Here is a 71,642-nt window from a genome sequence, read left to right on the forward strand (position 1 = left end):
CGTACTGTCTTTATATCAAGTAAAATAATGCTTTAATTTATTGAGACAAAGCTTAGTAAGAAGATAATTGGGTTTTGAACAGACTTGTGGATGATTTCACTTGCCCCAGTTTTAAGCTTTCAGTGTTTTGGGTACCCAAAACACTAGGGATTTGGGTACGGGGGTACCCAAAACTCAGGGATACCCAAATCACTGTGACGGGCTTTGGAAAGGAGACGGAGTGTGGGGACTGGGCTCAACCCAAGACGTGTGTGTGCATTGTCGTGTGCAGTTACGTACAAAGCTTTTGCGAAGCATAATTTCCAAGTCACGCTTAGAAAGAGACGTGAGTATTTCAAGTGGTTCTAGAATGTTTGTTTATGATTATTTCTTATTGTTTTCTATACCAGAGCGTAAGGTCAAAGTTCAATTTAACACTCAGAATCCATCGGCCCATAAACGATCGATGGATTTGGAGGGATCTGCACTAAATAACGAACTTAAAAATATTGACGTTTGGCTACGTTGTAACAAATTATCGGTGAATGTAAAGAAAACGTCTTATCTCATTTTCAAACCTTGGCAGAAGAAATGTAACCATAACTTTTCTATCTCCAAGACAAGAGAGGGAGACAAGGCTTGCAACGTGGCGGCTGCCAATCGCGACCGTCTCCCTCTCTTGTCTTACCGGTATCCAGCTAAAAGTAATTTCGTGAAAAGACGCTTCAGACGTCCCAAGAACGCGAAAAAACACCGCACATGAGTCGATTAACGTTTCATTTAACTTTAATGGGTTATTCAGACCGAGATGTAATTTAGATATGCAATTTTCAGAGCTTTATTCATAACTCTCATAGATTCTATTTGTTTCATATAAACATTATTATACATTGAACTCACTATCTCTTTTCTGATCGGCCGAAAGCGTACAGTGAATTTTCGAAATCAGCGCCTGTGATGTCATAGCTGCAGATTATACAATAATCATGTCACCGCGGTACATGATTTCTAAGGGTAATCATGTCAAGGTCGTGCACTTTGTGTTGCTTGCCATCAGTGAAGAAGCGAAAACATGACTTCCATTTTATTTCCATTCAATGTATAATAAAACAGTTGTTGGATTCGGTTTTTGTGATATCCAGAATAATCAAGGTCTGGGTGAGGGTTATCGGGCTGGTAAGGGTTATCAGGCGAAGTGGAAGGCTTCAGCTGATAACCCCTACCTCGACCTTGATTATTCTGGATATCACAAAAGCCTCATCCAGTAATTGTTTATTATTAACCACGAACACATAGACTGGTCCATCTGTGTTTAGAAAATCATTTATCAGCACTTTTGTTTACCATGATGCTGCAAAATGTACCAGGGTATCCAATCGATGAAATTGATAATCGATTACAATCGTTACCAATTAATATCAATCGATGAGCAATTGATGAAGAGGATTTGTGTGACCTTTTATCGATTCGGTGGTCACATCAATTGTCAATTGGTATCGATTGGTCGAAAATTTCATCACATTTTAAAATATAGAAGATGTTGGGAATAGGTGCTTAATATGGATCACTAACAGGTGTTTATTATAATAATGAAATAATATTAAAAAGATTCTTGTTTATCCATGTTTGTTAGTAACTTTAAACATGGGAATTTGGTTAACTCATGTGTGAAACAAGATCACCCCTAACCTTCTCCAATACTGCATTCTGCATGTTTTTGTGAACTAAACCTAAACAAAATACAGTATTCTTTTTTTTTTCCCCAATTTTTGAACAGTGTGATTATCATGGTGAAAGCGTGGTTTATGGATTCCTCTGACACAGATCAGAGACTGCCACATCAGCTTGATCCTCCTGAACCAGTATCACTGGAAGATTTGAAGAACTGTGGGGTATTATACTGGAAGGTAAATCACAGAGGGTCGTACAGGAGGGTCTCTGGCACAGTTCACGAACTGAAAAGATTGTGAATAATGGATCACAGATATCAAAATTTCATTTTCTCAAATCACAAAAATAAGCAAGTCATGTACTCTTTTTAATGACGTGCTCTTACACTAGAAAGAGTGTTTGAAGAAAGCAAAACCGTGAAAGGCCAAGGCTCCATTGATATTGCAAATCACATATTTAAATCACTGTTGACAGATGACTCTAACCATTCCAAGGACTCACATCTCAAAATCACGTAGAATAGAGTGCTGAAATCACGAATATCGGTTAATAATTCAAGTTCTTCATGGGTGATGCAAAACCTTCAGATCACGGATCATGAAAAATAATTTCGTTAATTCACGTTTCACTGAAAATAAAATCAACTAATCATGTATCAAGAGACTACCCCTGAATGACCCTCATCACACATTTGAGTTTCAGGCAAGGGAAAAGGATAAAGGGGGTTGAGAAGGAGAGCACCAAATTGAAGGGGTGAGTGGAAAAAGACCCTAGGTGACATCTGATAGACTGTAACATTCTCCTAGCAAATTGCTTTTCATTTCCTTCTACAAAAAGAGCAGAATTTGACATGAGATCAAGAGTCACTTAGGGCTTTTTTCCATGCACCCTTTCAATTTATTTAAGTGACAGGGCAGTAAATGGTAAGTTTGAGACTTTTCTGCGTGTACAAGACTTACTTGGCTTTGCAAGAGAGAATGGGGCTCTAAATTGTGTTGCAAAAACTTGAGATTGCATGGCCTTTGAAATTTGACTAAAATTATGTAGGACGCATTTTTTCAAAGGATCACTCAAAGGACCACTCAAGAATGATGGGGACAAAGGGGGAACAAGGGGTAGCTATTTTATTGACCCAAGTGGTAGTAGGAAAATAATAATCCCTTGTTTAGATAGCTGTGTGAGTGTGAAAAGCAACCATGTGAAAACTTGTACATTCTTGCAATGCAATAGCCCAAGCATTCTCGTATGAGTTAGGGTAATAGAGAAGTCTGGCTGTCCATGAAACTGTGAACCGATTTTATGTTAACATTCCTAACTTTAGGTCTCACTCTCCAATAGTGTGTCGTTGTTAACTAATAGGCCTAAGGATTAGAACCAATTGCAAGGTCATGTGATTGGTAGTCCTTGTAAAGTGAAATACACCCATCTTAAACCCCTCACCTGTGATGAATGAACATTGTGTTTTGTAGATAGATGCTGATAATTATGAGAAGGAAGGCAAACTGGCAAAGATTCGGGAAGAACGAGGCTACAGTTATGATGACTGTATCACATGTACTCCAGAAAAGCTTCCAAACTATGAGCAAAAGGTATTCAAAACACAAACACACAACTCTGTGCTTGGGGAACAAGTATTTCAGCTCGAATGTATAGGGTGAAATATGAAAGACATAGTTTATAACATACACTTTTGTACTAAAATTCACTTGACAAGGGCTGTGCACACACACAAAAACGTATGGCAGTCAGTAATGAGTATTTCTATATTGATACCATAGCTCAAGACGTTTTTTGAAGAGCATCTTCACACAGATGAAGAGATCAGATTTATCCTGGACGGCAGTGGCTACTTTGACATCAGGAATCAGGAGGATAAGTGGATTCGCATTTTTGTTGAAAAGGGTGACTTGATCATTCTACCAGCTGGCATTTATCACCGTTTCACTTTGGATGACAAAGTAAGTGAACCTTATTCCATCAACAATGCTGTGAGATAATCATGTCAGCATTCTGTGATCACTTAGCTTGTGAACAGGGTCTTTGGTCAAGGATGTGGCAAAGAGAAAGTGGAAAGAAAGGGAAGAGGAGAGAGAGGAGGGCAGAAAGTAGTGGAAAGCTCTTACACTAATCGCAACCCCATTCCCCCCTTGACCACTTCACTCTGAGCCAGTTCCCTTTTGGCCCTACTAGCTGCAGTCAGACCCTTCCAGCTGGAGTCTGTTCATACATGTAGACTATGATCTCTTTGTTGGCATAAATTTGTCTCAGATCTGATCATGTGATTAAGTTTTTCTCACATTTGCAACAGGTCAACTTATTCACTTGAAAAAGTCGAAGTGTTTTTTAGAATTTTTCAACATTGTGCAATTCCAGAACATATCCATACCTCCCCCACGGAAGGGATTTTTTCTAAGACCTCCCCACCCTTCTGGAAATTCCAGTTCAGCTTCATACATTTCTTTAAATATTTTGGTTTTTGAGAATCCCACACTTCCCCAGAAGTTTCAATCCCTTCTGTGGGGGGAGTATGGATATTTTCTGGAACTGCACATTTTGATACAGCATCTATTCAAGGGCAGTACTTATTTAGAACTCATTTCCAGTGTATAGTTAATTTTGAGTAAAACATCTTTTTCTTATCCAAAAATGATAGAGACAATGACCAAAACTTTACCAAAACTTCATTTGGTCATTGTCATTTATTTGTTTATTGAAATAAGTAAAAATGTAAGGGTCACTCATTTTTCAATACCTAAGATTGATACTGACAAGATTGATGTAGACTTTCTCCTAATCTCTACCTTTTCCTCCACAGGACTACATAAAAGCAATGCGTCTGTTCATTGGTGAACCTGTGTGGACCCCTCATAACAGGCCTTCAGATGACAATCCAGCTCGTCTTAAATACCTTCAGAATGTGCAGGCAGGAGTGTTTACCAAAGCCTAGGAACTCTGCAAGAAAGAAACGCACATGGTGACTTTTTTCCAAAATAATCGGGTCACTGCTGTCCTCTTGTAAGATGGACAAACTCGCTGGTAAAATTGGACTTAGTTCAGAAGCCAAAGTAGAAATTTAATCCGTGGGTTTTAACACATGGATAGTGGCATGAAGCTTGGAAAATATATATATTTTTTTTACTAATGGGCCTTGTTGTAAAAGAAGAGTTGGTGAAAACATAGTCATTGGAAAATGAAATCACATGATAAACAATAAACTAGCCAGTACAATGTCATAATGTTGCCCTTGTCATCTGTGAAATACCTAAGAAAATTGTTGTTATTATTTTATTTATTTACTTATTTATTTATTTATTTATTTATTTATTATTTTTTTTGGGGGGGGGTGGTTTCCATCACTGATGCTTCACAAATTGAATAAATCAGTCGATATAACACATTAATGCCGCACCCTGCTCATGGCCCCCAGGGGTACTCTCATGAAAAGGTCGGGGTGCTCATTGGATAATTTGAATTAAACCCCTAAAGGAGATCAATCTGGGTGTGGCTCTGGCTTTATTTGACACCTATAAGATACCACTTAAAACAGAATACCAGGCCGCTGTTCAGGAAAGGAGCCCGCGGTAGTAGACTGGAATAGAGAGACCGACGGAAGTCGAACTTAAAAACGGAAATAAGAGCGTTTCTTTTGGTATTGTTTCTACGAGTGCGAACTAAAAGATACTTTGACAGCTAAAAATAGTGGTGTTTGTCATGAACACCCTAAGTGAGACCAGAATCTTTGATTTACACCGTTAAGAAAGACGACAAGAATTCCCGACCTTTTCACATGGGAGTTCCCCCCCCCCCCCGCCCCCTCCCCGCTACCGTCATGGGCCCATCTGTCTGTCAACGAAAAATATATCAAGATTATATAAAGCGCCCAGATATAAGCCCTCCACCGCGCACGTTTCCTATATTAACTTGATTACCAAGGTCCTCGCAGAACACTTTGCTTCAAACAGAACTAAGCAATGAATCCGTTTTCCAAGTAGAATGCAGATGAAAACGGTTGATAGGAGTGGCTTTCCTGCGATCTCTCTCATAATAGCCTTTTGAGTCATTATTGAAGCGATTTTATGCTGCCAAGTTTAACCCCTAGCGCTGACTGGCATTTCATGATATATCGTGGACCCTGCGAACAAAGCCGCTTCTATCACTCTTAGATAAGTTATATATCTTTGAAAGATGCAAGCGACTCTGCTCATAAAGTAAACTTGGTGCTTTCAAGCTTTTTTCAGAGTCAGGTCGGCGGGAAAAGATAAGAACAAATGTGTTGGCATTAAAACTAAACAGCGCAAATTTGAACAGAAATGCTTTATTTCGCAAGACTTGCAAGGGGCTAGCTCCCTAAGCAACGCCACAGACGACAACCAAGAAACATTTGGACCGAAAAACGGTTTGGTTCCGGCCTTGTCCCCAGGCCTCCCTCCGTGGTTAGGGAGGGGTGCCTGTAGAGTTTCTATCACTTCTTCTTTTCTCTCCTCGGTACGTCATCGACGAAGTGTAAGGAAAGGAATACAAGGTTACATTTAATGTTATCTATCCTCCCCCACGAACGTCGAGCGAAGATGCCATGAAAACTGCCTACGAGGCTAAATGCAAAGTGTTTGCTTGGAACGAAGGCGGCAGTTGCACTAAGGTTGGTAACGCTACCTGACAAACAGGGGCGTCTGACATGTATGGGCGCCATATCAAAATACCAAAAGTTTATGACTACCTCTGGATGGTTACTGTGTCACACTACTAATTAATGGTTGAAAATTACAGCTTTCGACTTATTAAAAAAAAAAGGGGTTAAAATGACAGCGTTTGACTTCTAGCGACTATCAGAGGAAGGAAAAGACTAATAATAAATTGGTTCGCTGGGCTGAGGTTCGAAGAATGGATGTGTCGAGAAATCTAGATCCACTGTAACAAAGGCTTTCCTTGTCAAATTTTTCTAAGTTTCAATATGAATAATTCGGAGTATTTTTCAGGATTTCGTAATTCTTAAGAGATTGATAAATGGCTGAAGTCTCCTACATGTATTGCAATGTAAGTTCAGTAAACTTTAATTTGAAAGGGGCGATCTGTTTCTGAAATTGTCACAGAATTGTTACAAACAATTTACGCCACGCGCGGATCTGGGTTGTTATGTTTTGGCGAATTCATGAATGCTTCATGTTTTCAAAATTGATTAATCTGTCGCGTAGTCTCTTTCGCAGCCGTTATTGCGAAGGAATCTACATCAGTCTGCATTTTACCCCTGGTCTGCAGTCTGCGTTTTTATACCCTCAGTCTGCATTTTACCATCAGTCTGCAGTCTGCAGTCTGCAAGGCCTCTACAGTCTGTGTTTTACACTGACCGGATTTTTTACATATAAAAGTCACAAGGTGTGCCACCGTATCGGTTATCCATTCCGGCCACACTCTTGGCTCGATTTCTTTTGCAAATGATTTCAGCTTCCTGTCATCAAAAGAGGTCTTTTCCGAAACAAATGAATAGTTTATCCAAGTAAACAAAAACAGCTTCAGTTAAACAGCAATTCGATTAGAACCTGTATACTTGTATTGTTTTCTCATTAGTCTCGAACAAAAGGTTTTCCTGTTTGTTGTGGCTTTCGATTAAGATCTTAACCTTTGAGAGCAACGGAGAGAACTACAAAAAATCATTTTACGTCTCAAAGAAACCTCACTGTTATCCTTAATATACGCAAATGATTATACCGAAAGATCTAGACTTTTCGTTTAGAAAGATTAATTTCACAAAAAGTTGAATTGTTTATTCAGTCAGTGAGAGCGGGAAAGAGAGATAAGCGCTAACTTCCGGTTACATTTTTGAATAATTAGTCTTGAAACAATTTCGGATTTTCTAGCTTCAATACAGGGCTAAACATTTGAAATACAAAGGAGATTGTTTAGAATTTTTGTTAAACATCACTCTCTGTGTTCACCGACGGACAAAAATGCGTTAATACTCTAATTAATTTGCGCCTAGTGAGAAAGTTATTTGACTGTGAATCAAAAGCAAACATTTTAACCAAATTGTGTGCCTAAATGGCGGTTGCGCGCACATTCGGAAAAATCCTGGGTTTTGTTTTGGAATGGACCAAGAGGGGAGAAAATCAGTTTGGGAAGATAGCAAATCGCTCGATTAGTCAGTTGAACGTTGCTCATTTCGGTTTTCGCCGTCGAAACTAGTACTTTAAATAATGAAGAATATTTGGAATGACAAAAATGTCAAATAACTTTCAACTGAGGCTTGATTTTTGTAAACATTGTTGGACATACCACTCTCGAAACAGGTTTCAAGGATACAAACAATCCAATTCTATTCTAAACGAAAAGAAAATAATTGCCAATTCTAATGTTCTGCTTCCATTGCGTTAAAACTCTTTACTAAGGGTATGGTCTTAAAGAGATAACATTGAATGTCGTCTGCTTTGTTCCAATGAAGTGAAAATTAAAAATTAAAGTGGTACAATACCAAGCGAGAGGTACGATATGCAAATTTGTTCTCGTCTGGTTGCTAGCGGCGAGCCTACACAATAGCTTCGTACCATGTGGTGAACGAAAACCGTTTGTTGTAAACAATATTTTTGTTGAGGTTTTTAGCTAATTGGTTGGTTGGACGCAGAGGCCCTCACTTATGTCGCCCACAATTCAATAGCAAACAATATCGGTCAATTAAATCGCTGTGAAAACAAGAAGCTCCCTGAACAAAAGACTGATAGGGTAGAATTATTATTCACAGACTATTTACCGGCGCGCGCGCGACTCGAGGTGAACCGGGCCTCTTTTGGTTGACATGGTGAAGGTGCTCCACGCAGCTATTTTCGTTTTACTTCTTTGAGTGGACTGAACGAGCAATATCCCTTTATAAAGGAATTTGTTTTATAAACTGTGGAATATAGAGCCTAAAGTTGCCGGAGGTATTTCAGCAGGAGCGCAAAACGACTTTGGAAATGGATGTCCCAGAATCGACATCGCTGTGGCCTTCAGCCTCCGGTCCCAAGGTTCCAAATGTGGACGGCAAACTTCGTAAAACTGATAAGCTTGACATGGACGGCGCTTTGGCTTGTCTTAGGAGAGAATTAGTAAGTACATTTTGTCTCATTTTTCCCGTTATGAGTTGTCATGCTCTTGAACAAAGTAGATATTCTTTCAAGGTGTTCTAATGTTCATCTATCAGGGGCACTTTCGTTATGCCTAAAATCAAACCGTGTCGATTTGTTATAGCAATCAGTCGCCGATCATGTATTCTCTACAGTCCAAACCTGTTAAAAATAGGAAATTGGCAATCGATGTTAGCCTTTCTATTTTCAATTTTGCGTGCAGTATTTGTTATAATTTTTAAAAGCCGATTCTGTTATATTTGAAGATAAGCGTAGGTTTGTATCCTGACAGTTGTCATACAATCCGGGTTGCTGAAATCGCCTAATTTTTGGTTCTACGCGGCTTCACAGTACCTTGTTCACTGCTACGATTTTTCAAGTCAATGTGCTGCCAATTCTTTTAATGATATTGTTACGTTACGAAACTTGTGATATTTGAGTTCGACTAGATGGATTGGCGGACAAAGTCGTTTATGACTTGAACTTTATTAAAATCATCTTTTCTGGTTGCTTCAGCGAAAGGATGTTATGAAACGTCGTCATTTTTTACTCTCTTCAAAAAAAGATGGAGCTTTGTTCTACAAACGAAACTGAGTAGGTCGAATAATTCTATAACCATGCAACTACAGGTTCAGTTTGTAAATTAAAGTACCATGATCAGCTAGATATTTTTTGTAATCATCGCTCGTTCATGAACTTTGAATTTCGACTCGTGTGCGTTAAATGTTCGCGTTAAATTTAATTTCGTGTTTTTGCGGTTTGTGATCTGAAATTCACACGTTCGCAAAAGTTACCCACACTTAAAGTGGATCCAGTTCGCAAGTAAATTGTTACCTTTCCTTGCTTTTAAGCTTCATTGCACTGGAGAAAGCATTTATATGTAATCGCTGCCAGCTCAGCCATTTAGCCGGTATACAGATATTGGGAGAGCCACAACATTTCTACACGGTATTAGCCTTAAGTTTTCAAGGAGACTATATATTTTATCTTGGCAAAACTTTCAGATTGTTTTGATCGACCCATTTAAGCCTTACGAGAAAATTCAGTTCACTATCGGTAAACTAAACGCGAATGCAAAAGGCTTGAGGCTATACTGAAGTGCATGATTGCATTTCTGTGCGACTCTTCGATTTTCGCATATAATGTTTGTTAATAATAATACTGTACTTTGAACACTCGACGTGGCTTCCCCGAAATCACATTTAAGTCGATGTCATTTAAAATCTTGTGCTGTATATATTGGCCCTGATCCGACCACTTCTTTTTTTTTTCTATTTGTATAGTGTTATTGTGTGACGTAGATTTGAACATAGTTAACTATGATTTGAATGAAAAACAGCATGGAGGCAATTTTTTGCACGAATTATCCGATTCTCTCGAAATGTACTAACTCATCCGGAAATATCAAGAGGTTATAATGGATTAAGTAAACGTTTAAATAGCTTGTAATTTCCAATTTCACGAAATGACAGAAAGGTTATATTACGTAGACATAACAGTTGGTCATTTACATTTTAGCACATGAATATCATTTGGGGTTCACTCTGGAGCAGGTGGCAGTAGTGATGGCGGTTTCTGCACAATTGTTTTTTGAAGAAATTTTGGGCTTGAGGTTCAAGTCAGTGTCCGTACTGTGCAGCGACTCAAGAGTGACACAAATTGCACGCTACTTCGTATGAAAACATTCTGTAACCGGGCTTCTCGATACCGGCATATTCATATAAAATCATCGTTGATATATGGATTTCAAATACGGTATTAATATACTAAATTTCTAGTCGATTCCTATGATCTGATACCATTAAAAAGAATTTAAAAATATATATACTACTGATGTATTATTGCATGCAGCTATTCGTTCACCTATATTTGGAAACGAACAATATTCACATAACAGAGCTGATGATAAAGCAATTTCAGACGGAAATGTTGAAAGCCTTGAACTATATAATTTAATGAGTTTCTGACGTTTTAAAGGCCAGAAGTTACTCTTTCTCACGCTCAATTAAGTTTGATGATGAACTATTTTTTGAATGTCGTCTCAGTCGATAAGTACTAATCGAGCGTTCAAGGAAAACCCGCCAGTTTCAGTCGAAAAACAGCTAAAATTAGGTTTAGTGATCATTCTCAAACCGAAGCCCTTTATGAGACTTTTGTGGGTGATCAGCACTTTCAAACTTTTTAAAGCCGTGACAAGTTTTTTAGGGTTAGCTACTGAAGGCAGTATGTGACGTCATGTCGGGATGGAAATAGAAAAATTGAAATGAAAAGCTATATATACTTTGATAAATGTAATACACAAAAATTTCACTGAGAGTTAATTCTTTTCCCTAACTTTCGCTTGTGTCAACTATTTCGATCGGATAGTTTACTTTCACTTTCGTGTCATGAGCTTCACCGAGTGTTAATCAAATGTCATTAAAATTCAATAAATTTTATGATGTGAAAGTCAGGCTCGTAAACTCCTGACATGCATGAAATCAACTTCATCACAATATCACTTTATGGTTAACTCTGTTTTCCTTTATTGGCTGATTACGAAGGACATTTTATATTGCTTCAATAAAGAATGATGTAGATATGTCAAGAAAGTTGCATTCGTGAAGTATCAAAGAGGCCAAAATTCGAACCTTTATTTAGAACTTAACCTTCATTCATAAGACAAAAGAAAAAATAGACTCCATTGTCAGTCCAACTCGATCAATATCCTGACAATATCGGAAGGCTAAAACAAATTTTATTGGTTCAACTTTTGATTTGATATTTCTATATTAAGCAAGGACGAAACGGTCTTTTTCCGTAGACGTTACTCAGGAGTGACTCATTGAACACTGACTTATGACGCTAAAAAAATGAAACGGCACAAGTAAATTTGCAAGGATTCACCGTAAGAAAAAACAAAATAGACGGATTCGAAGTACTAGAGGTTTCAACTGATAATGAAGTGAGAAAAAACTGATTTAATGATTGGAGAACTGTACTTTACACTGTATATTAATTCTAATTCTAATTTCCTTGAATGACTTTTGCCAAGCTGGAGATGCTTTTGTTTGTTCAGTTTGAAGTTCAATTTTAACATAAGCTTGTCTTCAGCTGAGTCATTGATATCTTCAATTTTCTTAAAACTCCTACAGTATATAGCTTCCGTAATTGAAAAAGGATAAGCATGGAGGCATATTGTCAGTAATGAAAGGAATTAACTCTATTGGCAGGCCTTATGGCGAGAAATATTCATCAACATCTTGCAGATATTATAGTAGCTAGAACAATAAAGGTCACGTGATTTTTCGAGAACATTTATGGTTTATATTGAAAACCACTTAAAACCAGTATTTCTTCACAGCAAGACGATATAGAATTGCCCGATATACAAAGTAATAATAATAATTTTTCGGCCTATACGCACTGCGGACCTATTCACTTCCGCATTGGGTGCCCAAATATTTCATGTTACTGCTTTAGGTTTATAATATCGATACAACATTAAAGGTCAATTTGCTTTTTCTTTTATAATTATTTCTATAGGCAGCCATGCAGACGCAAGACAGAAATTTACACAAACAGCTGTTAGCAATGCGTTGCAGCATCTCTGGACTCAAAGACGAACTTAAAAACGAACGAGAAAATTGGGAAATGGAGACCCTACAAGAAGACAGAGAGCAAATCAAACCCGCTCCTGCTCCGGGCTATGTAACTAAAGTTGAGGTCATAAACTCCAGTCCAGAAGGGCCTAGAATAAACCACGCTAAACAAGATTCTGGCATATTAACTGATGAGGAAAGAAGCGACGAAGAGCTGGAAGAGAGCGTGCAACAGATGTTGAAGACGTATCCGCCAATGACACCACAGAGGAGCAGCTCTTTTTCTGTCTCTGTGAATCGCTCCCATGGCAGTATCGTTGTGAAACGGGACGAGACCGGCGACGAAGAAGCCAAGCGGAAACCCGCGCGTAATCCGATTAGAGTGCGCGCGCGGAGCGTGGCTACAATTGAAATCGGACAGTTGTCAACCGCCGCGGTCTCTCCGCGCAATCGTTCCCAGACTTTTGCGGAGGGAACCTTTAATCGGTTTGGAAGCATGCCAGTTATTAATGAAATTCCCGGGGACGCTTTAGAGCGAAATACATCTAGATCAAAAACGTTCGCCTTATACGGATCTCGTCCAACGCAAAGCGCCGTCGTACGGAACAACAAATCGTCTTTTTCGCTTCCAAGAAAACTGCCCATCGCATTTGGTACACTCACAAGACACGGCAGTATGCCAGTCATGTATCATGGTGGAAGACCCAAGTCTGCATCTGGGTCGGGAAACACGAACGAGAACGCTGTAAAACTTGTTAGCAGCAACCAGCCTATAAAGAGATCGACGAGCCAGCTTGTTCTTAGTCGGCCAGCATGGGAGAAAGCCAGAGAATTTGAGTCAAATCAAATGATGCAGCACAGAGTGTACAGATCTAGTAGCCAAGTATCGCTTGTATGACACTGAGAGCGTTCTTTGACTGGGTCTAATATATACATATATATGTATTAATTTTTTTTGCTAAAAAAAAAAAGAGTGCAAAGAAGTGTTTTTGTTTTATTTATAAGTTTTACAATAGTTGCAGGGCCGGGCTCTCGTTCAACTGTCTACTGTAATTAAAAATTGCTTGGTTTTACGTCTCCTAAAGTCTGCGTGTTCAAAGAGCTAGTGCAGTTTTTCGCAACTAAACAACAGCGCCAACTTAGTGCAAGTGGATTCCCTATGATTAATGAGGGTTCTGTGAGTTGATACAAGTTTTCCACTCTTCCAAGTGTAAAGTTATAAGAAAACTATCATTAAAAAGATCATGATTATTTTTCGTCACAAGTTCTTACTATACCAAAACTTCATAGTAGCATGCAAAGATATGGCCAAATTTACATTTAAACAGTCCATGACCGAGCGCGACCATTTGCAGTTGCTCGTATGCTATCATAGTCTACTTGGGTTTGACTGCAAGGATTCAGTATTAGTTACTGGCAGCCAGTTATATGATCTGGCTTTGTGCATGATCAAGGCTAGGAAATCCAATCAAAATTGACATTAACAAATTTCCTGAGCCTCGAATTTGATAACCCCCCCCCTTACAAGGGCGCGGTCGGGATAGTGGATGAGACCTTCCCCCCCCGCCTCATAAGGATTTTATTTCGGAGTTTGAAGAGGATTTACCCTCTAATACTGAAACTGGGCTTTTGCTTGGTGTAGAAGACACAGTTAGCTTAAAACATAGAGAACAAAAGGATAAAAGAACGAGAAAAATAATGAAAACCAAATTGGCATGTGCGGCGGGGTTTTTAATAAGTCGTGTCCTATGTTTCTTACACCAAAAGGGAACCGCTGAAGCCGTCAGTAGCTATTCATTCATTCGTCGAAATAGACCATTTTCGTATTGTCGCTATTGGGCTGGAACTAGTCTTATGTGCATGGGGAGTCGATCCTTTTAAATGCAAATAACATTAATTATATGCCTATGAAGTAAGGAAGTGTCTATGAAGTAAAAAAAATAATTGCTGCTTATTTGAAAGGCTTTTCAAAGTAAAGAAGAGTCGCTTTTTCCTTTTTGGAATATCTTTTTTCGTTTTAGGGATATTTCCGTTTTTGTATTATGCAAATGAGGAAAGTGATGACGTCATAGGTGGTTCCACTAAATAAAACAGCAGAACACTCAATCGAGAATAACTCTAGAAATATTAAAGCAGTGTTCTTTAAACTTGGCACCAGAAATGTACATCACAAAAGGACCAACGATCATCCACTCCTAACAATCAAATGGGGAAAGTTAAGACAATATGGAAACCATGTGTGTTCCGAGCAAGACTCTCTGTCCCACTTTAAAAGGTTGCAAATGGGGATATTTGGTTTTTCACAGAGAGAGACTGGAGCCAAGAATGTTGCCATAGCAACAACCTAGTTGGTGTCATTCTGTTTCTTTTGTGATATACATTGCTGGTGCCAAGTTTTTCATATTTCTAGGGTTATTCTCGATTGAGTGTTGTGCTGTTTTAGTGGAACCACCTATGACATCATCACTCTCCTCATTTGCATAATACAAAAACGTGAATATCTCCAAAACGAAAAACGATATTCCAAAAAGGAAAACGCCATTCTTCTTTACTTTGAAAAGCCTTTCAAATAAGTAGCAATTATTTTTACTTCATAGGCACTTTCTTAATGATATTCCTCTTCCAGCATAAGCCTCCATTGCAAGCTTGTTCCGGTCCAATGCCGAAAGTATGAATATGGCTTTTTTTGATGTAGCCACTGTTATTGGGTCACTTAGAAGGTCTCATAAGGTCTCAACAATACATCAAACAACAGAAACAATGCCCCCAGCCCTAAAACAGTAACAGCTGCTACAATAAGGAAACAATAGCAGCTTACGAGAGCTGCTACCTTTCTACTTTTATTCCACGTCATTTCACATTCTCATCCGGCAACTGCATTTTGGCTTGGAGGTCCAGCCAGAAGCAAGATTGCGTGTTTTTCTTTATTTTGGCAGAATTCGTGTTCTTTTCCTATTTTCTTGAGCAGCATTGCAGAATTAGCACCTCTCGGATTTCATTGTCATTTTGAATTGATTTTCTATCAATTTGCACTGTTTTCTGAGTTTGGGAAAGTGTTTAAATCTTAGACCAGGATTAATGACGTCACTTGCAACATGTTTTTGTGAAGAGCAAGCCGAGTCTATGTACAGCGAAAGCCTATGGGATCATGGGATGCGGCTATCCTGCCGGCTAGAGGTTGCCCCTGCCCGAGGTGTATTTGCAAGGAAATCAAGATAGTGTCCTGTATGGCATATAATGACTTCTTCTTGCCAAAGCTGAGGCTTGTTTGGTGACATCGATCTGTTTTTGCCCGTTAGGATGAACCTGATTATTGTATCTCGCTCCATAAACAATAAACCCGCCGGGAAATAGAACTTGGCCAATATGCAATCTGGGGCATTTTGACAGCCGCTGAATTGCTGTTGCCAGCATTTTAACAGGTCTTCTCTTTCAACGAAAGCTTCTGCGTGATTGGAGCATTTCCTTGCTGCGGGCTGTACCGCGCGGTCATTCGTCAAAAGGTACTGGACACGAAATATCCCATCATTCATTTCAATATTTTGTTGACCCGCCGCCATATTGGAATCGTCTTGCGTTATGCAACTGTTGTCCCCAAGTTAAAAACAATCGATTTAGTTGAGCTTTCAACTGCTTAGATTAACCAGGAGCCGTAACTATGGCTAAACCTTTGACGAAGCTGCAGTCCAATGGACTTCAGGGTAAGTTAAACGGCTCAAAGGTAAACTTATATTTGCAGCTCAGGAACTCTCCGACTCATTTGAGTCGAGTGCATTGTAGGACGTGTTACCTGTTACGTGAACACTTGGCCCTCAAACGATCCAGTATACGCTAGCTAGCTCACAGAACAGTAGATTGTAGAAATCTTGGAGTGAAACTTGCTTTGTACTTGAAGTACAAATTATCAGCTGTGGAATATCAATGACATGTTCATTATATGCAAGATTTTTTGATTCCTAGATGTTCTCCATCAAGGCCAGATTTCATGAATATAATAGATAACTTTTCTACTTTTTTTCTTTTAACGGTGTAAGGAGGAAAGCTTCCGTCGCTGTGCCGTGCTCTTGTTTCCACCAGACTGTCTTCTACAGCAGCAGCCCCTCAACCGCCGGTTTGTATTCAGCCAACTTTAATCTTTGTGTACAGATCGATCATCATCAGACACAAATATATTGTTTATTTATGGCAGCATTTTTTTTGCATCACTCTATGTGTGTGTCATGTCTTGATTCTTATTAGCACTTGTGTTGCTTCTTCTTCAGACCAAAACATCATTTGGAAACATGAAGGTAGGTGTTGTGCCCTACATGTATGTATTTTTCTGGAAAAAAAAACAATACCCTAACTTATCCAATGGGTTGGAAGTTTTTGATTTTACCCCCCTCCCCTCAATCCCCTGAGAAATTCTAGTTTGGCTTCATCCTTTCTCCCTTAGAATTGTAATCTTCTGTGGGGTTGGTATGCGTATTCTCTGGAACCACACAATGTTGCATTGACCTCCACTTGGTTAATAATTTGTTTGTTTGTTCAAAGGATGAGGACCGTATCTTCACTAACTTGTATGGCAGACATGATTGGAAGTTGCCTGGAGCTATTAAAAGGGTAATAATTGAAAAACGTTTTATGATTGCGAGGATAATTATACGTATGCAAGTGTAAATTGTGAATTTAAATACAATGCAAAGAAATTAACCTTCTTGTGCAAGTAGCTAGATTTATTTGGGTTACACTTGAATCACAGTCAAAGCTTGAACATTTGCAACCTTGGACATAATTATTACAAGTTTAATCTCCATAAACATCATATATAATTTAAGAGATGTAGCCCCTGTTATAACAATCACAATGTACGAGGAACAACTTATACTGAAAGAAGTGTGTTCTATATCCAAGTTCCCTTTACTTATCAAGCAAAGTCACTGTAACAGAGTCCGTGTGTAAGTTCTAAACATTGACCAAGAATTACTTTGTAAGAAATTTTGAGAATAAAAGCAAAGTAGTTTTGAGGAACACTTTGAGTCATCGACATCCATTTATTTGGAATTTGACCTTTGACTATATCAGTATCTTGTGACGTTGAATAATTATCAAGCTCTTTTTCTTTATATAAGGGTGACTGGTATAAGACAAAAGAAATCATTCTAAAGGGTCAAGACTGGATAATCAAAGAAATAACAAAGTCTGGCTTGAGGGGACGTGGTGGAGCAGGTATGTCGCTGGTCTAATTTATGTACTTAACACTCAGTGATGATAGGTTCAACAGGTTTAAACTTAATTCAATTGTTCTGTTAATTTTTTCAGGATTTCCAACTGGAATGAAGTGGGGATTCATGAACAAGCCAGGTGATGGAAGGTACAAAATACATAGTATAATCCTTTACTCCTTTGCTTCTTAACCTTGTGACAAAGAAAACTGCCAAAGTTATGTCTTCATACATGTCTGATACAAATGGTCCATCAGGCTGGTGTTTATCTCTGGTTTCTGTAGCATGATCAAGCAACTAGGAGTATTTCTGTACTCCCTGCTGGATGGTATGCTAGTCCATCACATGGGTTACCCCCCAGCATTACATTCACAAGCACCCACTTATTATCTGAGCCGGGTTGTTCAAAGATTAATCTCAAACTACTCAAAACATAATCAGTGGAGAACACATTTAAACAAGAAAAATTAGTACTTTGGTTAACTTTTAATCGTGGGTTAGCACTAACTGGCTTTCGAACTACCTGGCCCTGGGTGGAGAGAGGCCATGCGAGGGTTAGTTTCTTGTCCAAGAATGTCCCCAGCCAGGGCTCGAACCTGGAACTCTTGACCCAGGCCTCCACATAGTTTATTTACTTAAACCTGGGAAAATGTGGTTGCAAGACATTTGACCCTTAATGTACTATATAAAGTTTGTTTATCTTGATTATCAAGGCCGCATCTATAGATCCATATTAAATTTTTAGTTTGATTAAGGTAACTTGATTAGTTGAGTGTAATTGTTTACACATGTTGTAGTGTTGATTTCTGTGTGAAGGAGACTAATCATGCTCATTAATTGAATCATTTTGCTTTACAGACCCAAATATCTTGTTGTGAATGCAGATGAGGGTGAACCAGGGACTTGTAAGGATAGAGAGATTATGAGGAATGATCCACACAAACTGATTGAGGGCTGTCTTGTGGCTGGAGCAGGCATGGGTGCTAGAGCTGGTAAGAGCTGGACATGTCTGTTATAAATAAATAAATATATAAAATAAATAGGAATTTGCAGTGGCACATGATTCCCATGGAGAAGCTCTTTGTTCATTGTTTCCAGAGCAAATTGGAATTTAGAAGTGTTTGTATTTGTGGAGGGAGGAAAACCAGAGAACCTGGAGAAAAACCCTCAGAGCAAGACAAGAACCAACAACAAACTCAACCCACTTACATGTATGACGCAGGACTCAAACCCATGCCAGATTGGCGGGAGCCAGGTGCTCTCACTGCTGTGTCATTCCTGCTCCCCATACATTGTTTATTGTGTGTCTATCCAAGCAAATTTATTGGTACCTCATGAATTTTCTTCACAGCATACATATACATCCGAGGAGAATTCTACAATGAAGCATCTAACATGCAGGTGGCAATCAATGAAGCATATAAAGAGGGCCTGATTGGCCGTAATGCTTGTGGCAGTGGATACGATTTTGATATTTACATGCACAGAGGAGCTGGAGCCTACATATGTGGAGAAGAAACGGTATGCATTTATTTCAAGGATCTTTTTTTACCCAGTGTCTTCACCTTGTCATCCAGAAAAATGGTTCATTCTAGCCAAAAAGAGGGTGTGTTTCTTTTCAGTGCAGAGAGGCTTAAAACATAGACCTATCATTTTAGTGTTGATGAATGAAAAAGAGAGACTCCTGAATACCCTAGTGTGAGGAATTAATCAATCATGTCAGTTCTATAGTAAACAGTCAGTTATTGAGTGTATACTATAATTACACTTAATTTTCTGTCGTCAATATTTTGGCAACAGAAAACCGAAATATTGGTCATGGCCTGATAATATGTAATCATTAAATCATTCCTGGATTTCTCTTGTTAAGGCACTGATTGAGAGTTTGGAAGGGAAGCAAGGCAAACCACGATTGAAGCCTCCATTCCCAGCTGATGTGGGTAAGTCTACATGTAGAGCTAAACTATTCTGTGAGGAACAGGAAGAAGTTTGACAGTTGACAGACTGGTGTTTTTAAGAACTTAATGCTAAGTTACATGTGAAACACAATATAATTTTACGTGTAGTTTCTTGGTTATCAAAACTCTTTGGAGCTTGCATTGAAAATTTTAAATAATAACTTTTATAAGAAACAATTTGGAAAAACATGAGACAAGAAATGTAAGTGATAAAAACCGACGTTTCAGTGCATCTTGCGCCATTATCAAGGTTAATTAAAGATAAAAAGCGGTTTGTGAAGAGGCTAAGTTTAAGCGAATTTGCACGAACAAATTTGATTGCCTTGTTAACGAAATGCTGTGTATTCAATATCTTAAACCAGCACTGAATGTGCAGTCTGATTCTCATCGTGCTAAAGTATTCATGTAATTAGCTTGCCTCTCTTTTATGCAAATTTGCTTCAACTTACATGTAGCCTCTTCACAAACCACTTTTTATCTTTAATTATGTAACCTTGATAATGGCGCAAGATGCACCGAAATGTTGGTTTCTGTCACTTATATTTCTTGTCTAATAATAATTTTGTGTGAGAAAATTGCTGCACTCTGCAGGAATAAAAATTTCTGGGACCTAAATTTCTTTAAACACTGTACAAAATGCCCCATATTCTTGAAGATTTGACATAAAATTTTAAGTTTTAACTGCAGGGTGATACCTTGAATTTCACTGTTCTGGAATAAACTTGTGAATGTACATGTATGTAGCTTTGACAGGTTACTGACAATGTCTTTCTTTCCTAGGCGTGTTTGGCTGCCCCACCACCGTGGCCAATGTTGAGACTGTTGCTGTTGCACCGGTTTGTACCATTTACATTTTGCTCATATTATATTATTGTTTTTCCTGTGTGCTTCTGTATTAGCTAAAATAATCTGTCAGTGCAAATATTTATGATTTCATTTTTCTGGTGAAATTTCAGACCATCTGTAGGAGAGGAGGAGATTGGTTTTCTTCATTTGGTCGACCAAGAAACACTGGAACAAAGGTAAATCAGTGAAAAATGCAGATAGTCATGAAAACAAATATTCCATGTTATGTTACCAACTGAGATCAAACCAGTGACCTGCACAGTATGGCACACACAATGTAATCCAGATTTATTGAATCCTTGATTTTTCAAACCTTCTGATCTGACTCAATCCAAAACGTCTTTTCCCTACCCTCAGTAGTTTCACCCCTGGTTTCTTGAACTACACGCTTTTTCAAACCAATTTTCATTTTCCTGGGAGGCTCAAAAAATAAAGATTCCACTGCGTAACTAGGTTCAGTTGCGGCAGACTTCCTACATACTGCTACATGTATTACAGTAACTGAGGAAAGAAATGATCAGTCGTCAAATTTGACATTAAAAGTACATGTAATTATTGTTTTGTTGATGCTCTAGTTACATATTTTTCATGTATGTTGCGAAAGACAACTTAAAGGAGCTCAGTCACGCTTTGCGCATATTGAAAAGTTTAGCCTCAATTTTTCAAATTCGTCATCCTTAGCCATCCTGGTTCCTTTATGGTTTATCATTATCTCTTTTGTGTTTTTCTATCTTATTAAACTGTTATTTTCAGGTTTCTTACCATTTAATAGTAATTTTGTATGTGGCCAAAATAACTCAAAATACCGTGACTGAGCCCCTTTAACATTGGAAAAGTGGAAATAACTTTCAAATTGAGCTCTAGAATAACCCAAATGTTTATCATTTTATTGTGCCAGCTTTTCAACATATCAGGCCATGTGAATCATCCATGTACAGTTGAGGAGGAAATGTCTGTTCCATTAAAGCTTCTGATTGAAAAGCATGCTGGAGGAGTTCTTGGTAAGTACAGTCATGTTCTATAAGGAGAAAAAAATGTATCTGCCATTTTCTGTACATGTTCATAAAATATTGAGAAGCTTTGACATCAACTATCGATGATGATTGCACTAGTTCATAGCACCAGTAAGTTGTGCTTTACAGGGTTTTGGTTACTGACAAGAGCTAATAACTAACTAAGAGATCTTATCTGTTCTCTTGGTAGGTGGCTGGGACAATCTTTTGGCCGTTATTCCTGGTGGTTCATCCACCCCTCTTATTCCCAAAAGGTAAGATATAGCTGCAATTACTCGCAAATTAGTTCTGAAGAGTTTATAACAAGTGAGGGCTGTCATTAAGTTTTAATTCACCTGTAGCTGTGATCTTCACACCCATAGCAAACTTGTTACTTTATGGGTGAACTGAATCAACTACAAGCAAATTCACCTTTGCATCAAATGCCCATCAAGCATGCTCATCTGTTACCTAGGGGCAACAGGTTACAGCCCTTATTGACAGCCCTACTAGATTCCTATGGTCGCAATCCAGTGGTCCTATATCATCTTAAATTCACCTAACTTGTATTCTCCCTGATGAAGAATAGGCAGTCAGTTAATCTGCCTACAGTGCTAGCTTCCACATGTGTAAGAAAGTTTAATAAATTTTAATATGTTTCCTAAGGTGTTATCGGGAGACATGCATTTAAGAACTGATTGTTGTTGCTTGCAGTGTTTGTGAAGATGTGTTGATGGACTTTGATGCTCTTGTCGAGACACAGACTGGTTTGGGAACAGCTGCTGTTATAGTCATGAACAAGCAGGTATTCTGTTTGTGCAATTTCTGTAGTTAGCTTTATGTTTCAAAAAGGGCCATGGCGTGGTGTCTTAATGAGTCAAAAGCTACATCTGTCAAATAACAGCTGGTTTTGATTGGTTCCTGAGTTTTGTATGTAAAAAAAAAAGCAACCAAAGCTCAACAATCATGGCCTTTGTATATTCCCCCAACCCCAATTCTCAGGTCATAGTAAAATAATATTTACTCTCAATGTTTGTGTGTTTTCTTCAGTGTGATCTTATCCTTGCTATTGCCCGGCTTATCGAGTTCTACAAACATGAGAGCTGTGGTCAGGTGAGTCTGGAGACAACCACTGAGTGTTGGCCTAAAAGATGAAATAATGTAAAAGTCACATTGAGAAGTTTCTCTACACCGTTTGGTATTTACGTCTATTATTATCGAAGATTTTTGAAATGAAATTCACATAAGCAGTCTACTTAGAAATTGGTGTCGACCACTTTGGAGAATTCATCCTGTGATCAGGTCTACTTGTACTTCTGTATCTCAGTATTGTTTTTGTTTGGTTTTGTTTACCAGTGCACACCCTGTAGGGAGGGCTGCAGTTGGATGACTACAATCATGTACAGATTTGGTGAGTTGAGACTTCATGCATGTTAAAAAGAGACGAAATAGGCACTAGGCGAGCTGCGTTCATCTCCTAGAATTATTTGAAAGAAAGGACTGTTTGTAGTGTAAACAAAAACAAGATGAATTATCTTTTGTAGTAAAATTCCTTGTTTTTTTGAATGAGAGAGTTCTTACTTGTATGCTGGTTAATCAAACTCTGAGGCGGAGGAAATTAAGACAAAAAAATAACATGATGTGAGTTTGTCCCTTGACCTTGAAATCCGATGTGATTTCTTTTGTTTTTATTCCCCAAAACATTGTACATGTATATTAACTAACTGGTCAGTAAGGAAAATTAATAATTCATTGTAAATTCATGTTTATATTTGTTCTGTTTTTATGTTAACTTTTCAGTTGAGGGGAAAGCAACACCAGATGAAATCGACATGCTGTGGGTCAGTGAATTGTTGTTTTTGATGTTATATTCAGCGAGTGTCAGTTCACTGGCAGTCTCAGCTTAACTGACAATAAGCCAATATTTTAGCTTCTAAATTATGGATTATCGCGTCTTAATGCCAGCGCTCTTATTACTTTAAATACCTCAACAACTTGTATACAGTTGTACGGTCGAAATTGTTAACTGCTAATAGCTTCCTCTGTAAACGTTGTAATTTATTCTTTAAAAAAGTAATTTACTGGCAATGCATACTTCTCCTTTACAGTTAAGCGTAGAGTACATCCTCGTATTCCTTAGAAAAGTTCTTATGGCAGAGACTTCCAGTACTTCAGACCAAGTGACCTCCATTCAGTTCCCTCATTACGCCCGCTTCGCATATGTTGTGTTGTAATTGCATTGTTCTTTCTTCCGCGTCAGTTTTCTAACCGCTGTTGTATTGTGTTGCTTACAATAGGAACTGAGTAAACAGATAGAAGGGCATACCATATGTGCACTGGGTGATGGCGCAGCCTGGCCAGTGCAGGTGAGGTTAACATGCCACATTTTGGCGTGAAAATACGCCAGGTCGAAACTCTTGGAATAACATCGGGTTTATAGAGAAACACATGATAACAGAGCGCGGGAAAATGAGTTAAAAAAAAGATTAAATTAGGAACACTAGGATTAGCTAACATTAGCTCTCCTCACACCTGCCCCATGTGAGCCTTTTTTTTCCTTAGATACATAGGAGGTATAAGGTAATAAGGTACATAGCAAGCGGTATTTGTCTGCGTCCAGGGCTCGGAATATGTCACGGGGTTCTACATTTACATCTACATTCTCAGTGGCGGATCCAGACCTTGAGGTAAAGGTGGTGGTGGTGGGGGGTTTGCTTTCCCTGCCGGCTTTTCTTCCTTCTGCGACTTTTTTTTATCCAAAATAAGAGGACGGGGGGGGGGGGGGGGGGGGGGAGGGGGAGGGGAGCGGGGATCCGCCACTGATCCTTAACTTGCAAGACACCGCGGAAATACGTTTTTTGACGTCACCGTAACTGGTCAGTGGTCATTACTATCAGGCTGTGCTGTCCTTCGATCGATCAGTTCGCCGAGATCAGTATTTTGGTTCGTTTTAAGGTCGAAAATATCCTTGATACTTCTCGTTATTGGTGAGTTTGACGTCCTTAAATGGGTTTTTAATACTCAAACAATGTTCCGGTAATGAATAGGGGTACAGGGGAGTCATTTTGTGTGGAGTAATGTGTAGTTTGCTGACTCGAGCCTGGATCGTGTTGCTTCAGTCGCCCTCACCTCAGAATTGTCGGAAACAACGATGGGTATCCAGCAAAGCAGAAGATTGGTTCTGTATGAAGCTTTTGCAAGGATTTTGAAGACTAGTTGAAGAAGCTAGTCATAAAAGGGGATAAGTGACGATTTTGGTTGCTTTTCTTTTTTCTTGCTCCAAATTAGCTGAATTTTTGCATGTGGTCTTCAATGTAATAGAAAAATGTGGTTCTGTATTTTTGTCGCTGGTTTTTGCTTTGTTTTCGAGTTAAAACGTAGGCAAAAAACTTGGCTTTTCCTAGCCATGTCTTTAGGAGTTTATTTGTTGAACAGCAAACAGGCAGACTGTTTATAGTGTATGAAGTCAAAACCAAATCCCACAGCATATAGAGCGGAAATCTGGGAACGGAGTGTTTACACCGGTTATTGTGACGTGAACACAACACGTGAATCGATCGAGCGTCAAACGAAATGCCATCAAACAAAAAAGAGATGTGCCGTATTAGAGCTCTGTCAACTAATATCTTAAGCATTGTTTTAAAGTACCTTGTGTGCCTACCTGGTGGTTGAGAGGCATCATAAAGCCTCGATAAACCCGTAAGTCATCAGCACGTTTTAAAGAATCAAAATGTGTTCTGAAACTTCGAAGGCAGCTGATATACCGTAATCGTGTTATCGGCGTTCGAAGTCAGATCGAGCCAGGTAGCAAAGTCCAAGAGCAGTTCTTGCACAAGAAAAATACCCTCTGGCGAGTTGTGGCCCATTTGCCAAGCGTTGCTAGCGTCAAAGTTTGGAAAGCGAGAACTGGTTTTAGAGTGATAAAATTTGTCTTGTATCGACCGCCATGTCTTCCCGCGCACGAGGTGTAAAGACCCTTCCCGGCATGCATTGCGATTACGTTCTGCGGACGTTTCTCGAACTGGTAACTAGATTTAAACATAATAATGGCCAGCAAGTGGCGATCGATTGTAACAGATCTGTGATCCAGTTTGCGTTGATTTTATTTCAAATCGGCATGATTTGTAGTGTTTTGAGCTTCTGGGATCAGGGGACATGCAGATGTATGGAGACCCGTACGTTGCGCAGAAGGGTTAATCTGTTAATCTGTCAGCCCTATTTATAGAGCGTTTTCACGTGGAGTCATCAAATTCTTAAATCCAAAACTAAACAGCCGCCAAAGTTGTTGTCCTCATCAGGCATAAGAGGTACCAGCGCATTTTGAACTTGGAAGTTATGGCGGTGCGTGACATAAAGCTACGATCGCGTTTGTCGAAAACTATGTTTTATCTCGTGATTTTTTAGCCATTGAAGACGTTGCCGTATTTGAAAAAGTGTTTATTGAAATGTTTATTTGTTTCATTTTATTTTTATTTACACCTTTTTTTGACCTGAAATCAGCATTTTTGAGCTTATACGTTGCGTGAAATTACCATTTTCAGGAGCCCATCATGGGCTCCTACCATTTTGCTGTTTTCTAAGTGAAACCAACATCCTTGCCGTCACGCGTTAACGTGAAATCAACATTTTAACCTATTTAGACCTGAAATCAACATCATTGAGCTTATGCGCTGCGTGAAATTGACATTTTGCTGGTTTCTAAGTGAAACCAACATCCTTGCCGTCACGCGTTAACGTGAAATCAACATTTTAACCTATTTAGACCTGAAATCAACATCATTGAGCTTATGCGCTGCGTAAAATTGACATTTTGCTGGTTTCTAAGTGAAACCAACATCCTTGCCGTCACGCGTTAACGTGAAATCAACATTTAAACCTTTTTTGACCTGAAATCAACATTTTTGAGCTTGTACGTTGCGTGGAATTGACATTTTGCTGGTTTCTAAGAGAAATCAACCTCCTTGCCGTCACGCGTTAACGTGAAATCAACATTTAAACCTTTTTTGACCTGAAATCAACATTTTTGAGCTTATACGTTGCGTGGAATTGACATTTTGCTGGTTTCTAAGAGAAATCAACCTCCTTGCCGTCACGCGTTAACGTGAAATCAACATTTCAACCTACTTAGACCTGAAATCAACATCATTGAGCTTATGCGCTGCGTAAAATTGACATTTTGCTGGTTTCTAAGTGAAACCAACATCCTTGCCGTCACGCGTTAACGTGAAATCAACATTTAAACCTTATTGACCTAAAATCAACATTTTTGAGCTTATACGTTGCGTGAAATTGACATTTTGCTGCTTTCTAAGTGAGATCAAAGTCCCTGCGGTCGCGGCGGGCCGATCCTTTGTTATGATAAACCGAGGCGAGACTTCGACTTATAACAAAGGCTTGGCTTGGTTATTATAACAAAGGATCGGCTCTGTTTATCATAACAAAGGCCCGGCTTCGTTTATTTGCAGCCTCGGCGGGAAAAGGGCGTTAGGTATTTTAATCAAAAGTGAACTTTGTCGAAAACGCTCCAAATTTCGCATAGAGTTTTGTTTAGGTATGTTTAGCAATGTCCCGTAGTTTTTGCGCTAAACCTTGCTTCGTTTTCAGGGTATTGCGTATGCAAAAAACCACTCGGTTTTCCTAGCGGCGTCTTTATAAAGCGAAGCAAAAACCAGCGGCAAAAATACAGGAACACGTTTTTCTATTACATTGAAGACCACATGCAAAAATTCAGCTAATTTGGAGCAAGAAAAAAGAAAAGCAACCAAAATCGTCACTTATCCCCTTTTATGACTAGCTTCTTCAGTTGGATTGCAAGTGTAATTTGCATGAAGTGGTTAAGGTACATGTAAGTCGGGACCGTTTTATTCACACTCACTTTGCGTTGACATGTGGTGCTTGTTCATTTAGATTATATTTCGCAACGCGTCAAAGAAACTTTGATAAGAATTTGTCGTTAAAGACTGGCTTGTTTGGCGTTTCTATCACCTTTCTGATTTTCTGCGCCTTTTGGAACAGGTGAAATAATTTTTTTGTACCTGCCGTTTGTTGTCAGAATAAAACATTTGTTCATTTCATTCACAAGATATTTCTCTATCATTAAAGATTGTTTAAGCCTACATTTATATATAATGGTGGCATTTGCGAAGGGAGTAGAGATCGAAAATATTGTGATTTGTTGGCGGCAGCGAACGCTGGAAATACTGAAAACATTCAACACCGCTCAATATGTTTGGTTCATAGACCATTTTTCCTCGCTTGAGGTCTTTTTTGTTTACATCGATTACATGTTGATAGTACATGGAAATTTTCAAGGCTGTTTCCTTGTATATGTATGCACAGGTAACTAAATATTTTAAAATGCCCAAACACCTGAATTTGTTTACATGAAACCACTTCCACTTATGGGATGTGGTCAAGTTTCACATCTTTTGATGCTGAAAAGACATTCAACATTTCAGAGAGGCAGTAATCAACTCTTCAATGAAACCCACTAGTTTATGTTGTTTAGTCAGTCATTTGAAGCTTTTCGATTTCTATTTCCCAATCTTACATGTGCAGTGTATCAACTGATATAAATAATTGACTGTTGTTTTTCCTTTCATTTAATTTAATTCAGATGAGCTTTGCTCAATCACTACAAAATAATTTTTACATTGTATGTGCTTAATGAATCAGACATATACATATCACGTGCTTTGAATCAATATGAAATTAATTATGATTCCCTTAGTCATAATATTGTATCATCCTCCCTTCTGTAAGATTCTTACTTAACTTGTAACCACTTTATTACAAGACATTATAGCACCTGATGGCAATAAATTATATAATTATATGCATTTATTTTTTTTCCTGTGATATTTGGCTAACAAGTGGGTTTGTTTATGCCACTGTGTCTCTGAATTGGCTTACTGTCGTCTACAAACCATTGGTAATGTATCTTCACTACATCCAACTCAGATACTAGACACAAAAGCATGTATTAAAGAACAGATACATTTCTTACAAATTAATATTTTTTGCATTTAGTTCATCACTTAAGTTCTACAACATTGCTTTTCTCCAGTGAGAAATTTTGTGCAAAGTCTGAAGTTGTAAGTTGCAAAAATAAGTTCCGTCAGTAGTTACGAATCACTTAAAATCAGGCTCTGGTACTGTAAACTGAATGGCAGAAAGCGAGGAAATTAGAAATTGTCTCAAATACACAAGTGATAAAAGAGATAAACTTGACTGAAGTCTACAGACTCCTTTTTTTAGGTTTAGGGTTAAGGTTAGGCCTAAGGGACAAGGTGGGAGGTGCGGTGGCCTTGTGGTTAGTGCGCTCAGCAATGGATCAAGCGGTCTGTGTTTGAGCCCTTGTCAAGGACATTGTGTTGTGTTTTTGGGCAAGACACTTTTACTCTCACGGTGCTTCTCTCCACAAAGGTGTACATATGGGTATTGGTGAATATAATGCTGGGGGTAACCCTGTGATCGACTAGCATCCTATCCGGCAGGGGGTAGTAGAAATACTCCTAGTCGATTCATGCTACAGAACCCAAGATAAGCCTGGCCTGATGGGCCACTTGGCTCTATGCAGACTTTACCTTTTACTTTGGGACAAGGTACTGCATCAAGTGGGGGAAGAGACGGTGGAGTCAGAACCTCCCACTTCCCATACCCTGTTCTCCCACTTCCCATTCCTCTATCTCTTGACTCCCACCCTTGTTCATCCTGCTCCTGTCCCCTGTAAATTACGAGACCCAAAACACATCTTAGTCATTTAGCTGCACACCCTTTGGGCATTTCCTTTTCCTTCGTTTTCAGCCTGGCTACTCTTACCCATGTCTTTCAAGTGAATGACCTATGACATAACCACTGTCAAAGGGTTTCATTTTGGGCGTCATTTTGAGCCCAAGGGTGAATTTTCTTTGCCCGTCGGCCTAGAAGTCTCTAAAGACACTAAATGAAAGTCAAGTAACATTTTCAGGTCTTGTTTTTGAAAGTATTTGAAGCCTTAATGAATGACAAAAATTAGCATTTTGCATTTCTCTCTGGATTCCTGCCCCCTATTCTCCCAGGCTGCCGCCCCATATTCTCCCGGGCTCCTGCCCCCTGCCTCTCCCCACCATCAACAGATGGCTGAATGTTCAGGAGAGGAGTTGCCATGTGGAGAGCATTGGTCACTGTTCTCTCAGTTGGTGTTTTTACAGCATTGATGTTGTGGAAATCATCCATGGACAGTATCTAAAAGGATTTTTGCTGAGCCAAAATAGAAAAAAATTTACAATAGGAGAAGTTTTCTATTGGGAAATCCAGATAATAGTAATATGTAAACAAATATTAATCTTAGAAAGTTATACAGAGTCTCAGGCTCTAAGGTAATGTGGTCAGAAATTATCTGGGTGGCCTTACAATCAGAAGATTGCTTTGTGAATACAGGGGGGGATAGCCTATTTATAACTAAAAATGAAATTCATTTATTGAGTTTTAATTGGAAGTTGTTATTACCCAGATTTTATGGTATTTTTATTGTCTTGCAATAACATATGCATGTATTTTTAATTACCCTTTTAACAGCTTTGTATTCCATGACTTCTGCCATCTTTAGATAATCAGATGTCATGTACTTCTTGTGGTTTTTCTAATAGCTAAATAGCTTTTTTTCTAAACTCTAATAGCTATGCAACTAGTTTAAAATAATTTTCACACTTTAGAGGCGCTAAAAGCAAAATACAGAACTGCAATAATTCGAAATTATGACAAGAAACAAAGAAACAATAATAAACATGAAAATTTAAAATTTTATTTTCGCCAGCCTCAAGCTTACTGAAGTACAGTATAATTAAAATTGGATAATTTATGATAAAACATACCTCGGTGAATTCTTCCCCGAGTTGAGTCCAGATTTTGAACCCTTTTAGGGATTCAGTCCTACACTTGTTACACCAACGTGTGCAAGATTTATACGAAGCACTGCTTCGATTTCGGCCAACTTGGTCCATAATTCGGTGATACCGAGTGGAGACAGGATGACCGTGTTTTATAAGGATGACCGTGTATTATAAGGATGAACACGAGCTTGTCTTCCCGACGAATTTGATCGAAATGCCGTTGACATACCGACTCACACGGTTCAAGCCCATCAATTCAACAAACTTGAGAAGTTGATGTCCTCAGAACACCGCTACAGCAACACAAAAGCTGCTTAGTTTTAGCCTTAGCGCACATCGTAACGTAAATTGCCACTGGCTCGCCGCTTGCGCCCATGAACTTTCACGAAACAACAACAATTTCACACCGTGTGCAAGTTCAGTTTTGCTTTGGCACAATATATAATATTAACTGAGAACTAACCAACAAATGAGCGGAGTCTAAAAGCTAAGTTTACAGTGTGCGCTCTAAGTTTTGTATCTTTTTGACTGTCGACAAGACTCGCTGCGTAAACAATGTAAAAGTTGCAGAAATTTTGTAGTTGTGTTAAGGTGTACCGCTGACCAGCAAAATACTGTATCGCGCCCCAAAAAACGTATTTCCGCGGTGTCAACTTGCAATATTACATAATCAGGACACTTTGCAAGCATCGATTGTTTGGTATCTGGCCTGTAGAAGGACAGCAGATTTTATATTCTGTACTGTTTCTTTCTCGGTTATAATAACCCCATATCTTTGATTAGTGCGATTAACGCGTATTGCGGGACAGTTGACCAGAAAGAATATTGCTGAATTGCTAGACGAGTGTCAAGACCTTCTGGAGCACGGACAGCGCACAAGCTCACTCCCAGGGTCCTCTCTCTTCCTGGGAACGAGGATGGGTTTGCGCAGGGTTGGGTTCCATTGCAATCGTTAGTCGTGCTAGTTTGCTGTTGGCCTCCTCTTCGCTAAGGGGTCTTCCTCTGGAAACTCCGGTAATTTATTTTTTATCTCCCATAAGAAGCAACACAACAAATTCCAATTCAACCTGAATTGAGGACTCGCAATAAGAACTAGTCATGGCTTTTTGACTTTCCCTATCAAACATAGCACATGTTGTTAAAATGCTTTAAATAAACAGATAGCGGTTGTTTTTGTTTATTTCAGGGATTAATCCGTCATTTCAGACCAATGTTGGAGAGCAGAATGGCGGAATTCGCTGCCAAACAGCAAGGGAAAGGCTCCACAGCGGCGTAGAGTGCCAGACAACAGTTAAATTTTGTACAAATCGAAAAAGAACCACAGTTTTTATTCTGATTTTCGAACAGTTGCTCGATTGAATGCGTGGTAAATTCTACACCGGTGTCGCAAGAGTGCTGCAGTATCGACGTTTCTGGGACATGATCTAAAAATCAAGTCCCCTAAGATAATTTGAAAGGAGTCAAGTAACTCTGTTTCATGATATTGGTTGACTTGTCCCAGGTTGTTTCTTGGTTCAATTCCAAGATGGTGGTCACTTTTGAGCGTCAGCGAAGAGTTTTGAGACCAAATCAATCCTTAGCGCTGTCGATACTTGTGGATAATTCCTTAATCACAACCATTAATGTGACGTTTGAACTTCAAACTTTCCCTCCTAAAGATAGATTTCCATTACTAATTCTTGTCTAAATTCGTTTGGTACGTAGGGATTATTTTCTCATAATGGTAAGGGAATGGATCGAATTTTGGAAACCCTGTAGTTAAACGGTTCGTCATAGTGATGATACTAATAAACACGCGTTTTCGTGATTATATTTTGGTGCTTGTTTTCTTATTGCTGGTTATGTATCCTGCCTCGTTTCAAGGTCCCGTTATATTAGCTCAGCAGGGAGAGGGAAACACAGATACTGGGCCTTTAATCCCAGAATTCCAGGCGTGCTCCGAACGCCACCAAAGAGGAAAGTTGGGGACGAGGTAGTAACTGATCTACTACACTTAATGGAATTTGTAACGCGAGCTCTGATTGGTGAACTCGAGATATCGACAATCCTTACCTTAATTGATTAGAAAACAGTTGATTTAACTAAATGTGGGGTGGGTGGACGAGAGTCGTAAACGTCCCTGTTTACCCCTTGCCTTGACGAAAACTTCATTGTTTTGCGTAAGTAGGCTATGAGACGCATGCGCTACCGTGCTACGAACCTGTAGTAACACCACACTCAAAGAATCTTTAACTTTTTAATTACATACTTCAATCAACAGGAAACCCTTAAATCCGCTTTCCATAAGCCATCGAGCAAAGTATATATATTTCAAACAATTTAAATACACTTCTCATTAACAAAAAGAAAAGAAAATGCGAAAAGTTTTACAGGAGGGTTTAGCACAAAATATAGTGTCAGTCACAAAGTTCCCATTTTCTACATCTGGCTTTGCGCTTGAAATCATTTTCCAGTCAGCCAAAGGCGATTAATTAGTGTCCTTGAAAGCCAACAGTTATTACTAAGCTGTGCACTTCAGACCTCAATATCTTGGTTTTGCGAAGACTGATTCCCTTCACTTCTCTGTAACCCATGCGCGGTCTTGCCTACGTACAGCTTTACTTTACTTTGCTGTGAAGTACGAAGATGTTGATGCTTTTCCGTGCGGGAAAATGTCGATACAACGTTTAGTCTGCCAGACCTCCAAAGTCTTCCCAACCGAAGAACGCACATAACGAAGTAAACATAAAACATATCCATGTCCAAAATAACCAGGAAATGGTACGGAACAAACGTTAAAAACGTGAGCGTAGTCGCGAACAGTTCAATGATGGAGGGGGCTGATTCATGATCATAAAGCAACTCTAAATCCATAGTTATTACCGAGTGGAACACTCGCTTGGTTGATCTGGCGAAAGCGTCCGTGATATAAATCAAATCGCATAGGCAGACCATCCAGGAGAAAAGCAAACTTGAGTTGTCTGTGTTCATTCTGGAAATCCACAGTCCGGACAAGACAGCATTGGTGACGTAAACATCCCACACCTTGCAAACGATCAAGCAAAGCGAAGACATGGTGAATAGCTGAAGACACAGCGCTTATTGCTTGGATGTGTCGTGTTTTAAGGCAGTGTCCATGCAAAAGCAGCGCGCGCACCTTTTCCCATTGATGACGTATAGTTTCTTTCAAGTTGCTGCGTTCGCATGCACGTGCACTCGTGCATGTATGTACTGTTTTCAAAAGAAAGTAAGCGGCCCTGACTCTTTGCATAAATGGCGCCAATATTTGAATAGCAATAGTTATACATCCTAGGCCTCGCATTCATGTGAAAAATCCATTGTCTGAAAACTTGAGTATGAGGTTAAGATGGATAAAGTATTGTCAATGAAATTTAGGCGCTATTTATGCAAAGGGTTATTATGTGCGGTCAGGAGCCATAATCGGGGACGGACACCGTAAGTCTCGGGATTCGCGCGCACCTATGATATGGGACAATTTTTCTATTTTTAGAACAAATTGCGCCATCCTGACGTCATATATCCGCGCGGATTCACGAACATGTCGGGGGCTCTCGCGTGGGTGTTGTCACGTTGCGCGATCAAATGGTGAGAGTTGAGAGATTCCCTTGCGTATTTTTCACAGCGATGTCAGGGAATAAGGCAGGGAGTGCGAACCTGGGCGCTTATATGCAGTTTTATGCTCTGAGCTAACGGAAAAGGTGGGTTTTTCAGGGTCGAAAACAAGACTTCAATCTCGCGCTGGGAATGAATAATAAGATCTGCTCACGCTAGTTGTAAGCTTACGCGTATGTTTTTGCGTTTGTTCAGACTTAAGAATATAGCAAGAAAACTCTCTACTCTGGTATCGAGTTAATTTGTGAGTTTCTCAGACAATGGTTAATCATAACCAAAACCTGTTTTGACGGTTTCTTATTGTTTCTGCTTGTTTGGTGAGTTTGCAAAAGTTTTTGAAAGGAAAGTCTGACGCGTTCAATTAGCTCATTTGCATAGTGCAGTGCAGCTCGTGCACTTTCAAGTCCGAGTCGGTGTTTTCAATTGTCAACAAATCTTGACAAAGATTTCTTTCGTTATCTTTTGTGCTGAGATGCTGTGACAAATTTCACGAACGCAAAAAAGGCTACTAACATCATGTGTGTTTCTTCAACATAAGCATAGTGACGTTTTACACTGCGAAAATGAAAATAGACAAGGCGTTTTGATAACTCGATCAACAAAATCATTCGAAATCGTTATTCCAAGTTGATTAAAGAAAGCGTCATCGTAACTTTGCTGATTATTTCTGCTTTATTCGCATATTTTCAGCTTAGCTTTTAATATGTTCTCAAACATTTATCAATCTTAAACATATTTAAAAACTATGAGTTATTGTTTGAGTTCCATGTACGCTTTCACAAGAACGTGCGGTGGAAGTACAATTTGTCATGTTTACTGACTGTACAAAACACGCATCGGCGGGCGCTCTCATTCATCGACAACAGAGAATTTACTGGATTTTCACACGAATAAAACTGAGCAGTATCTACGGACGTTAAGTTATTGGGCCTTGATGAAACATCAAGCGTTGCTTACAATTCAAGCGAAACTCAAACTAGCGATTATTTTGTTTTACTTTTCGGTCGCGATAGACTTACAAGTTCCCCGCAAGCGTGTGGCAAGAGGAGCTAGGAAACTATGAAGTCCTGAAGCTCTGCTATATCTAAATATATCCAGCTAGTTTTTTGCTGTTTAGTGGAAACTGAAGCAGTTAATCTTCAACATATGTGAAATTTAAAGTGGAGTAATGTACAGCTCATGTAAAAGAAGCATCCGTCGGAACACAACTTGGTCAGCGATATATATAAGCTTACAGCGGAACATACCTAAATTCGACACTGTCTTACTTCACTCAAACTGGAGCAGCTTACGACGAAAATACTTAAGCAAAATTCCAACAGACGCAAACGCGTTGAGTTGTGGGCCAAAAACATGAAAAATTTCGGAATTTCGGACGCCATTTCCCCCGCGCGACATCCGCAAAAATCCTCGCAGCATGTACGCGCGTGTGCCGCAGGCGATGGCGCAATTTGTTCTAAAAATAGAATTATTGTCTCATATAATGGGACAACCCCAATACGAGAAATGGCGCGCGCTTACGGTCTCCGTCCCCGATAATGGCTCCTGGTGCGGTATATTGTTTTTGTTGTTGTTGTTGTTGTTGTTGTTGTTTTTTGTTTTTTTGTTTTTTGTTTTTTTCACAGAATGCAAGTACGGTATTTCAAAATTCACATTTTTGGAGACAATTATTTGTGATCGGATTCTGTAGCAAAACTTGTATTTCCAATCACGTTTAATCTCCTTCACAAATGGTTTAACTGGAAAATAGTTCACTTGTACATTACATACACTTCTGTTTGAGTCATCACCCAGTTTAAGTAAGGCATTGGAATTCATTTGGGAAGTAGGGAGATAACGAATGCGACTTGAGAATAAAAAGTGGCTTCGTCGAACCGCACCAGAAATAACACTATACCTGATAAATATAATCAAAATAGTCTAAACATGCGTCAAAGGGACGCTTGACAAAAACTCATTGCTGTCTAATCGTGCACTCTGCAGTGAAACGAAAACAAAATAATTTCTAACTTAGTACAAGTAATTAAGAAAACGCTAGTCATATGGGAGGGAGCATCTCGTTTATTGATCAGACATAAACAGCCTCATTGTTCAAAAGCGGAAATGCCGTCGAGTGACAACTCCTAAAGGACAAACCCCTTAAATATCAGCTTCTTAAGGCTGCCGCACTCTAGTATAGCCGATTTTTTTGTCGTAGAACTGCAGATTTTTTGTTATTTGTTGGGTTATCTGCTTGCCGCACACTAGCCGATTTTTTGTCGCGACTAACCGCGTTCAGGCTTGGGGCCGACTCACCCAAAATCAAGATGGCGCCTATTCCACTGACGTGACTCTCATGACATTTCCTAATAGCCCTTTTCACGGTTAATTTTTCTCATTTGCATTACAATGTAATCCAACGTGGATGAGAGGCAATTTCGGGCTAAAACTACAAAACAGCCCGAAATTGCCTCACATACATGCTAGATTTTATTGTAATGCAAATGAGCAAAGGTAACCGTGAAAAGGGCTATTAGTTGAGGCGGCGCGCGAGCCCCGACAAATTGTCTTGGTCCACCGCACACTAGCCGACAAGGCCCGACAAAACGTTTTGAGATCTAGCACTGTCAGATATCGCCCGACAAGCCCCGATCTTGTTGCAGACTTGTCTGAATTCACCGCACCTAGCCGACAAGTGAAGATTTTTTGTCGGCCGACAAAAAATGGGCTAGTGTGCGGCAACCTTAAGCATTACAAATACGTACCCTGCATACCCTGCATACCAAAGAATCCACATAACCGCACACAATTACCTTACAATAAAAATTATACAGTATTTATTAACAGGCACTGGTGTGAGCGGGAAATTCGCACATTTTAATGTAATTTGATAAGATTTTATTCATGTATAAGCGCGCCTTACTCATTTCATTTTCAAATTTCTTTATGGACATTCGCTTGCTGCAGATGACCGGAACAAGGCTTAGACAGTCCACTTCGCATCTTCTGATTACCGATCTTTCACGGATGCAAGACGAACGAATCCAATAGCCCTTTTGGCGGTTACCTTTGCTCATTTGCATTACAATAAAATCTAGTATGTATGTGAGGCAATTTCGGGCTATTTTGTAGTTTTTGCCCGAAATTGCCTCGCATCCACGTTGGATTACATTGTAAAGCAAATGAGAAAAATTAACCGTGGAAAGGGCTATTGGGAAGGATACAGCGACGGTTGACTGACAGCTAGCAAGATCTCCGCTTTTATATTTGTGACATATCAGCCGTTCTTGGAAGTTCTACCTTCTGCCACGAGACTGAAACTTCGCTCGGCAAACATGGCAACGTTCAGTCTAGACTGCTCGGTATTTTGGATCTGTCGTTCTCAGAATTGCCAGAATTTCAGGACGTAACTGTACTGTACTGAACCAATCTTCAGTGATGAACGATCATGTTCTTCTTAGTTCTTTATAACTGAGGCCTTAGAGACAGCGCGCGTACACAGATAAGAGAGGAGAGGCAATGAAAAACACCAAAAGAAAGAGGTAACTTGAGTCTCATCTTACATAACCGTCTGAATAAAAATTTACTTAATTTGCAACAGTTTAACACTACCATTTCTAGACACTTACGGTGACTTACGAATAATGTACTTCCTTTCGGAAAGGCTGAACACTGAGTCCTGGAAAGTTACTCTTAGAATCACAGTACCTAAGGCTCAGTAATAATAGATACAAGCCCAGCAAAAACGCAATGTGATAATAAAAGCAATGTTATAATACCTTGTAAAAACCCCTTAAAATCCGTTAAAATCAGGTCGATTGATGGAAGAGAGTCACTTCAATTCTTTGGAAATTAGTGAATTTAACAGACAATGCTAAGCTTGATGTTTTATGAACGAGTTGTAACGTTTTTATAATTAAAAATCGTGTGACAGGCTACGGCTACGGAAACATCGAAAGCGTAACGTTGAGCGGTTTTCAATTGACGAAAGTAGTACGTCAAGCAATTTCTTTCGTTTTGGTTTTGGCTTTACTACGGTTTGAGATTAGCTGAGTAGTCTTATTGCTATGAAATTAATTTGGTTTTACGACACTATATTGCATTGAAAACCGCTCTAAAAGCTTATTTACCAGTTCCTTCGTAAGATATCAATGAATTATTTTCCTGACATCAGATTGGTTACAGGACGCAAGACCAGATTGGAGTTTAGATCAGGGCGTTAATGTGGTCAAGTACACACCCAAACAATGCGGAAAACCTGGAGTGATTCCTGCCAGAAGAAAGTTTCAAACAGACCAATGTTGGGGAAAAGGGGAGAGGTCGTCTCTGCGTCAAAAGGAAAACTGGGTTATTAGTTTTGAAATTCATCAAACTTTGGATCAATTTGCTGTCGGCTCAGGTAAGAATTCGCCATAAAAACTCGAAAACAATTGTCCATTACAAGTCTGGTGTAATACCAAAACAGGCCAATAAAATTTCCAATTCAAAATTGGAAACACATTTCTTCGATCCGAAGCTCAGTGCTCAGTGATCTCTCAACTATTAAAGATGCATTCTCCAGCTGAGTGGAGAGATTCACGCACTATACTTATAACATGAACTGGATTCAAACCCATTTGAAGATGTATTTCCCAGCTGGGTGGAGAGTTCCACGCTCTCCGCTTAGCTTGAATGGGATTCAAACCCATTCGAAGATGTATACCCCAGCTGGGTGGAGAGTTTCGCGCGCTCCACTTGGTGCTTGTTTACTTTCACGTCCCGAGGTAAGGTTGGTCAATGAACTCGGTGCTTCCGTACCATTTGTTGGAAACCACGCCACGCAGGTAGCACGAGTACCATGCGTCCATCCTTTGGAAACACAAGTCCAGAGGGTCGTAATAATGTGGTTCAGGAATTCTGACTGGGTCAGTACTCATCGCAGATGATTTGTACTCAACTGACCTAGAGGATTGTGGCTGTTTTCCAGCAGGGGTTACATTGTGTCTTCCTACAATTTACACGCAAAATCATGAAAAATAAAGTTTACTTGATCAGTTTGGGGCTCTAGAAGGTGCCTTATAGTTTCCAATGGCTTTTTTGACAAACACCTATATAATATATAAACAGTTTATGTTAGCCTTTGATGGGTCCAGATAACATTATTTCATAAAATTCACTTACATGTAAAAGCCCCACTTGTCACATAATTTTAATGTTTTTTTTTTTGTCATATATTTACTAAAAAAAATACATCCGTTTATTGACCTGTAATTTTTCTTTTGTTTCGCGGGTTACAAGGCCAGAAGAAACAGATTGTCGACTTAATAACATTTGCGGTCTACTCCATGGAAACCAGGCGCCGCTTTTGTCTGTCCTCCTAATGCGACACCCGAGTGGATTCTGCATCTTGAGCAGGGGTTGCTCAATGAATTCATATTCTTTGCAAGTAGAATATAGAACAGGAGGTCATTGGCCAGATTGGAAAACAACCCAACCACTCCCCACCCGGAACTTTAATGTAGTCCTTTCTTCACGTCATGGGAAAGATGGAGAGCACGTGATTAATTTCTTTATCGGCAAGAGAGAATTGAGAGAATCTTTGAGCAAGTTAGCATCTTAAAGACGGGAAGAAAAAGTCTGGGCTGCGCTAAAGAATGAATTGGACTATCAATCATTACTCCAACTTCCACTGGAACAAGGATAAATTATGTACTCTGTTCAGGTAATATATGCACAAATTACAACTATTGATCTTTGGCTGATGTAACAAAACACTGCAAAATTTCGTAAGTCACAAACGAATTTTATATTAATATCAAAACAAGATGTAAAAATTTTAATTTAAAGTGGGAAAAAGAGTGATGCGATTCCCAGCTGGGTGGTGAATTTTGTGCATTAAAATGTCGAGAGCGACTTGTACTTGGAGTGGAAGAGAGAGGGATGAATGCAATTACTACATCAACTGTAAATGGTAACGGAAGTATTTGGTGGAATATCTTCTTCTGGATCAACTTTATGAATTCAAATAGCCTGCGAGCAGGCTTACGTTGGAGCACAAGCGCGCGCAGAGTAGCCGCGAGCGCGAAATCGAGCCGCGAAGCCGCGAGACGGCGCCTCTTCACCAGACTCCTTCCCGCCGGATCGCTTTGCTCTTCGCCGCTTGCGCGCGTGACTCAAACGTGACCTGCTCGCAGCCTATCTCAAATAGTAAGTGTAATTCCATTGGTTATTGACCTGTAATTGTATTTTTGCCTCGAGGTTCGCAAGGCCGGAATATGTGTCCCACTCCATGGAAAGCAGGAAAATGGTTTTTGAGTCCTTCCTGGGTCAAATTTAGAAGTGAATTATGCAAATAGCGCTGCATAATTTGTAAATATTTTTCGCACTCTAAAATATACCAAAGTAAATGTTAGATCTTGGGTTATTTAAAAAAGAATTGTACCCTTTCATGTTAAAAATGTAATAATAATAAAAAATAAAAAATAAAAAATAAAAACAATATCAATAAAAGAAGAAAATAAAGGACCCTGACAGTAAAACTGCTCTACACTTGACGCCAACTTGTTTTTTGTTTTGTTTTTGACGAAAGTGGTGTTGGAAATTGAAAACAACTTCGGAAGTCCGGGCACGGTGGAGTCTTCAGCTCCTTTCACTTGTCAAAGCTATCTCTTCAGTTCGATACCCGTTTATACATAATTTTCTTGATGAAAATAGTATTCAGTTTGGCAGACATTGGACGCATGGTAAAACCCGTACAGTCAAAAAAATCAAAAAATAAAAAAAAAAAAAATAGAAATTCGCTTATGAAATAAGGTGTAAAATAGGTTTGCCACCAATAATTATACGAAATTAAGGAATCGCAAGGTGACGTGAACAGGGAAAACACATAATCACATATTTGGTTACGTACAGGATTACGTAAGGCAAGAAGTTAGGTAACTTAAAAAAAGAATCAAATAAAAGTTATCACAAGCGAGAAGATACACTTCCAAAGGTCTGATAATGTCATTGTCTTCGAAGGAATTAATAGCATATGAACGTGTGAGCTAGATAAAAGGTACGTTATTTATAGCTGTCAGCCGCTTGTCGTGAAAAACACTCACATGTCTCATATTAAACGATCCAGGCATGGGATCTGACTCGGCGCGTGGTCAGAGTATATCAAACACTAGGGCCGGGCCCGATAACAATTCTAAAATAAACATTGCTATACGATGCGATAAAATATGTAGGATTTGAAAAAAATATTTTGAATTGCACTGCTGATAAACTGTTTTCGTGGAACTTTGTAAGAGAAACAGCTCGAGTATATCATTTGGTTACAACAAGCAAAAACCGGTTCGTCGACACATCACAGTGTTGCGTGGGCTTTTTTAATTAATGAGAACTATATAAATAGCGCTCACGGTGAATATTACTGAGAACGAATTGTATCCACTAGGATGAAGTTATATCATCAGGGGCACCCAACGACCGTTTTCTCTCGAATGCTTTTAAAAGCTGTTTTAGGCTATGTGGAGTACTTTTAAAGCTCTGTAGGTTAATTTTAGGTTGCGCTAAAAAAAATTTCTGTTCGGTTATTCTAGGGGAACTTGAGTATTCTCGAATTTATTAGGGCTTTTTTGTCCATTTCCCGAAAACCTTAGGTCTTATCGCCTTTCCGAAAATGATAGCTGACCTTTTTTCGGTACCCAAAACGACATTTTTTACAATTCGAAAACAACAGACATTAAATTTCTCATATCACGAAAGTTCGAGGTGACAATTCTCTTAAGAAAATCAGAGGGGATTAAAGGTCTTCCGAACAGATAATTTACCGAAACGATCCGTTGGGTGCCCCTGTATCATTTTGTTTAACAGTGTAACTACACAACCAAACACACTCAAAGGTAATGAGGTATGGGCGCGCCGGTTAGCGAGGCCCAAGATATGTTTTAATCGACACAATAGTTTCAGCATAGTGGATAAAAGATACTGAAATAACATCGATCCTACATGCGCCAAAGCTGGACACGTAAACCGCCAAAAACCTCAAATTAGGTGAAATAGTGACCATGAACCCCCGACCAAATGCAGTAGCGAAATCTTTGGGGTTTTAAGTTTATCATGTAAACAACAAAATGAAAGGTATCATAAGATAACAAGCTAGCTGCGATTGGCTCACCGTAGAATGTCACAAGCTTCTCAACATATTTACAAACGCACTAACCACGAGCCTTTGCGTACTACGCTCGCACCCAGTTCTCTGTTCCGTGTCGGCAAAACTACATTTTACAAGCAACTACATTTTATGTATGCAAAAAATAAAAAAAAATAAATAATAATAATAAAAAAAAACCTGTTTACACTACTCACTTGTGATAAATAATTTCCCAGCCACGCCCACATTGTTCTCCTTTAGGGGTTTACCAATATGCATCCCCGACCTATATTTTATGCACGCGAGGCACCTGAGCAGTTTAAATATTACCTACTTTAATACCACCTTTCAAAGGGAGTTAAGAGTGATTCGCACTTTTGTCTTCTATATTTTTACTGTCCCACAGGGTCTCCCAGGATATTCTGTCTTTGAGTCTGCTGACATAAAGATTTGCTTTCCTGCATCTCGCTTTGCGCTTTATAAAATTCATTTTGCAGCCAACTAAAGTAATCCAGTAACTGCTGTCCAAGAACGTTATGAACACGATGCTTTTCTTGTGGGGTTTTGTCGCTTGCGGGTTGCTTTTGTGAAGACTGACTCTTCTCATCTTTCTGTGAACAATGCTTGCCGGTCTTGGCTTTCACGATGTGTTTCTTATTCTGCTCTGAAATTAGAAGATGACCATTCTTCGCCATGAAGAAAAATACTGATACAACGCTAATTCTGCCAGACCTCCAAAGTCTTGCCAACCGAAGCATACACAACAAGAAATAAAAACAGAACAAGTCTACTTCCAAAATAACCAGGACGTGATACGGTACAAAGGTCAAACACGTAAGAGTAGTCACGAAAAGTTCAAAGTTCGAAATGGAAGATCTATAATCAAAAAGCAACGCTAAATCCATAGTTATCACCGAGTGGAACACTCGCTTGGTTGATCTGGCGAAAGCGTCCGTTATATAAACCAAATCGCACAGGCAGACCATCCAAGAGGACAGTAAACTTGTGTGGTCTGTGTTCATTCTGGAAATCCACAGTCCCGTCAGGACAACATTGGTGACATAAACATCCCACACCTTGCTCATGATCACGGAAAACGAAGACAAAGTGAATTCCTTAGGAAATACCTCTAATTGTTTTGGTGATTTGTCTTTTAAAATTGGCCCAAAGACCAGACGAGTAGAATCTCGTGGAATCATCGCTCGACCTTTTTCCATTGATGGCCAATGTAGTTTGTTAGGAAAACTGTTGGCGTTCGGTTCCATACCCGAATATAAATACTGTGAGTTGAAACTCATATCACGCAACATGCAACATGCCATATGAACGCCACTAAAACTGGACTCACGAACGGTGGACTATGGACGAGAAGATGTCGTATGTCACGAGACGATCGAGCTTCTCTCGCGGGGAATCTCACAATATTTTGAATTGTAAACATACTCTTTTTCGTAAGAATATTGTTTTTCCGGTCCAGGCTGAATATTTTTATAGTTCTACCGAATTCAAGCTGAAAATATTCTTGTAAATGTTCGTAATTTATAGCGTATGCCGTATGACATTTCCTTTCTAGAATGTGCTGGGGTATTTTTAAAACGTATTAGGCAACAAAGCCTAATATAACACACGTAAGGCTCCATGCCAAAATGCTAGCATCGAACACACGCCTAGTACTGTTTTGTTGTTTTCTGCCCAGTTTTGCTGCTTAGGGAAAGGAAGAATTTTATAGCGTTTAGTTAAAAACACATATAATAAATGTATTGTATTTACCATGTTTACAAATTTTCCACACTCAAAGCTATATTCTTTTCAAAATCTCAGCCTCGGGTTTATGCTTAAAATGTTCTTAAAATTTCCCAAATATTCTTATAAAATACATTCTCATAAAAAAAAAAGAGCGTAAAAGTCGACCTTTTTAGGGAGAAGTCCGTCAAAGTAATTAAGTCGTTTATGGATGGTGTTCGACTGGATGAGAGAAATGCCGGAGTTTAAAATTGTAGATATTACTGATTACGTTTAGGTAGTCGTTCAGTTGAAGCATGTCACACATGCTATAGCTGCACGCAGCCAATCAGAAAAGCGCACATTTTTAGCATTGTCTCTAGACCAATCAGCAGTGTCGCTTATCAGGGAATGAAACTGCACTTGATAAAAATGCGACTACGCGGAGTTTTGACATGTGAACCTTTGCGTCGTGGGATATAACGTGATCGGGTCATCCTAGTTCAACATTCTCGTCTGTTTCCTGCATCATGCGAGCTCTAGGTGTTTACAAGGAACGTCTGGAATTGAATTTGTCAGGACTGTTAGCATCGTTTGTGCCTGACCATGAAACAGCAATCAAAACAAGTAACAACTGAACTTTATTTCAATTTTAGATTAATAGCGATCGGAAACTCCACGAAACCTGCCTCTGCCTATCGTCTCGTTTACATTAATTAATCTTAGGCCATTCAAGGGCAGAGCAGACATATTTTAGGAGAATTAAGGGGGACTTCACTTGTTAAGAGCCCGTAAGTGCTTCTTTAGTTTCCCGTAACTGATTTTAAGAAAATCGGGATTACAACTTCTAGAAAATAAACATTCACTAAATATATGTTTCTCTTCATTCTGATAAGACAGCTTACGATTGACTGCGTAATGTGAATGCTTTTACCACTCGCTGGATTTGAATTAAAAACCATCCGTTCCCACTTCAAAGATTTTTCAAGTGAAAATAAGGCGTTTTTTCTCAAGTAGCATTAAATAGAGGGACATCTCTTGACGGGAGACCGTGACATTAAAGTTATATATTTTATAAATATAGTATTACGCGAAGTCGGGTTTTCCATAAATCCACTTAACATTACTGAATCACGCGAAGAAAAAAAAACACTTGCTCTAGAACTTCGTACTTTCGTATTTGTGTAATTATAACCTTTGAAATCAGAATCGTAAGTCAGCTGCAAAACTGCATTTAACAGTTAGTGCAATATAGTCAAAACTAAACCACTGAGATTCACAGGAATCGTGTCTATCGTATAAGAGTATCTAATTGAGCAAATTAACTGCTGTCACCATTTACGTCTTCTTTAAATTCCATCAGTCTACTTTTTCCGTGACTAATCTGACCTTTGCACATATTCACAAAATCCGAAAAAAAAAGATCGGCAGCTTGACAGATCTACCATCGCTTTTAGGTATTGTTATCGCATGACGAAGTAACTGTTTCCTCTGACTAAAAAATACAATGTTTCAAAAGCGGTTAAAAACTGATGACCTCTAAGGGTGTGAATTGTAACGTTTAAGAAAGTTTCCGTCTTTGTCATTTGAGAATAACTTCCAGTTGCCGCGTTTCTTTCCTTTAAGTGTTTCCATCTTCATTTTTCCGTTTCTGCTAAAGGCTTCCCGAATTCTTTTTTTCATAGACTGACAGACTGACTCCAAATGAACATGAATTCGGCCAGCTTTCAGAAGCTGTGCTACCCGAAGCGTGCATAAAACGAAATAAACACCAGAAATATCCAGGCTAAGAACTACCAATATATGGTACGGTATGCAGCTTAGAATCATGGGAAAATATGCCGGGAGGTCGTGGGAAAAAGCGGCAAAGAAGCCCTTCGCAAAAACCTTTGAAAGACGCGTTTTCTTGCTTGTCCTTGCTAGAGCATCTATGCTATAAACCGAATCACACAGGCAGACCAGCCAAGCGAAAAGAATGCTAGAGTTGAAAGTGTTGATCTCAGACAAAAACCATCCCGTCAAAATCGAGTGCACTACAAACAGGTCCCATTGTTTAGATACTCCCCGCGCCATCACAGTTGGAAAGGAACTTTGAGTAAAATCGTCGAACGGATGAAATTTCCGACGGAACTGAGAGTTGTCGTATAAACTATTCACTTCAGCACGCACGGTTTTATTCAGTAAGTGCAAGTTAATCTCTTTGTTTGTTGCTGTTTTCCAATTCTTTGATTTGTATCATTGTGTTGCTGACCAATGCGTGGACAAGAAATGGTTTTCGTTCTTGTAAACGTGCAAAGTTCAGCGCTGTTTGTCAGGAATGCATTCCTTGTTTCGGAACGTACATTAACCTCAGCTCAGCTTATTAAAAATAAGTCACTGAATGCATTTTTTCTTTTTTAATGTTTCTTTTGTTGGTTTCCGCTAAATTACGACGTAGCGGTGCCATCAGCCACTAGTGTAATCCTTCAGTCTGGCAGTGGAGTTTCACTCCTAAATTTCACCTTCCTCACTGATCGCTTACTCCTGACAAAGAAGATGGCTTTAATTTCTCTATGGTGAATACTATAGTGATCACAGAAAAAAAAAAATGAAATTCAAAAAAACTGTATAAACGTTCTACCAAATCCTGCCTACCCTGCAACGTAGCAGAACTGAATAGAGATTTGCAGCCGCAAACAAGCCCATACTCTGATGCCAAACTCCAAAACAGTCCCCGTTCTTCCAAGAGGCAAGTAAAACGCGAGATTTCGTGGACAATTTCAATTCCCTTTTGATTCAGAATTCCTGCCAATTTACAAGTGTCTAAATAAGTGTTCCACGAATTCTGTAAAATGCGCGAAAAAAACTAAACGCAAACAAAATACGCCCGCGCCCACTTCAAGGGATATACAATTTACACGAGATTACAAATGCTCATTACACGAGTAATATGTTAAATTTTGTCGGAAATATTGCGCGACTCAAGTCAATTGTTTTACAAGAAGGGCGTTGTTGGGAAATGTCCCAAGAAGCTTTTTTTCGGACGATTGCGAAAGAACTTTGAAGAATGCAAACATCTATTCATTTGTCTAGACAAAATATATAATTTCTCCATAATAAATACAATAATTATAGACAAGCATCTTTACATTGATTAATTAATATTGATTTAAATACTGATTAGCCATATTCGATGCGAAAAAATTCCTTACTGCACGGAAGGAAGTTTGGAGAACTTTCCATTCCTTGTTCTCTAAATACCTTTAGCGGATTTTTGAGTTGCTTAATTCGGTGATTTCCCATCCGCTAAAATCATTTTCTTTTCGATTCCGTGTATCATTTTGAAAAGCTGCCCAAATGGGGCGGGGAAAGAAGTGTCATCTAATTTTCAACATTTGGAATATTGTCGATATCTGATTAATACTTTACCTCCCTTGTCGGAAAAAATAGCAACAACGATGTCGCTTGTCGTATCCAGCATTGGTCGTGTTTTTCCGAATTCAAATACAATCAACGTTTCAAAAATACGGGTTGTCGTGACGATCTGTCAACATTCAAAGCGAGACCTGTCATCGTTTTCTACTACAATACAACAAAAAAGTAACCATAACAATGTTTTGATCTCGCTATTTTGTTGATGTACAAAAAAATTGTCCATAAATTTATATGAAAGAAGCGTCCTACGAATATGACGCAATGACAAACGATTGCGTTTAACTTGCCATTTATAACTACAAGCCGTAAATTGTACAAAGGCTCTTAACTTCTGAAATACTTGACCTTTGAACAGTCGATATACGACTGCCCACTGTTTCTTATCGAAACGAAAAACGCCGAGAATCTGAACTAAATGGCTTACAGGTGAACGGTGACCTGTACTGTTGTGTACAGTAAACTTTATCGGGCATGGGCTGCAAATGAAGCCGGGAGTCATCGCTTCTGGGCTACCTTAAGGGGACACGCCAAACTAGTGCGAGATTTGCACAGCACTGCGGTAACAAAGGGTGTTAGAAAGCAGAACTGGGTCAACCAGAATTTTTTAGAAAAAAGACTACCCAAAAAAACATGTCAATTAAAACTGCGAAACAAGCTCTAACTGTAGAAGACACACTGAGCAGCTAACAAATCCCAGCTAACTTAAAGTCTTGCGTCTATGTCTTTGGCTAAAAGACTCTGCATGTGGTTCATAAACGGTGAGCTTTGTACAATTTTCTTCATACGAACTTCCCTCTTCGTCTTTCGTACTTTATTCCCGGGTTTATGCGAAGGGCGGCTCCATGTTACACTTTGTGCCAAAAGTCCTCCGTTCTTTGCTAGGCTCGTCAGTGTCCAGGCAACATGAACGTACAGTCTACCGGACTGTAGAAGTCGTATAACCCTAAGCGAGCACACTAACAGGTAAACGCCATAAATATCCAGCTCTAAAATAACCAAAACATGGTACGGGATGAATGTTACAAACTTGACAACGGTGATAAAGTTTGCCAGAATTGTCCCGGACTGTCCACTGAGAAGTAGTGACGCCCAGCTGGAAGAATGTTGAGAGTTTTTACTAGTCCTCGCCAAGGCGTCCATTATGTAAACCAAATCACACAGGAAAATGATCCAAGCGCATAATAAACTTGAATTGTAAGTATTGATTGTCGAGAGCAGCCACCCAGTCAAAATAGAATTTGTCACATACAAATCCCAGACGCGGACAACCATAACAGCAAATGAAGCCATTGCGAGGTTAATTCGTGCGTCTTCGAACGTTCAAAACTCCACGAAAGTTTACCGCTCGTGATTTAACTCGAGAAACAGGATGTCGACAGGCAGTATTGATAATGCCATTCATTGACGGCTTTTTACAACTTCACCTTGTAAATTTAAATATTGGCACGTGAGTGGTGAATGGACGGTCAAAGTCCGGCCGCCCTGATCATCAGCCCATGAGAGTTATGTCACGTTCCCACCTGCTGTCTGTTCGACTTGGGAGGCGTGACGTGTCCAGTCATGTCCCGTGACAACTGCACTGTTGTTTCAAGATCTATGGCAAATTCACCGTCCTTGCAACGGGATATCACGGTAAAACGGATGAAACAAGTCGTTTTCAAATAACATCATCCGTTTCACAGCGACACGCCGTGCAGTTTTTGGCAAGATTTGTCTTCCTGCGCTATTCCGGTAATTTCCGTGACCCGTTTACCCCAGTTTCGAGTTTGTGCGTAGGTTACACGCTGTTGTTTTGAAAACAGCAAACACTGTGGCATAGATCTATTTTTGGGTATCGCACAGTTGATTTCATCCGTTTCACAGCTAGAAATCGTAGTTTCGGCCAAATTTGTACTTGTCCGCTCTTTCCGGTTATTTCTGTCATCCATTTCTGAACTTAAAGTCACACATCAGGTCAGATAACTCCGACCTATAAAGTACTTCAAATACAATATATATTTCTCAGTCACTTTACTTTGTTGTATCGCTGTACATTTTCTGAGTCTGGCCATATGTTAGCGAGTCCGTATGGCGAGTCAAAATACAAATGACGAGCTTAATAAAACGAAATGAGATTTATAATTCAACGTTTTTCTTTTTCGAAAACAAGACTTTTCCCATGCTCTGCAACGCGTGCGCTCAGGAGAACAAAGAAGAGTACAAGCAACCTGTCAAGCCGGTTCCGGGTGATTAAAATACTCGTTTGAAGCGCTTTTTGGACTGTAAACACGAAGAGCAGTTTCATCACAAAACCTGAAGAGTCAACCGTTGTCTGTGGCCACTTGTCTGAAACTTTTGCGTCTTCCAAATATTGTTCAAATAACAGCATAAATAACACATGGACAGAATGAAGACTTCAGCTGAAGAGCTTGCAACATTTATGAAATCTAAATCTAAATAAACCATAACGAAACAGGAAACAATTTAAGAAAAATAACAAGCTTGAAAACGTTGCCAATATCTCTATTGAACTGTAACACAATGTTCAGCTGATCGACAACAAAACGTCCGTTTCGTAATACACGTACTTTTGGAGTTGTCTATGTTGTGTTCAGGGGGCAAACTCATGATAATTACGTGAGATTTTTTCTTCCTTTTTCGTAGGTGTTGTGTTAATGGGACATTTTATGATGAGTACATGACATTCAAAATGCCCCTTCCTCTTCCAGCGGTTGGTGTTCTTGTGGTTTCATTTCCTGAATTTATTTTGAAAACAAATGGAAAAAAGAGGAAATTATCAAGAATACTTCAAGCTAAATCAAGCTAAATCAAGCTAGACCAAAGCGATCCTCAACTGAGTTCGCTATGGATTGTACGTGTTGAAATGTTTCGTCTTCCGTATAATTATAAATCCGACCAGAGCTTCCGCAATCTTTAAGTGCCACTAACCCCCCAATTTTTTTTTTTTTTTTGCTAATATAAATTTCCTTTTTCTCCTGATCACCACTGCGAAAATATTGTATCGTTGTAGCTATTTTCGTTAACTTGGTATGAATTATCAAAGTTTGTTAAATCTACTTTTTTTCCATGTTCACGGCCAAGGAATATCGGAGAATGGAACGAGTTGGCTCGACGTCATTTCGGGAATAACAAAGTTTTGTTTCTGAGAAGAATGTATGCGAACATGCGATAATGTGTGTCAAAATCGTTGCAGAATGCAAGGAATATGTGTTGTAATCAGGGAAACTAGTAGATATTATTAAAGGAAAAAAAAAATTGGGGGTTACTGGCACTTTCACCCGGCTCTTTCCCTTTTAGCTTGTTGTTACATCTTTGATGTTTATCTATCTTATCTGGTAATTATTTGTTCGGTTCGCAGAAAAGAGAGACCCCATTAGAGGGTCTTGATATCCCATACCCATACCGATAATTTCTGAAAGTCCTAAATATCCTGCATCCCGTAAATTTAAAGTTCAAAAACTAACAATTTTCCTGCTTGATATTTCGTTTTATCTGACTTAAATATCCCCTGAACCATTAATTTGTTCCCCACAGATATCCCGTATCCGAAAAACCCCTACGAAAGACCTCAAAAGAGATAAGAAAGAAACAAAAAACAGTACTGACTAAGAGTAACCGCATTAAATCTGTGACCAAATAAAATCTCAAAAAAATAAATAAATAAATAAATAAATAAGTCTGCAATGACAGTCTGTGAAAGGCAGAAGTTAAAGAAATGCTTATGAAGAGAAAGGACAGTGACGATAGTCATACTGGACGACATTGGAATTTTGTTGTGACTAAATTTCAAATGAAGGGCATGAAGAGGTTGACTACGAAACAAAATAAACATTTACCTGTGGCCCTTGTGGTGCTGAAGCAGATTCCACCAAAATTATTCTTCCTGGCTTCCGCATGGAGCCTGGCCCTACCAACCCCTGCTAAATGAGGAGCATTCACACCTTTGGAAGTGGGCGAGGTCGGCTGTCCACACACATTAGAGACGGCAGCTACATCTGGTTTAACATTCTCAGCTAGTTTAAGTTTGTTTTCCATTTCGGTCACACTGAAACCACTCGTTTTAAATCGCGGGTTGGTGTCCGTAGGCGGGGAAGGTGGAAAATCATTTGTGTAGCTGTTACTCGAGACACAAGGTGTGACAAGGTTCCTATCACCGTGACCAACTTGCGTTATGTATTGTTCACTAGATGTCTGGCACACGGGTGATTGTGAAGGGGTTTGTGGAGCTTCACCTTGCATCTTCTCAATACAATATTGGAATATCGGGTTCTTTGGTCTGGACACACCATACCCAACAGAATCTACCTGAGAGAAGTTTGAATCATAACGTCCTTGTTGCTGTGATGAACTTGAAATTGCACCTTGTTGGACACAGTGACGGAAGACAGGGTTTGAGGAAGGTGAATATTGCCGTCCATGAACGTTTTCTAAGTTCGTGTTATATCCTTGAGACGTTGCACACATTCTTGATGGCAGTTGCATTCCAGGACTGAAATTAAAGTCAAACAATTCCTGACTTCTCACAGCCTTCTTGTTCAAAAAAAAAATTCAAACAGAAAGGTGATGAGAAATATATGCACCTGTAAGCCCCCCCACCCCCCCCATCCCCCTTGGGGGGGGGGGGGAATCCCATATAAAAAGGACGGGCATGTTCGTCGAAAATTTTGAAAAGATCCCCCAACAGATACTAAGATCCTGCTTTGTGGGCGTGGCTCGAATTTTTTCATCCCTAAGACATACCAATACTTAAACTACACATTAGCTGACACTTCCATTATTTCTAATCACCATAAATCAATTGATTGCCAAATATCTCCTGTAATATTTTTTCGGGCACAATACCCTAAAAGTTACCACAAAAGCTCCCAGTGTGGACGTTTTGAGGCTAAACACCCTAAGAGGTATCAAGACCGCCCTTTTAACCCCTAAAGGGTACAATGTGCACCCCCATTCTTTTTAATGGGAGTTCCCCTGGGGTGGGTGGGTGAGCACTTCACTACCTCAGGAAAAAGTCTTAACTAGAAATCAAAATTCTCCCTCCCTCCCAATATCACAAGAACACAGTCACAGCCAGTATGGAGACGTAATATTGCAATGGTACATGTATACTGTTAACTGACCTTTTCAGCAATACAGTGACCATTTCGAATTCTATTGTTTCATATAGCTATTATGGGATGCCCAGGGGGCAAATTAGTCTTTAATGACTGCAGTATCTTACTTTGAACTTCTCGAAGCAGCTTCTCTTCTAAGTTGACGCCTGTAGCTTTCTTGTTCTTCTGGACTTAAACTGAAAAATATTACTTGACAGATCAGTCAGATATGAATATTAATTATCACCAAGATTCAGAGGAACAAGTCAAGAAACCCTACAGTGTGAACATTAATTAAATGGAGGCTTCATGTCTATTGAGCATTTTTCAAGTAATGCTATTTATAACATGAACTACTGTACAGTGTGCAGGGAATATGATGTATGTCTCACAAGGTGGTAATCTACTACCAAGGATATTTACTTTTTCTGGATAAATCCTTCTTTTGGAACTAATCAAACAAAAGTTTTCAAACAGTACTTTCATACATGTGCTGTGGTACGCTTTACATGTAAAAATATTTGACACAATTGAAATATTTGATTTTTTCCTATTGTTGAGCCTAGTTGCCCTTCAGAATGGAATATTCAACCCTGATATGACATAAGGTAAAAGGTAAAGGTAAAATCTTTATTTAGACACGGTATTTCCTTCAGGACTATACAATATTTAATTTAAATAAATCTTACTACCTAACTAATTTAATATTGTAAATAACTACTAGAATAAGAGAAATGATAAAAACCTGCTTTACAAGGAAGCCGTGTATAAAAACAAAATAAAATTTATATAAGACCACTGTCAAAATCATAGTTCTTCAACTTAGATTTAAATTGATTAAGGGAGAGCGATTGTCTAATATTCAAGGGCAGACTATTCCATAGTACAACTCCGCTGTAAGAAAGACTTCTTTTACAGTAATTAGTGTGGGGCTGTGGGATAGCAAGTGTACTATCACTATCTCTTAGCTTATAAGTCAAAGTATCGGAACGGAAGACAAAGTGTGAACAAAGATATTCCGGAACCATATTATTTACAATCTTGTACATCATTATTGATTTATTAACAAGGCGTTGACAGTCCAGTTTAATTCAGTTGACCATCCTCAACAACATGGATATGATATGGAATAATAAACCTGATGACTAACTTATGTGGTTTTGATTTCAGTGCTTTACCCTTTATAATGAATATTGTGTGATTAACCCATTGAAGCATTTGCTAAAAAGGCTGATTACAATGCTTCAAACCTTAAGGTGTCTGTGACTGACTGAGGTGATGTCTGATGGTACACAAATCTTTCAGTGTTATTCTGGATTGATTGCTGAAGATTGGTTTGTCCATCTGTTGGAGGAATAGAAAAATCCTGAGAGTTAGATATGCAATGTTTCCCTTTTAGTGAATTTACAAAACATGCAAGGATTTAGGAATGAAACAAACAAACAAAACAGGAGATTAAAAAAGTAATGTGCAAGTTTGAAATAATTTCTACATTTGTAATTATAATATTTCCTAATGATAATTATACATTACTTACACTTTAAAAGTTTGGACTGCTTTAATTTCAGACAAAAAAGTCTGAAAATATAGTTATCCAAAAATTAAATGCCTGAAATTGTAATGTCTGAATGTATTGGATAAAATCCTTAACTTAAATTACATAATGACAAGAATTTTCCACTCAAAATACCATAAAATATATAATGCAGTTGAGATTACTGTGAATTAAAAATACATAATTTTGTAAATGTAGGTTGATCATACATTTGGCCATATTACTTGGCTTCACACTAAAGCTTGTAAGTATAATCTAAGTGCACTTGGAACCTACTTTGAGTGTGAAGGGGTGATAAAAATGTACTTACTTGGACTTTACTTAGTGACAATAAAAAAGTTTGTAAATGCAGTTCAAAGAAGCCTAAGTGCCCCGCCAAGTATGGTCTACACCACACTTGAGAACACACTTGACCAATAGGAAATGGAAGCCAACTGAAAGCGATGTGCAGTGTTGCTACAATTCTGATGAACAGACCGATAAAAAACTTGCTAAAATTTCATTTTCAGAGACAGCCTAAACCATCATTTTTCATATCATCCGACAACAAAACAGTGGTCTTCAGCAAATTACAAACCAGCTGCTGTTTCAAGTTCCAACCAGGTCATTTCTTTGCACTCGAACAACTCTGCTGAACATTGGACAAGTCACACGGAAATGCATTTTCTCGGTTAGCTAAAGCCCTACAACAATTTCTTTGCTGAAAACTACGTTGTTGAGCCATATTCTAGAGAAATACAGAAGATGTTGCTTGTCCCTTTGTGTTACCCCTATTCCTGTGTTGCTCTTTAGCAACGACATAACTATATGCATTTCTTCAAGATTTTACTGCCGAACAGTCGAATTTGTGATATGTATTCATGACTGATTTTACTGAGAAAATGCTTCAAGTAATATACTTTGTCATCCAGTGTGAAGCCACGTTTTCTAAAGTGTGACTTGAGATTTTCAAGCGCACTTGAGTCTAGTGCTCACTGGAAACTAACTTAGCTTCGAGTGTGAGGCCAAGTATTATTGAAACTAAGAATGGTGCGGGTTATTGTTATGCTCATTTACATTATTTCCTTTATCATTTGGTTTCATTGGCCCTGAAAAGCCCTATTGGGAGAGTGGTCAATTAAGATATTTATTTATTCATTTTATTGGAAACATGCATAACATTTTCTAAAACTGTTTGCATTTACTTGATGATCAAACTGAAGTAGTTACCATGATTGTCCCAGCTTTCAGAGGGTTCCTGTAATTCCTCTGTCCTGTGATAACTTGGCACAGAAGTGTTTCCTTTGAAGTAGAACCCATCTTCATCCTTCTCACTGCCTGTTCACATATTATGCATGTACAAGTAAGTAAACCTATATTATCAAATGAGCAGAATGAGTACTGGTGCTACTGATGTAAGGCTAGAGGTAAAGGTTTATGTAAAGGTGAGGTCTGTATGAGCCAAGTGACCCATCAGGCAGAACTTATCCCAGTTTCTGTGGCGTGAAGTGACTAGGAGTATTTCTACTCCCCCTGGATGTGGGCTACTCCATTGCAGGGTTATCCCAAGCATTAAATTCGCTGCTACCCATTTATACACCTGGGTGGAGAAAGACACTGAGAGAATGAAGTGTCTTGCCCAAGAACACAACACAAGGCCAGGGCTTGAGCTCGGACCACTCCATCCAGAGTGGAGCTCACGATTCCAGTAGCCATGAGGCCACTGCACCTCCCCCCTAATGCTAGAAGGGCTGATAATTATATGTCCCCCACCCTCTTTATTAGAGGAGTAAAGGCTCCACCCACCTCCCTCATTGTTCATTTATGAACAAGGGAGGGTTCTTCATCTCTTTGCCTTATTCCTCTCCCATTTTAAGCAGTCCTGGATATGACATTGATTATGCCAGTTTTCAAAATGTATTTTATACAACCCTTTTCAGCCCAGTTAGTACTCGTTTTAGTACGAGTAAAAAAATAGTTCCTTACCTTTGTAATTATACTGCTCAATGACAGACTGAAAAATTAAAATAGAATTGATGTAGTCAATAAAATTAATATAATTATATAACATTCTTATAGACAAGTTGTGTTTCTAGTACTACTGACATTAATTTAATTCTGACAAAGGAATTTGAAGTGTTAACTAGGAAACCATGTACTTCAGGACAAGTTTAATTTCACTGATGGCAATCCTCTCGCAAAGGGTTCACAAGGCCATTCAAATTCTTTGTTTACAAGTGACGCCATCATTTTCTAAAACCCAAAACTAAAGAGCCACCAAAGTTTTTATCCTCACCAGACATAAGAGGGGGTAAATTTATAACTGTTAACAACTTTTGAGCTCAATAGCTTGCTTCGTCTGGAAACAAGCACACTTTGAATTTCAGAGTTATGGCAGTGTGTGACATAAAGCTACGAACCCATTTGTCAAAAAATATATATACTTATCTCATGATTTTTAGCCTTTCTAGAAGTTAATTAAAAGTATTAGGTTAAGTGCATATTCAAATGTTTACTTGATCAGTTCAGATAATCAGTCACCTAGATAGCCAATTGAAGTAAGTTCCAGATGTTTACACCATTTTCCAGCCACCATGTTGGTGTACCATGAAGGCAGGCAGTACACCAACATGGCGGCTCCATACTTGGCTCTGTAAATTTGTATAAAATACTTCAACGAATATTTGAAGTTTGGGAAAACATTCAGACCTAAAACCTAAAGCAATATAATTTCTTGACTTTATCTACTGAATGATTTTCGAATATTTTTTATAGCGTGACAGTGCAAACGAAGAATAGGACTAAAAGGATGCAATGACTACCTGGAAAATGTGGATCAAAAATCACCAACAAACCACAAAATTACATGTACATGATGTATATGTACAGCATGTGATGCAGTTAAGAATATCCACAGCAAAGTGTTTCTGTTTACTTGTTAACTAGTGCTAGTTGCAAATAAGAAAATATGTAGTAAATAATTTATTTATAAATGTTTGTAAGAACTAGTGAGACAATCTCAGATAGTGCAGAGCGCAATTGATAGCTCTGGTACAATAGTCCCATAAGTACTCACCCCTACTCGGTTCACTTCCGGTTTGTGTCTACCTTGGTAGTCTGCTACGGCTTTTCCCCTTTGCAGTGTGTATGTTTCAAGGTTGTATTTTCATTCAAGGTCCAAAAATTACACACAAATTAATTACTACTGGTGCTTTAAGTTGATTTTCGTTCATTTTAAATTCAACAATACGCTGAAGCAGCAAACGTGACAATTTAGCTCTTCACGCCAACTTTGTAACTTGATACTTTTGTTTTCCTCGCAAAGCCATGTAATATGAAACCCCTGTTTTCTCCAAAACATACGGAAGATGTCCTTGTTTTTTGGAGATAAATGAAAGAAAGTTAAATATCTGATGCAGTGATGAAGAAACGGAACAGAGACGATGTTTTACTAAAAATGCAAATTTTTACCGATGAACAAGAACTAATTTAATTATCAGATAGTCACGAAATACCACTTTCTTTTCCTGTTGCCACCTTTGTTGTTAACAATAAAACAATTCAAAATTAACACACAACGATATTGATGGCTGAGAAGCTTTTCAACGAAAAGTATTGAAGATAAACAGCGCTACTTGGCCGAAATGAATGAGTCTCCTCAAAGACTGATTAAATTAATTTGCGCTTTCATTAGGTGCCACGGCGTCTGCAGCAATATTTGAGCATTTTCCTGGTTTCTTTTGTTACAAATTCACAATTTGCGGAGTATTAACGCCACTAACTTGAGAACTTTTTGGTCTCTCTTACAGACACAATTAAGGCAAGAAATAAACAAGTCACTAAGGAGAAGCAATATATTTGAACTCTGACAAGCACACTATTGTAGATTGAAAACAGCAGATGATATTTGTTGAACCGACCTGTTTGTAATTCTAAAAGCTACGCAGCCACAGTAACGTTTCACTTTTGCACAAAAAAAAGGGACAACTGGCGCTACCTGAAAAATAACTGCGTCCTTGGTCACATGACACGATATATAAAATACTGCATGTAAAGATAGTGTATAACACTAACAATGCTAGAACGCATGCGTCTTACATGTTGAGCTCTACCATAAGGAAAACCACTCAACATTTGTGTGTGATTCCGTATGCAATGTATCCTTCACCTAATATAGAAGCCACGAACCCTAACTAATCTACGCATGCGTTTAGGGCAAATTAGTTTTGTTCTAAGGAGAATGGTACCACAAGGAGAGCAAGGGGTTACCTGAAACAAATATATAGCTTTGCGATGTTCAAAGTTAAGCGACGGCGATGGAATGTGTTTTACGTAGAGTACACATGTACCTTTCCCACCCTACTCCCATTACTTCCTTGCCTCTAGACTAATTAATTAATTGAAATTAATTAATTAAACAAACATTAAAGTTTACACCTTAGCGCCATAGGGCCATAGCGCCATAGCGCCATAGCACCTTAGTTCCTTAGCGGCAGGCAACCCCCATAACCATCCCAATAGTGCACTCTGCACTAAAAATGAACACAAGCATAATTCAGGGATTAAAATGGTGACAAAATAAACAATTCATCTTGTTGCAATAGCTAAACATTTCTTTTGATTAGAAAAAAATAAATAGTCAGTGGAGGAGGGGGGGTGGGGGGGAGGTTCTAGCCTATTGCATTCCAAATGCAAATGAACATGTTAGAAATAAGAAATATGGCAGCAATCATTTTTCAGGCCAGAAGTTGACACGTTTGAAGGAGGCTTTGTAATTAACCAGAGAAGATAACAGAGAACGTGCACGGGTTATACATTTTACTGGAATTCTCGCTTTGCTGTTCATGTAAGCTTCCGTGTACATGTCGGTAACAGGTCAACATTAATTAAGTTAATTATAAAAATAAATGATATATGAGGTGAAACGAGTAACATGCAAGTTTTTCACAAATTTTAAAAACAAAAACGCACGATTTGACGATTTAAGACTGTACACTGTTCTACACTTACCCTATCAGGACACCTGCTCACATGATGTCGAATTTCATGTCTCAACATAACATGTTTAGCGTTGAATGGGCAAGTGACGAAGTCTTTGTCAGGATGGTTTTGCCGGCACTTCAGAAGATGGTGTTGAAATCTCTTTGCCCTTATTCTATGAGACTCGTCGAAGGGACACACCATTAGCCTATCTGGATCCCAGCGTGACCAGTCTTCGGGAGCAGACCACGACATTTTGGGTTCCTTTTCAACCAAAAGAAAAGACTCTCTTCCCCTATATCAGCTGTTTTCGTCTGTAAGCAGCTGTTAGGCAGACATAAAGGCCAGCGATCTGATAAGATAGCACTGTCTACTTTGTGTAATCTTCACAGAATATCTAATGTGGTAGTTTCCAGGCCCCAGTTGTTAGAAGTTTGGATAACGCTATCCACTGGATAAATTACTATCCAGCGGACAAGTGTTGACAAAACAAACCACGCTATCCGCTGGATAGTGATTTAGCCAGTGGATAGCATTATATCCGCCTGGGCCAGTAAAATGATAGAGATATCAGAAACGAAAAGGCCATCTCCGAGTTACCTTTTGCCTCTGTGTCAAAACGAGTCTTCGTGCAAAAGCCATTCATATGAAAACGTGTTTCCACCACAGGTTCATTTTCCTGCAAATCAAACTCATTTTCACATAAGTTTTGCACGAGGACTCTTTTTGAAACAGAGGCACAACAATCCGGAAATGGCCTATTACTAACAGAGAAAACAACTTTTTATTATATGGCTAGCTCCGTGAGCGGGCAAGATGAATCAAATCCTGCGCTGTGATTGGCTACCCGAGCGTGCAAGATGGAGCTATCTTGCCCGCTCGGGTCTACCCACCGTGTCCCGCAAGAAAAATTTCCCCGAAAGCCATATAATAAATCCTTTATTGACCAAGCTTGTTCGGTCAAGATGGCTGGATATTGGCCTCGTTCTTTTTTTGCAAGTTTATGGACCTCGACTCCGTCTCGGTCCATAAACACGCGAAAAAAAAAAAAAAAAAAAAAAAAAAAAAACTTGACCAATATCCAGCCATCTTGACCTCACGCTTGGTCAATAGCCCATACATCTTCGCGAAAAGTTTTCGCGAATATTAACCACCCGAAATTTAAGACCTTGCAATAATTTCTTTAACATTAGTGTACTACATAATGATCTTGCCCATGAAGTTTCCGCGTTCGAGATCTCTTCGTCTGAATAAATATCATCTTCTTGCTGCAGTTCTTGTAAGAATATAGATGGTGTCATGTTTTCTATAAAGCACTGCTTTGTTGCAAATTAAAGGAACATGTCAAACTGTTTAGTTTCGTTTTGTTATATGGTTTTGTTTAGTGTCATTGGAAACTATTGCTATAGAAAATTAAATTCATTTGTGCAAATGCCTGAGTCTAACTATTAGAAATTGATCATCAAGACCAGCATTTTGATAATTTTTGCGCAATTTAGTTCTTTTCAGTAACGTATTTTGTGGTCAAGTCGCGCGAAGTGTGCCCGTTCCATTTTCAAGTTTACCCTAGCGAGTGATATTTGAAAATTCTCTCAAAATTGTGAGAAATTTCAAAGAATTTTCAAATGTCGGGAGTAGTGTAAATCCTTAATTGCTCGAGCTTTCATACGATTACTCATTTATTATATGACTGAGAAAATTGCGAACGCGTGCGTGTTAACTTGCCGTGCAGTGTAAATTAAGAATTACAGTGAAACCTGTATTAAGTGGACCCCATATTAAGCGGACGCCCTCTATTAAGTAAACACTAGCTTGACTCCCTAAATTTCCTTCCCAGAGTTACTGTAAAATAAACCTGCATTCATCGGACACCAATATTAAGCCATTTTGTCACACAAAACCTGCAATAAGCGGACACTTCAAGGGCTCGTTACTTCAAAAGCTCAGCTCAGACACCTTTAACATTGTTCAGCGATGTCGTTTTAAGGCTAAGTAGATTATACTAGATTGATGCATTGACCAATTGACTGTCCGGACATTGTGCTATGAGCAGTCTTTGATCTTACGCTGTGTTACACTGTGTTACAAAAAAAAGGGTTAATAATTAAGTATTATTGCTGAACCTGTTTTGAACGGACACCTTGCATTAAGCGGACACTAGTGAGAGTCCCAAGGGTGTCCGCTTAATACAGGTTTCAATATAACGATAATTTGGCCTGCTCTCAGCCAATCCCAATGAAGTAATTTTCCTGGTCATATGATAAGCTACAAAAAACTTGAGACAACTGTGTAATCTTGCACAATTGAATTATCCCTTGATGAAAAAAAAAGAAAAAAGAAAAAAGAAAAAAGAAAGAAAAAAAATAGAGAGAAATAAAAATAAAAAAAATGAAAATAAAATAAGAAATAAGCATATGATCGCTTTACCACACACTGGAAAGGGTCAAGAAGTGGAGCTCTACACTTTCAGCAATTTATCGTTAGATAGATAGATAGATAGATAGATAGATAGATAGATAGATAGATAGATAAACTTTATTTAAACACGATAATAATTAAAGCTAAAAGCTTGTAGGGTCGTGTATTTAAATTTAACTTTGCTAAAAATTTAAAATTACCATTAAAATGTTTAGATTACAATTCCTATTATTCAATTAATTGCTAACTAGAACTATTACTAAGTTAATCTAGTATATGATTACAATAAACTAACTAAAACTAATTGTACATAAAGTCACTATGTCTGTGGCGGGTTGTCGAAGCCGACAAGGCGTTAAAGTTGAAATTGTTTGATTTTTCTTTCAGCAAGGTCAGCTAATCATTTACAGTTTTCTTTGAAAGGCGTATGTTTCGTCCGTTTTCCTGTAAACCAGACACAACTCGTCAATATGGGGCGGGTTGCTAGCCTTTCTTGAAAAAGGAAAGACAGAAAAGTGTTTCGAGTGTTTGAAATTTGATCACAGCTTGTTCGGTAAAAAAGTCTCATCAATATGGAATGGGTTGTCAGTTTATTTTGGCGAAGTTTGGTCAGTTTGACAATATATCTGATCACTCAGTACTTGCTAAATACGCTTCTTCTGGAGGTGGGGTGGGCGTTGCCAATCTTTCTTGAAGTAGATCTCCAGACGTATCAGGGAGTGCAAGTCAGATGTTTCGATGTAATTACTGGGCTACCTTATGAGGAACTCTCAAGTCACAAGTACTACTGCATATAACACAGGATAAATAAAACTTGGCGAGAAAAGAGTTCTAGCCCATCTTAAGAGCTCGACTGAAGTACACCATTGAAGTCCGAGCGTCGCCGGTTTGATAAGTTCGAGGTAGCTGATCATAGTCACAACATCAGCCAGAACGTGTTCTAAGCCATTTTCTCAGTACATAAAATAATCGGACATTGATAATATATTGTTTTTCTAGAAATATTAGATTCGATAAAGAAGCCATGGCCAATTTTGTTGTTGTTTTTTTTTTATCAGTATCCTGACCTTGTAAGGTGTTGTAAATTGCAAATTTCTGGACACAGTATCTTTATTTTAATATATGTTTATTTCATTTTCATTTCAGAACATTTAGTGAATTTCCTTTTGATATTAATGTTAATCGTCGCTAAATTTTCTTTGATGAATATACCCGACAATGAGTTCTCGATAAGAGAACTTGAGAAAAGTCTCTTAATTCTAATTGTCAATTAATTGTTCACCTGATTCACTAGCTTAGGGCTTTCAATTCCAGATTGCATGTGTTAACAATCGTAACGTTGAAAGTTCCCGTCCATTCGGCGTTTAAAGCAAACCACGACACCAACAGCAATGAGAACGCCACCAAACAAATGGTTTATTGTTGGTTTAATGAGTGTTTAGTACAATGGCACGTGTGCTATAAATCTTTGTACATTTCCTTGCCGTCCTCTGCACAACAACAATGTGAGTTGTGCGTGTTTTAGAGAACGCGAACGACAGCAGCTAATTTTCCGTATTTTAATTTGGAATTGAACGTTGGCGTTACATATTTAGATTGAGCACTTCTGAGACAAATAGGCGCACTGAACGAATCTAGACAATTTCGAAATTCGAAGTTGAAATAGGAATTAATTTTTTTTTTTTTTTGTTGACGTTAATTTATCCTCTTTGTCGTCGTCGTCATTGCTAAAGTTCCATATTATTATCATTAGTTGCAAGTGGGGAATGAATAGTCCGTACAGGTGGATTTCGTAGTTGGTTCACAAGAAACCCACTTGTGTGACCGTCAATCATAGGTGCAACTCTGGTCACTCTAAATATCCTATCTAAGCGCAACAAGCGTTTATATTCTTCTCTAAATGATCTGTTCATGGCTCCATATATGATTGGGTTCACTGAACTCGACAGTGTGGCCGCGATCGTGTAAAACAAATATACCGGTCTTGGTAGGCAAGACCCGTGGCGGAAAAAGTCTATTGCTTCTATGATTATCACTGGCGAGAAGCAAATAATATAGGCTAGAACCATGACTAGGAGAATTCGAGAGACCTTTATGTCTTCAACGTTAACTCTGCTGGAATCGACGTCTTTGAACCGGGTCTTGGTGTGTGCGCGCACAGAGCGAAAAATCTTAAAACTGCAATACGATATAATGCTCATTGGAATACCCCCAAATACGGTGACCAAGATCGTCGAGAATGGTTCTTTGCCGTCTTGATTGCAAAATATTTTGCCAGGGTGAAAAAGAAATCTGTGTCCAACAGCCACATAGGGTATTTGAACCAGAGATGCGATTAGCCACGCGGCGAAGATCATAAGCGAAGTTCGGCGTTGCGCGAAAACTCGTCGGTAGCGATTCGGCTTCACGACGCGATAGTATCTGTTCATTGACATGAGGGCTAGAGTCTCGGAAGAAGCAAAAGCCAGTGTAATGCCGAAGTATCCCTGAAATTGACAGGTTACGCTGCCAAAGGGCCAATCACTTTTTGCTGACACGGTTGTTGTTAGAACAGCAGCTGGTATGGCCATCAAGATGTCAGATATGGCCAAAGAAATGACGAACTTACTCGGAATCGTTCTTAACCGAGGCGATCGAAGGACAACTATTAAAGTTAGTAAGTTGCCAATAGATGCCACCATGTTATTCAGGAACACGATCAGAGTCTCAAGAACCAATAAGGAGGTGCTTCTTGATTGAAGATCACTTTGAAGCTTTGCCAAGCTATCCATTGTTGGAGAGGAAACAGAGCTCTAAAAAGCCAATTTGTGTTATCGTTTTTTATAGCTTCTTGAAAGGCGATGTGTAGATCGACTGATGAATATGGTACACAAGCCCATTTCGGATATCATAATTACACCACGTAGAGAAAGAAGTTATCGATAGACTAAACTACGTCTTTGAAACTAGGAAAGGCATGAACCAAGCAAGCATGAACTGCATATTCCGTCTTATATCAGCTGTCAAGTTCAGTGGAGTTCGATCCTATCTTGTTGGTTGAATTTAATTAAATGCGCTTTTTGACTAATAGGAACTTGACAGTTACAGAACTAGATATGAGTTGGTAAATAAAACAATCCACGCAATGTCAAATGGAGATTTTAATTTAGAGTCAAACCAAATGTAATCAAACTGAGCTTTTTTTCATCCTGGAGTTTAATTTGAATGCGCGCACACAGACTGCCAAATTCGGCTTCACTATTAATTAGAAGCTACCGCCTTTGGAGCAATTGAAATTTATTTCTCGATTTACAAATCGTTATAACTTATCCTACAGACAAAGCAAACGAGGAAGTTATGGCAAAGTCTGGGATCAGGATAGGTGGGCTGTTGCAAAGATTAGATGCACTTATTTTATTCATGAAGGACAGAAGCAGGAAAGATATGTCCCTCAGCTTTGCATGTCGCAAAACATTTAATCAAAACTTATCCAGTTCTACAGAATGACTGCAGCAAAAAATACATCTGTTACTGAGTTAGCAAGATGTCTGTTTTGGAGACGAAATATTGGTCGAGGTTTTGTAGACCGAGTCTTAGACTTGCCAAATTAAAAAGACAAAAACAAAACAAGGTTCAATCAAGTATTCATTGTAATGTCTCTTAAAATTATGTCGATAAATTAATAGGTAGGCGCCATGATTCTTGGTTATAAACTCGCGCGCCAAAGATTATATATATATTTCGTTTTCAGGTCGCTTTCGAAAATCAAGCTAAAATTATCCTTCAAACATGAAGGAAAATATTTGTTTAGTCAGCAACAATTTGCCCGTGCAACAAAAATTTGGACCACTCAGGGAGCCGATCAGAATTCGCATTTCCTCGGTGAACCAGTTTGTTATATAATAAATTGTTTTATCTTACAGGACAATTCCATATCTCACTGAACTCTACTCTTGTGTATACTTTCCGCTTAGTCTTAAGCAAATCAGACCTAAAGCCGAATTTGAGTTACCAACTCTTATCAAATTGATATCGCTTCGCCGTGATTCAAAAACAATAATCAGTTTTAGTTTTGACTCGGTGAAGTTGACAAATTGACAAAAGAATATCAAGCTAAGACAGCTGAAATAGCCACGATGGTGACAGAAACTGGCTGGCGGGAAATTATTCAGCTTTTCCTTGTCTTGGTAAACCGACAAGGCGAGCAGATCAGGGTCCTGTTTCTCGAAAGTCCCGAAATGTTTTCGCACCCGGAAAGACGTAGCAAAATCTAATGCAAACCTTATAGACCTGTTTTATTCACATATTCATTCTTAACACGAACCCCGGAGGTTCTCTTCATACAAGAAGTTTCAGGCGTATACGCCTCTCTGTTTTTAGATAAAGATTAACTAAAAATGGCTTTGCGGGCCCGAAACGTTTCCGGGGCTTTCGAGAAACGGGCCCCAGAGCCGGAAGCTGAATTGAAGTCACCCTGCTTTCTACTCTCGATCGATGATCGGTTTTGTTCACAAGCCATTTCTCTGAGATTGATACGATTGATGATATGAATATATGATCAGTTTTGTAGTTCTTCATGATCAATGTTGATTTAATGAACGTTTTTGAATGGAATCTATAATAGGTACGGTTTATCTCTCGTAGGCTCGCTGTGTGCCGTACACAAGCACAACTGGAAAAACACGCGTCATCTTAACTAAAAACAGCGCCCCAAAAACTAATAGTGTCATGTTGTTTGTTTACTAGCGTCTAAATCCAATTTCTTTCGTGGTGAACTTCGTGTTTTCCTAATTTTCCTTGCTACATTTATTTTAAACATAACCAAACGGCACTCTCATTCTTTGGTCTGCGAACATCAGTAAAACGCTTTTACGGAGTCATGTCCAGTTGTAAGAATTCTTTTCTGCGAAGAACACAATCACTTTGAAACAGAAGTTAATCTCGTGTAAATGCATTATTAGATATAAAGACCAAAAGATCATGGTAAACGAAAGAGAGGTGAAATGTTCAAGCTGGGACAAACGGAGACGATTTCCTGACGAACAGCGAATTTTACAAATTTTAGCCTTGGGCCGGGGTTTGTTCAAACGAACTTGCAGTTAGCGTTGTTGCAGTGCGAAGTGCTGATCTTCTACAAGGAAAGAACGATTGTTATCTTAAATTTCGGACACCTGGCTACAGTTCGATTCCGTATATCATTTTCTTGTTCGTGTTGGTAACTTCGAATCCTGATATGACCTGATAAATCAACAGAACTGTGAAGTGAAAAGGGGAATTTCAATCACTGATGGAAAAAGAGTTATTTTCACTCTGAAAATTCTACGAACTCGTTGGTGGCATAATATTTTTGGAGGGTCTTCCAAATTCGACGAAAAATGTAAAGAATAATTTGAAACGCTGGCAAAAAAAGGCAAAAATAACGAAACGAATTTATCGACGGGAGTGAAGTTTCCTTAAGCAAACACTGTCTTTTTTTAGAGCTAATCCTAAACAGGAATATCAAAATACTTCCGTCGTGTAGAACGTCCGCGTCCCGCCTTAATTACATGTTTTATTATGGCGATGCTACGTGATAGCTTGCCACTATTCTCTGGCTACTTCTTTCTTTCTTTTTCCTTTTTTAAGTCTTTTTTTTTTTTAATTTTTTTTTAAAAAAGCCGTTTATAAGTGGGCAGTCGTTTGAACTGAAAATTGACCTTTCTTCGTTCAGGTTCGGCAACCAATCCCTGCTTAGTTCTATGATAAGTAATTATAAAGATCATAATGATTATTTCAAACACGTGATCGTTGATAAGTCGAATTTGTAGTTCCCGAGTTACAAAATGAAAACTGATAGCTTCGGGTGCATTCAGTGCTACTTTAGGCACGGGTCCCCGCGCAGTAAAAGTGAATTTATGGTTGATTCGTTTTAACTTACTTCTGGGTAGATTTCGTTTACTAAGCTCGTTTATTTAATAGACTTAATTCCCTTATTTTTAAAACTCGGTGCCCTTTCTTAGTACGATTGAAGTTCTTTAATTTATACGGACACTAAAGAGCAGAACGGAGTGCCCGTATCGATCATATCGAGAGGTGTGTCTGTATGATGGAGATGTCCGTAAGAAGAGGTTCAAATTTTACATGTTACTTAATCACGTAGCATGTTAGGTGAATATTTTCTTACAATCTCTTTAATTAGTAGCCTATATTATCACAAGGAGCCCTCACATCCGTGTAGAATAGGAATAAAAGATAACCTTACCTTTATCGATCGTACGTGTCTTAGTATTATTATCATTATTATTTTTATCATTATCATTATCATTATCATTGTTATTATTATTATTATTATTATTATTATTATTATTGGGTTTTGTGGCTGCCATTTTAAATTTAAATACGCGGTCAGCTGGCGCGAGGTCTGGAGCCGAAAATTTAGGAAGTCTGGGACGGCTTGGAAAATGCGCTAATCCATGGCTCACCGAGAGTAATACAGTGACAAGGGATGATACTTCTGACTAGCTTTCGGCCCATCTCTCTAGCTTTGTCATTTTCTTAGAGTTCCGGGGATTTCCGTAATTTCCACACCTCGCATTAACAGACCGTGTATTTAAAATTCAAAATGGCCGTCACAAAACACAACACAAGAACTAAAAAACTTAACTGTATTAACTTGACGTTTTGTATGTTACAACATACATCTTCAGAAGTGACGTTTATAACGTCAAGGTAATACAGTTAAATTTTTTTAGACCATGCGTTGTCTATTTGTAATGTTTGTAGCCGCTGCTTGATTTCTTTTCCTTCTGACATTGAAATGGCCGCAGAACAAGAATTTATATGACAACACAAGGTTTATCGATTATTCCTATTCTAAACGGCTGTGAGGGTTCCCTGTGCATTCTTGGCGAATAAGAATTGTCTTCACCAGTAAATGAGCATTATCGAGTCACAGCTTTTGGAATGAGCGCTTGCAACGAACATCAGTTTTGGAATTATTGTCCTTGATTATATTGACTGAAGGGAATTATAAATTATCAAAACAAAAAAAAAAAAACAATGAACTTTGATCACATATTTCTTTTTATTCCGAGGAACTGAATGTTAGGTCTCTTCCGGTCATCCACGCTCACATGCTGAGGTCGTGGGAATATCACAAGTCTCAATCTTCCTTTAAGATGCTTCAAAGGCCCCGACCATCGTGACTATGCCAGACGAATTTTTATTTGCCCGGTTAGGCCTTCCGTCTACGCTAATCCGGCACGAAAACGGGGTCTGAATACTCCTTCAAGATGCTTTAGAGGACGGTAAAACTTAACTGCGTGGTTCATTGATTTTGATTCCATGGAACTAACTCTGTCCGCGCCGGACCCAAATATGTCATAAGCCTTTTCTATGAATGATTTTGAACTAGGCATTGATTGAAAGTGCAGCCGGGAAAGATCTCGAAAGTTGTTAAGGAGCTCCGTATTTTTCTTTTGTGCTTGAAGCTGCCCCAAATCAGAAAGAACACACATTCAATTAGGTCGTTAAAAATTTAACAGCAGGGAGCTGTTGTTTGTAAATTCCAGCAAGTAGTTGAATTTTCGAGTAATAGTAGTGCATTGCTGAGGGTTTCAAGCAACTGCGTTCTTGAAAACTCGTTTCGTGTTGTGAGTCAGAAAGGAAATACCTTATTACTAATGCAGTTTATTTATATAACACAGCAATTTCAAAGTTCTGAAACATGAACAGGGGTGGACACATAAAAATGCAAAAAAAATATTTTGCCCTTTTGTCGTTATGTTATCGATGGACTTTATCAAACATTTCTCCGTATATACTCTTTGTTGCCAGCTTGGACAGGCCTTAAGACCTTTAGACCAGGCGTCTTTCATCCAACTATACCCAAATAAAACATTTCTTTGGAAAATGTATAATCATGTTTGGGCAAGAAATCTTCCGTGAATTTTAATTTAAGCCAATAAAAAGAACTTGACAACACACTGCTTAAGTTGTGTTATTATGCTATAAAACCTGTTAACTTCGAATCATCCTTTTGACATCGGTGCAAAGATTCACACTAGATTCGTGACATGACGCACGTGATGTACTCCACTTTGTTTATAATCAACTTGATTTTGACTTTAATCTTGTTTACCTGATTATATTCTTGCTCCTCGTGATGGCTAAGGCCCTCAGTAAAATTAAGGTAAGACACGAAAAGAGATATAAGAGAAGCCGAAATGATCGTGGGACACGGAACGGAGATGAGCAACTTTACATTTGGCCGAACAACAGATTTCAGCACAATGAAATTTGAAAGCTGAATCGAAGTAAAAACACATAGCAATGAAGAACGGGAAAAGAAATTATCGAGGGTGGTTTGAAAATTCAAGAACCGTGTATTTTTGCCGGTCATGTGCTTCATTAATCTATTCCAGTTGAAGTACATCTAAATAAAGCTTAGCAACGACAGTTCTTGCCCTTTGTCCTTGACCGCCTATATTTCGAGTACCTCATAATCCTCTTCTGAGTATTAATTAAGATTAATTCCCCTTTATATCAAAAACTCATTGGGTTCAAGGATCTGTATAGCATTCCCTTCAGGAGGTACATTTGGTATGTCAAAGAAATAATTAGTGGAGGACTTGACCCGAAATACCAAGTATTTTATCTTTTACGAGCAGCTATTATTCAGTTGTCGTTTTATTGCGCGTGTTAGGTCCTGTCTTCACTACGCAAGAGAGATTTGAAGAAGGAGTTTTCATTTTGAAATGCATCAAATGTTTTCCGTTTACACTACGCAGGAGGAATTTAAAAACGCAACAATCACCGGTCATTTTGGATTTGTGTTTGAAGAAAACTCCGTCAGGGAAATCACGTGATTATCGTGACGTCATCATTTTTAACAACCTTCGTTTTCAAAATGTTTTCCGCCGATACGAAAAGAAAGAACAGGCGTTTTCAAATTCTTCCAGTTTGAGGAGCGTTTTCGTGACAGGTTAGAGTGGACGGTAGGTCTAACCGTAGAAATAAAGCGCGTTTTCAAATTTCTCCGGTGAAGTGTGGACGGGGCCTCGATCAGTTGTTATTTAATTGCACATGTTATAGGCAGGCAGTAAAAATGCAACAATTTTTGTAAATCAATAGTCTAGCCTTGCTTGAGATGATCTTTAAAAAACACAACACCAAAAAACAATCCTATAATATTAAACACTTGTGAGACGGGATATAAGAATTCAGTTCAGGGAGCGACACAAATCCCATGTTCGAAAGCCGGTTAACGCTAACCCAGGATTAAAAGTTAATCTACGTAACAATTTTTCTTCTATAAAAATGTTTTTCACTTCTTATGTTTTGTGTAGTTTGAGATTACTCAAGCTTGAAACTGAAGGACAAACAATATAAACAGAAAACCTCACCAAAAAAGTACAAAACTGATATAAAAATTCCCACTAATCCTGGCTTAGCTTAATCCGACTTTGATCTTTAAGCCCCGGCTAAACGATCGCAACATTGCTTCGTTAGCTATAATCATCTCATATCCCAAACGCCCCCAAAATATAGAAAACTAAACTAGAATAAAAATAAAAACGCCCGAAAAATAACGTGTACGCTTATCGCATTTGTAGAGCATGGTATAATGGCTCATAACCCATGATGGCTAAGCTAATGAAAACTCTCGAATTGCATTATCTAATGATACAGTTTTTAATAAAAATCTTATAGCTAGCTTGATACATTCCTTAACGTCCTTAGCAATAGTCTACAAAACAATAAGGTGAAATGACCAGGTTTTGGGTATCTTGGAGAACGCGAGCCACGACGGATATTATTTATTTATTTATTTTTTTTCGTATTTCCTTTTGGAACTGTTCGCTTGCACTACAGATTTAGTTAGAGCAGGTTTTAGACCGATCAGCAACTGAACATATCTAGATACAATTCTACAATTCTGTAACAGTACGGTCAAAACCCTCTGAAATGAAAGTTATAGGAATCAGCAGTGAAGATTCTTAGTCAGCTGACTAAGAATCAGGTAGAAAGAAAAAAATATCATTGAAATTTTAGCTCTTTAACACACAAACTCTCGTCCAACATTTTTAAACACAACTATTTGCTACATATTGAGCACTTCTGATCTTTCCACTCTCCACTTTAACCTCTTAGCTTTTTAATTTACATCGTCTGGCTCTGCAGCTCTCGGAAATGGTCTATAAATGTCTTAACAAGCTTATGTCTGTCATTATAACGCTTTTTTTGTTCTTTTTTTTTTGCGTAGACCTAAGGCAGTAAATTGAAAAGTAGCAATCTTATTTTTATAAGAACCAGGCGACGTTTTAAGACAATTTCAAAGGTCACTGAAATTGAAACTAAGTTATTTGACCAAGCTGCTGTTTTGACAAGTTACGATCAAAAACATATCTGGATAGAACGTGCACCCACGTGTGTTCATTCCAGATGATTTCCCTCTCTAGTTAAAAACAGCCCGAGTGCTTTATAATGTGCGCCATTGATAGCCAAAGGCGCTTCATGGCCAGTTATGGACGCAACAGATCTAAAAAACTAGATTGAACACTTGTAGCTGCAAAAAGCAGGTTTATTCGCTTAATTAACTTGACACCAGGAAACG

The 71,642-nt window shown here is 38.7% G+C and overlaps 5 protein-coding genes across 6 annotated transcripts; 3 read left to right on the forward strand and 2 right to left on the reverse strand.

Annotated features, from left to right (window-relative positions):
* The first annotated feature begins 213 nt into the window (after window positions 1-213).
* On the forward strand, window positions 214-4,886 carry LOC110058787 (acireductone dioxygenase-like). The gene is made up of 5 exons (XM_020765445.2): window positions 214-325; window positions 1,757-1,886; window positions 3,120-3,239; window positions 3,429-3,608; window positions 4,466-4,886. Exons 2-5 carry the CDS (start codon window positions 1,767-1,769, stop codon window positions 4,595-4,597), a joined length of 552 nt encoding a protein of 183 aa, XP_020621104.1. The 5' UTR covers window positions 214-325; window positions 1,757-1,766; the 3' UTR covers window positions 4,598-4,886.
* A 3,297-nt stretch (window positions 4,887-8,183) lies between these two features.
* LOC110058729 (uncharacterized) lies at window positions 8,184-13,578 on the forward strand. Of its 2 annotated transcripts, none has more exons than XM_020765385.2 (2): window positions 8,184-8,726; window positions 12,270-13,578. In XM_020765385.2, the coding sequence occupies exons 1-2, from the start codon at window positions 8,595-8,597 to the stop codon at window positions 13,221-13,223; spliced, it is 1,086 nt and encodes a 361-aa protein (XP_020621044.1). In that variant the 5' UTR covers window positions 8,184-8,594; the 3' UTR covers window positions 13,224-13,578. The 2 variants fall into 2 exon arrangements, with proteins under 2 accessions (XP_020621044.1, XP_089128161.1); XM_089272035.1 differs by lacking the exon at window positions 8,184-8,726 and adding an exon at window positions 11,766-12,118.
* A 2,292-nt stretch (window positions 13,579-15,870) lies between these two features.
* On the forward strand, window positions 15,871-32,008 carry LOC110058789 (NADH dehydrogenase [ubiquinone] flavoprotein 1, mitochondrial-like). Its single transcript, XM_089272003.1, has 19 exons — window positions 15,871-16,026; window positions 16,360-16,436; window positions 16,588-16,614; window positions 16,859-16,927; window positions 17,437-17,533; window positions 17,627-17,678; window positions 18,388-18,521; window positions 18,881-19,050; window positions 19,400-19,469; window positions 20,268-20,323; window positions 20,444-20,509; window positions 21,232-21,334; window positions 21,537-21,600; window positions 22,040-22,130; window positions 22,376-22,438; window positions 22,682-22,736; window positions 23,126-23,166; window positions 23,623-23,691; window positions 31,385-32,008. Exons 1-19 carry the CDS (start codon window positions 15,984-15,986, stop codon window positions 31,472-31,474), a joined length of 1,437 nt encoding a protein of 478 aa, XP_089128129.1. The 5' UTR covers window positions 15,871-15,983; the 3' UTR covers window positions 31,475-32,008.
* A 12,245-nt stretch (window positions 32,009-44,253) lies between these two features.
* Window positions 44,254-58,994, reverse strand: LOC110058754 (uncharacterized). The gene is made up of 7 exons (XM_089272024.1): window positions 58,682-58,994; window positions 55,658-55,685; window positions 54,902-55,009; window positions 53,388-53,481; window positions 52,266-52,334; window positions 50,881-51,533; window positions 44,254-49,779 (listed from the first exon to the last, which is right to left on the reverse strand). The coding sequence occupies exons 1-7, from the start codon at window positions 58,904-58,906 to the stop codon at window positions 49,709-49,711; spliced, it is 1,248 nt and encodes a 415-aa protein (XP_089128150.1). The 5' UTR covers window positions 58,907-58,994; the 3' UTR covers window positions 44,254-49,708.
* Window positions 58,995-62,461: 3,467 nt separating this feature from the next.
* LOC149104270 (melatonin receptor type 1B-B-like) lies at window positions 62,462-64,115 on the reverse strand. Its single transcript, XM_089272036.1, has one exon. It carries the CDS (start codon window positions 63,838-63,840, stop codon window positions 62,797-62,799), a length of 1,044 nt encoding a protein of 347 aa, XP_089128162.1. The 5' UTR covers window positions 63,841-64,115; the 3' UTR covers window positions 62,462-62,796.
* Window positions 64,116-71,642: the final 7,527 nt, after the last annotated feature.

The sequence above is a fragment of the Orbicella faveolata genome, unplaced genomic scaffold (genome assembly GCF_042242905.1).
Source record: "Orbicella faveolata isolate gen_17 unplaced genomic scaffold, um_ofav_v1 contig_34, whole genome shotgun sequence".
Taxonomy (NCBI): Eukaryota; Metazoa; Cnidaria; class Anthozoa; order Scleractinia; family Merulinidae; genus Orbicella; species Orbicella faveolata.

Coding starts and splice junctions, on each gene's coding strand:
- LOC110058787 (XM_020765445.2), top strand. CDS start 1,767: ATGGTGAAAGCGTGGTTTATGGATTCCTCTGACACAGATCAGAGACTG. Junction 1,887..3,119: donor GTGGGGTATTATACTGGAAG/GTAAATCACAGA, acceptor TGTGTTTTGTAG/ATAGATGCTGATAATTATGA. Junction 3,609..4,465: donor GTTTCACTTTGGATGACAAA/GTAAGTGAACCT, acceptor TTTCCTCCACAG/GACTACATAAAAGCAATGCG.
- LOC110058729 (XM_020765385.2), top strand. CDS start 8,595: ATGGATGTCCCAGAATCGACATCGCTGTGGCCTTCAGCCTCCGGTCCC. Junction 8,727..12,269: donor CTTGTCTTAGGAGAGAATTA/GTAAGTACATTT, acceptor TTATTTCTATAG/GCAGCCATGCAGACGCAAGA.
- LOC110058789 (XM_089272003.1), top strand. CDS start 15,984: ATGGCTAAACCTTTGACGAAGCTGCAGTCCAATGGACTTCAGG. Junction 16,437..16,587: donor CAGCAGCCCCTCAACCGCCG/GTTTGTATTCAG, acceptor CTTCTTCTTCAG/ACCAAAACATCATTTGGAAA. Junction 22,737..23,125: donor TACAATCATGTACAGATTTG/GTGAGTTGAGAC, acceptor TTAACTTTTCAG/TTGAGGGGAAAGCAACACCA.
- LOC110058754 (XM_089272024.1), bottom strand. CDS start 58,906: ATGTCGTGGTCTGCTCCCGAAGACTGGTCACGCTGGGATCCAGATAGG. Junction 53,482..54,901: donor TGAAAGCTGGGACAATCATG/GTAACTACTTCA, acceptor TTCCTCCAACAG/ATGGACAAACCAATCTTCAG. Junction 49,780..50,880: donor CAGCACCACAAGGGCCACAG/GTAAATGTTTAT, acceptor AAATAAATTCAG/GAAATGAAACCACAAGAACA.
- LOC149104270 (XM_089272036.1), bottom strand. CDS start 63,840: ATGGATAGCTTGGCAAAGCTTCAAAGTGATCTTCAATCAAGAAGCACC.